We start from the raw sequence: 72,089 nt of genomic DNA, 5'->3' as shown, positions 1-72,089 counted from the left end.
TCGCACCTCAATAGCTCTAACGCAACCGCGGCTAGTAACTCTATTTCTAAGGAATACTAATAATAGTAGGCGCGGTCGGATTAGTACTAAACCTAATAACTCCCTACCAAATATACCTAGCAGCGATAAGCCTGCCTTAAAGGAAAGCAAAGTAAAGAAAGTAGCTTATTAGAAGTTCCTACGGCCTTTTAATCTTCCTAAAGCTTTTTAAATATTGCCCTTTAATAAATTAAACGCGTAGCCTATAAAAGAAGAGCTATAGCGACTTGTATATAGACTAGACAACCCTAATAAACACTACCACCCCTTTTAGAAGCGAGAATTAGGGGGATAGGCTATTATATCTTACGGTAAAAGTTCAAACTATAAACTCGTTATAATAAAGAAATACGCGTTAAAACCTACCAATAGTTGCATACATCGTTTAAAAGAGTTCTCTTATGGTAATATTATAAAGCTATATAAAGTCTTTTTATATTAAGGTTCTTTATTTAGCATCTATAAGTATAATTATTTTAAAGTAACGTTATTAGAGGTCAACTCTGTCTTTATAATACTTAAAGAGTATTATATAGTGGTGATATATTATAAAGTAAGCTAGCCGGTTATAACTGTATATATAACACTAACTATATACAAGGTTCTTAAGGGTATATATTATTTACAGCGGGTCCTTTAAATTATCCACGGCTACTTTAATACCGATAATATTATACTCTTAGTTGCAGAAAATATTAGAATTAGTAAAACACTTAACCTATTTATAAGAGATAGGAATACTAATAGCTCTTACTAGTAAATATTGCCGAAAGTATAATAATAGAGGAAAATAAGGCGTCTATAATAGATACCTAAGATATATAAGCGTTAGGTCGCCTTATAATACAATTAATAGAGACTAATACGAGCATCTAGAATCTAGGGACGTTAGTTCTTTAACGTCTAGAAGTATAATCTCCTAAGGCGCGGAGTTTCTTAAAGAATATAGAATTTATAACTTTAGAGGAGCTTCTAAAAGTAGGTTGTATTACTTCCTAGTTTAAATACGTTGCTTATATAAATTATAGTCGCGCTTTTTAAAAAATTCAACTAGTTCCTAATGTCTTTATCCTTATATTTATACGGCGATAATAGTAAAAGAAAGACCCTAGGGATTATACAATGAAATTAATACGATAGATTAACTATACTACTTCCTATTAATACTAATTTAGTAGTTAAGCTTCTTAGGGGCTCTTTAAGTCCGTTTCTTCTTATTCTTTGCATCGCTCTTATCTAATATACTACTATTAATAATCCCTCTAAGGCCCGTATTCTCCTCTCTTTCTTTCTCTAGCTAAAGTTTGGTATACTTAAGCGCATCCTAGCTATCCCGGACTTGCCGTTATAAATTATTATTTTTATCTAGTGCTTAAAGCATCTACTTTTGGAATAAGGCTTTTTAATCCTCTAATTCTATAATTTTATCTAAAGCGTTAAGTTTCCTGTTCATTACTGCAATCTAATACATTAGGTTGGCGGTTATTAGAGTTAAGTTATAGACTATATATTAGTCTCCCTTTAGCATCGCAATCTCCCTGCGTAAAGTATCTACTATCTTTCTAGCCTCTTGTACTACATTATAAGCGCACTCTAAGCATTTTTCTGCTTTATCTGCTCTTTCTTTTTCAAATTATAGTTCTTCTCTACTCTCTTAATACTCTAGCCGCTCTTATATAAGCTCCTCTTTGCACTTAAAGAGAGCGTCCTAATATTTCCTATACGAAATTGTAGCGTTCTTAGCTAACATAGTGGCATATATAAGGCGTTAATTAAGATCTCTTATACGTAGCTTAAGGCTTTATAAGTAATCGTTTACCATATAAACATTCCCGTAAAATTCCTTTAGGAAATCCCAATATGTTTATTCGTTATATAATTAGCAGCGGATACGCGGTATCTTAGTCTCGATTAGTAGATAATATAGAAAATAGTAGATTCTATATTCTCCTTACCGGTCCTAGGGCAGAGTTAGTTACTATTAAGTTTTTCTTTCTGCTAGAAGATAGTAAGGTGTATTAGATTAAGTTTTATAGAGTAGAGCTACTACCCCTCTTTATACGTTGCTCGTAATGTATAAAGAGCTTAATACTCTTAAGGTACGCTATGTTCGTAAAGCTATAAGGTTTATAACCGTTATCTAATCACCTAGTTTAACCTTATAAGTAATGCGATATTAATAATTAATTACTAGGAACCATTAAGCTAATATATTTATATAAGGGTTTATTATAGCCTAGCTTATCGCCCATAATGTGCTTAATAACTAGGATATTAAGAATAGCAAACCGCAATTACTAGTTCTGGAAGCCCTGTGGCTGTCTATTAGAATTGCTATAACGCTCTAATCCCTCTCATTTTCAGAATCAAACTGATTTATTTAAGGATAAAGATAACCACGGATACGCCTAAGGAGGTTTTAAAATCGCTACACGTGTATAATGGTATATATAGCGGCAGCGCCTTTATTAAGGTTGTCTTAAAATCTTAAATTAAACAGTAATAAGTAGGGTATAATCACTTAAAGCGCAGTTAGGGAAGATTTAACTTCAACACACTTATAGGAAGTATTTAAAGAGTTTCTCTAAATCTAAGGGAGATGGTTTAAAAGCCAATTTAGAGTTAATATCAATTTATCTATAATAACTATCTATATATATCCCGTTATATAACCTTACCTAAATTAAGGGAGTCTACTCTGCCCCGCTACTAATATTAATACTCATTTTACCTTTAATAAATTAAAGGTTATAGAACTCCTAATTATAGCTAATTACCTAACTTAATAAAGTATTACGAATATACGTCAAACTAACCCTTAACCTCTTCTTTAATAGTTTTATTAGCACTCTAAAGTAATACAGCGTTAGTTTATAGCTAGGGAATTTATAGCTTATATAAGTTAACACCAAATTTTCAGTATGGAATTTGTGCTATAACTTATAATATAGGTCTAGAATTCCTGCCCGTTTACTATAGTAGGAGGATATTAAAAGTACGGGCTATATAGATAGCTCACGGTAGATTGTCTAGGAGGTACCGCCTTAGTAAAAATAGGGGTATTTACTTCGGGCCTCCCGTTATTAGCAATCCTCTTTATTCTCGCCTAATTCTTAACCTCTCTCCTCTTTAAGGCTTTATGCTTGTTAGTTAAGGCATCCTCTATTTTATATCGCTAAATATTTTAAACCCTATTATTATAGGCCTCTATTATCCAGCCTTATAGTTTATTATTATATTTAGCCCTTAGATCCAAAAAAAGCTTTTTCTCCTTAGGGTAGTATGCCTTCTTGCTAAATAATATATCTAAAATATAGAGGTATAACTAGCGTAAAGAGGATAGGCTAGTGAGATCGGAAGATTGATAAATAAAAGAGCTATAGAGTAGTAAAGCTAGGAGTGATAAGTGGTAACTAACGTAAGAGCTATATAGCTGGCCTACTTTATTCCTTTATAAGAACGTTTAGTATATTAGGGAAAGCCACCTCTTAAATCTAATACGCTTTAGATTTCCCCGTATAGTATATTACAGGTACCTTAAAATAGGTATCCGACTTAGATTATATAGGCTATCTCGATTTATAAAACGTACTTAAACGCTAAATTAAGTTAGATAGAGTAAAAGAGGTGAAATCTATTATACTATCCATTTCCGTCACTAATTACCGTTATAACGCCTTTACCTAGTATACAACTTCATCTACCTACTACACTACTTAATCCACCTAGCATGAATGTTCACCTACCCAGTATAAATATTCACTTACTTAGCATGAATATTCACTTACCTAGTATGAATATTTACTTACCTAGCACATCCACCTACCTAGCACATCCACCTACCCAGCACATCTACCCACCCGGCATTATTATTCGGTATTTAATAGCACCGCCGCTCTTTACCCTCTTTATAGGGAACTCCACTTTTATACGCGATAGTAATTCATTACTACTGCTTATAGGGGTTTATATATCTCCGTTTAGAACAGAGCGAATTATATACACGACTAGCTACGAAAGATATCGGTTAGGGATATTATATATAAGTAGGTCCAGAGGGGTAATATATTATCAATTTTAGTAATATAAAAGCGTTCCTACTGCTCTTAAAATAATGGAGAGTATAGATAATAACATCTTTTTTAAAGATTAGGACGCTCTTTTTCCGGAGATTCTAAAACTTAAAACAATATAGGAGCCTAAATTAAAGCCCCTAGAGAATTCACCTATATATATTACAAATATATAGTAGAAAGAGAGCAATCTAGAAACATGGCTTAAAGGCTTAGGCGGACATCCTATTATACTAGATTAGTGCTATAGCACAGTTAATAAGGACGGGGGGCTTCGATAGAATAAGCCTAACTTATTAGATATTAATGGCACTAATAACTTACTAACGTAGACGTAGGTTACACAGCCTATAAATAAATCGCTAGCAGTTTTATAAGACGTCCCTATTTAGCTAAAAGGCTTACAGGAGTAAGTAAAGCAACTTTAGCTTTTTATCGTGGACAAGTTAGAGCAAATTAAAAGGCATATAGTAGAAACTAAAGGATATATCGACAAGCTCCTACCCTAGACACTTAAGGTTCACGCTGCAATATTGGATATTACCGACCGAATTAGTAAAGCTAGTTCTAGTAAGTTTACGTAGGGTAGTTAATAGGTTATCCGTTATACGCATCTTAGAGACGTTTAAGTGGCCAACCTTAAGGCAGGTAGCAACTTCTAATTCATATATAAAGGTTAGGCTAGGTAGCTAAAAGTTTAATTTTATCTTTATTATCTTTACTACCACTATACCAGGCAAAAAGTGGCCGAAATTAGAAGAAATTATCGTTCTATATTAAGCTTTAAGGGGTATAAGCTATATAAGATATATTAAAATCCTTAAGGATAGCTAAGGGAGAGACCGTACTATTATAGCTATATAATGTAAATTACTATAACTCTAAGAGGATAATCTACTTCTCTATAACTTATAAACGAAATTATAGAACACTTAAGAGGTAGATAGGTAGATAGCTTTATAAAGCCTTTTTAAGAACGAGCTTAAAGTTAAACACGCGGAATGTGCCATTTAAGTATAGATCTTTATAGGCGGTATATATAGTAAATTTCTTAAACATTACAACTTAGCAAGATGTTAATCTCTAGGCGGATTATGGCCCCAACGTTTTCCAACTCTATTTTCGCCCATACCTCTATATTTCTTACTTATCCTAAACGCGCAACTAAGGAGAAATTGCATATATAGGGCGCCTCTAATTTCCTATCTAAAGGGAAGTAGCGGAGATAATAATAATAACTTAAAGAAGCGAATAAGTGTATGGATTATAACGCCACAAATATTAGGTGACCTTTTTTTCATATATATAATTAGGTAGGGAATATACACCCCTACCTAATTTATTATTTTGATTTCTTATCCATAACTTGTTTAGTATAGGATTTCTATATAGCCTATTATTTCCACACGCATTTAGCGTAGGGTATTTCGTAGAGTAGGAGGCGTAGTGAGAAAGGCGTAGTATAACTACAATTTTTACCAATTCTATTAACCTTACTAAATTCTTAACTCTATTCCCGGATTCCCTAAACTACGTTTATACGTCTTCCTACTTAGTAGTATAAATACTCTATACCCGTTAATATTTATTTTTAATAAAATAATAGAAATCCCATAAGTACGATAAAATCGCAAAACCAACGTCTTTAGGTTATTAATACTTCCGTCACTTAAATCTTTATTATACTAATAATATAAAAAAAACCCGGGAGATCTTTATATCCGCACTATACTTAAAGAACGAAAGACTGTATTTAAAACCTTTTATTCCGTAAAGGTTTAACAAAAGACATTAAGCTATCTTCCTCTTAGTAGATATAAATTCTCAAGAGTAGGCTACAAAACGATTATAATAGACCTAGAAACGTTATAGAAGACGCCAAATAGAAATGCCACCTTAAATGACTAAAAGTGGTAATACGCAATTTAAGAAAAACTAAAGATCGAAGAGATAATAACTATAGAGATATGCTAGGCAAAGTCTTAGCCTAGTTATAAGGGTCTTACTAGAGAGTAATAGGAGTTAAAGGAGTTAGGGAAGATAGTAGTTAACAACTATAGCCTACTAAAAGAAAGAAATTGTATAAAGATATTAAAAGGGTTCTTTTATATAAGCTTATATAATACTAGTATAGATATTAAGTTGGTAAGAGCAGACTTATTTAAGTAGTATTAGCATAGAGGATTAAATAATACAGTTAACTACTTCCTAATAGGAAATTATATAAATAGTAAATAAAATCTTATATTATACAGCCTTTAGATTAATGCAAATTAATCCTAGGTTATGCTTTAAAGATAATCCCCCTTTATTCCCCTAGGAAAACCAAACAAAATTAAAGAAGATTTAGTTAGTAGAGATTTATATTTCTAGCGGGTATCTATCTTAAAACCAAAGCAAAGCGTAAGTTAGCTACGCTAGAGGCTATATTCTTTCTTAGTAACTATTAACTTACTAATTTAATAGCCACCTAGGTCTCTTAGCTGTAGCTTAAAGTACTTATTTTTACTAGACATTGTTATTAATAGCGAAATCCCTTATTCTATTATTGATTTTATACTTCTAAATTCTCTATAGCTAATACGCTATTAAAGTTTACCCAACCGACCCTTAAATTTATTCCTTCCACCTCTTTTATATAGGTACTATCTTTTAAGAGCTATATATATCAGTTTGGTTATAGATAACCGTTATAATTAATCCCTTAAAATAAAGACCATTATTTACTTCTTACTCTATAATATTATACAAGTTTATAGCTCTTTATCGGTAGAGTAAAAGAGCCCCCACCTATAAAGCATATCTAACTTTTTATTTTATAGATTATTTTTATCTCTAAAGTAAATAAGTAGGGTAATTTTGTAGGGGATATAGGATATACGCGCAATTATAGCAAAGACTACTCTCTTTTATATATTTTAAACTAATAGGCTAATTCTAGAGTAGCTGGTATTTAAGAGTTTTATACTATACTTAGTTTTAACTCTTTAGAATCCTTCTATAGTGCATTTTAAAAATAGTAGTGCTAAATAAAAGGATATCTAAGACTTTGGGCTGCCCCTAGCTCTCCTATTAATACCTACTATTAAGAGAATAGTGTAATATCTACTCTAAAAGTATAGGATAGCATTGTAGGCAATATATACTGGTTTAGAAGTTACTAGCCTAGAAGTATAAACGGCAGTCTTAGTAGGTAGGACACTACCTTATAGAATAAGGTATAAATATAGAAAGCAAATTAAGGGAAACCAAACGTATCACTAAGAGGGAGAGGTAAGAATTTCTCCTTTCTATTAAATTACTTACTAAAAGCGTGGAGTGTTAAATATTAGCCTATTTAATAAAGAAATATATAGCAGCAATGGCAGTAATAGGCCTTACTAGTGTTTATTTAGAATACCTTACAATATTTAAGTTAGGAGCGTATATAGGGTATATTAGCTTTAGGATTTCTTAGGTCAATATAAACTATATACCAACGCGGTTTAGGTAAGATTTATATAGGTCTATTTAGTTTTAAGCTAACTTAAGCAGTTCTATACCTCCTATATAGATATTAATATTATAGATAAATAAAAGTAGCACCTGGCTTGCAAGTTAAGAGGCGTTAATGGCGGCTATATATAATATAGTAAATGGCCATTTTACTCTAGTCTAGGGCTATAAAATTTTCATAGAGATACTCTTAATTAATATAACGTTTAATCACACTATACTTTCTAGTTTATAGTATACTAGACTTTACCTATTTACTACGCACTGCTTAATTATCTCTAACGCGTTAAATGCTAAGATATAAATATTCTATATCCACTAAATTCAGTTTATACAATTTAAAGTAAGTGTCTCTATCGCCGAGCACAGCCGTATAGGCAGTATATTGGCTATAATTGTAATTTGCTAAAACTAGGCTAAACGCTAACAACACTAAATTAATCCAACTTGTCTTTAAGTTTTGTACTTAAGGTACCTCTAGCTTCCTTTAAACCCGGGGTATTTTAGCGGAACCCCTATTTTACTTATCTCTTTAGTAACTACCTTATAGAAGCTAAACCGAATCTTAATAGAACTATTTATAAATAGAAACTCACCTATATATTCACCTTTTAGAGCTATAAATTCAATATTAAGTTCTAATATATTAACTTTTATAGCGTCGGGATTAAGTTCCAAAAGATGGTAGGCGGTAATTATTACTATAATTCCAAAAAGCGGAGATTTATTAAGAAAATCTAACACTACATCTCCGGAATCTAGGGGGAAAAAGGTATAGGATGCGGTTACTAATAAACTTTTAATATTTTTAATATATTCCCCCAACCCAACCAAGGTCCTTAGTGCATAGTCTTATAGTCTTAAATAGGCAATATCCTCCCTTATAAACTTGTAGATGTGTATAATATAGCCTATATAGTTATTATAGATATATCTCTCGCCTAGGTAGAGTTCGCTATAAAAAATCCAGTTAAAGAAAGTAACTAAAAGGTATAAAGGGTAGTTCTTATAATCTAAGTCACTTATTTTAAGCTTTTTGGGGCTCCTAGTTAGCTTGTTAAGAAAGCGATTACTAACACTATATAAAAGCGTGCGCGGGGTATATAATTTTATATTATTATCGCCTGCGCCACCGGTATAGATAGTAATAATATTAAAGTTATAGCTCCTAGTCGCAAGTAAGTCTTTCTTTATATTAAATTCCATAGCTGCAAACTTACCTATAGAATGTAGTAAAAATTAGATCTAGGTAGTTAACCATTTTCAGGCTAATATATATGCTTTTAGGTATATTCTCATAGCAGAATCCCTAAGGATCTCTATATTATTAATAAGCTAATAAGATAGGAAGGTTAGAAATGGCTGTGACCACCTTACCCACTTACCACTTACCTACTCACTCGCCTTACCTACCTTATCTACCTCACCTACCTTACTTGCCTTACCTACCCCTCTACCCAAGATAATAAGCACGGCAAGCTTTATAATTCAGTTTCTGAAGCTTGTTTAACGGGCCTTATAAGGGTTAGCTCCTTTAAGCTAGTAAGGGTCTTCTTTTAGGTAGTTGCGGACCATAACTATACCGCGTATAGGCTAGGATTGCACGAGCCGGGCTAGATTAGCTAGATCCCTTACAGCTAAGATTATCCCCTATTTATAAGCGCAGACTCCGTCTAACCTATATTACGTTAACGCCGGCCCCCTACTAAAGCTTTTCTACACTTTATAAAGTACCTCCACTATATATTAGATATAGTGGCGCAGAGTAGGACATTAAGGGAGAATCGGTAATTACGTACTGTTACCTAACACTAAGCAACGCCCGTTAATTACGCTATTTTATATTACTAGACGTTTTTCAGCTGTTTATATCGTTACTCCTATACTAGGGATTTATAACATTTATCTAATAACCTATATTACTTATTTATAAAAATGTTACAAGGGAAGCTTTTATTAAATAATTAAACACTTAAGGGGCAGCTACCGAATATATAACGCCACGCTCGGTACCTAACCAGCTCTTAGCAACCCCATTAACCTTTTAATTTATAAAATAGCTTTCTAACCGTCTTCTAATAATAGTAATATACCTATATATGTCACCGACGTAGAGAATGTCATCAGTTATTAATATTAGTAAGTATTTTAATATCTCCTTACCCCCCTAAATCCTCTAAGCGACTTTCTAACTTATTCGTTATAGGATATATCTATTAACGGCTTAATTACGCGGAACTTCTTATACCCCAACGTTAATAGGAATAGTAAGGCATCTAGTTAAAGTTCTATAAATTAAGATTAAAAGTTATATGCTCCCACTCTATATATAAAAAGTCTAGAGGATAAGTTAGCGTTTAAAAGGGTATATATACCCCTATAAAGTGTTTTCCCTATCTAATAAGCAGTAACTGCAGAAGGAAAGGGCAGCCTTATAGCAAAGGGTAGAGAGGCTAAAGGGCATAGAGGTGGAGCTTATAGCTTTACGGGTATATATACCCTCTAAGCTATTTTTTAAATTTGGTTAATAGAGTGGCAACTATAAAAATGAGGTAAAACCTTAGAGCAAAGGGTTAAAATAATAGAGGACGCTATAAAACTATTAGTTAAGGTTACGTTTAGAATACACCTTAAGGGAAATAAGGTATAATATATCCTCTTAGTATAGTATAAACTATCTAACCTAAAAGTCTAGGTTACTATAAGTCTCATTAAATGCTATAACAGTTTGTTAAGAGATAAGCGGTAAGTTTTAGTAAATAGTAGGTATTTAAGCAGCTATTATTCCTATTAGATTATAGAACGCTAGGAGTTAGTTTTTAAATTACTTTAGCAAATAGATAGTAGATAGGTTGTACTTATATTAGCAACTATTACTTTTACCTTAAAAGAATGCCTTAGTGGCAGCATTTAGTCCTAATAATCTATTTAAGGTATAAGAGCGTTATATAGCTTAGCTAATCGTCGTAGTTACATTACGTAAACTGCCCTTTTATAGTTTAGCGCGCCCTTATCTTTTAACCTAATATTAACACCCTAAGCTCCATCGCGCTTCCCACTACCGCTATCTCCCCCCTAAACTTTCCCTTATCTCTTCCCTAGCCGCATTACTTTATAAGGCCAATTAATAACATTTACTACCCTAACTACCACTTTAAGATTTTATACTAACAATACTTATAGGCGTATAGCGGTCTCTTAAATAATCCCTTCTCTTCTACTCCTACGGCCCCTCTCCTCTAAATTTTCTTTAGCGAAACCAATTACTTGTTCTAGTTAGCTGCTACTTTACGTTCCTTACTATTTAACTATCTTATCTCCGGAACACCTAGACATACATCCACTACTATACATTTTACTCTGGCTTTACCTTTATTGCTCTTAACCATTTTAGTTAAATACGCGCCTTAGTTATTGTCATGCTCTTCTAGAATTAGGGTTTTACTATTAGGCCTAACTTTTTGGCATTAGCTTTAGTTACTCTAGAAAGGGCTAAAAACTAAGCTACGCAGAAACTAAAGTATAAATTTGGCGCCAGAGCTACAAAAAATAACTAGTCTTAGCGGCTGCATTAATGATATAGCTATATAGTACCAATATTTCCAGCTTAACAATTAATGCGCCTCTGTTTTAACCAGTATATACGTAAAAGGAGCATAGGCTGCCGCTATCTTACTACTTGTATAGAGTTCAATAGTTATATTAGCTACCGTTAACCGATCTCCCAGCTAGCCTTAGCAACCCATTAAAATCTACCTCGTCCTTTCGCATATATCCTAATAGGTTATACCTTGCCAAACTTAACGGAAATTGCCCCTAGGCGGATAGCGGGCGTTATAGGCAGTCGTCAACCTACTAGCTCTGTCCCTTGCGGCATTTAAATAGATCTTATATCTATAGCGCTATATTTACCCTCTTTACTATAATAGGAAGATTAGTATATAAGAGTAGTATTAGATTTACCGTTTACCTCTTAGACTATAAAGGATTTAAAGCATTTATTTAGCTAAAATGTCTAGAAGTCTATTATTTGGGATTATTACTTATAGAACGGACTTCCCCTTATAATTGGTTAGATGGTACCTATATTAGCCCTTTTACTAGCCCGTTATTTCTTTAGTCCCTATATAGTATAAACCAAGATTCCCTATTTATAAGGCGGAGCAGGAGAAGTAGGTATATTAGTATTAGCTAAACTTATACCGGTAGCTGTAAGACGCTAAAGGGGGGCTCCGTAGCTGAAAATTTGACAAGGGCATTATCTCTATTTAAACCCATTATGTTCCCTCTTACATTATATTCTATACCCCTTATATCCGCGTCTTAGTATCTGCCTAGGCTTTAATTTCCGCCATTAATTATATACCTTTAAGCTTTCGTCTTTAAACTGTCTCTCCCAGTTTCTATCTAACAAATCTCCCTACTAAAGAGCCTATATACCTTCTTTTATTACTCTAAAAGTAGATTACGGCCCGGCTCTAAAGGTAACTAAAGGAGATGGTATAATTTAGAGCTTAGAACGTAGGCATATATTAAATACCTAGATAATTAAACACACTAAATTATTCTAACTTTAGAAACAGGATAAGTACCCCTTTACAACGCTTAGCCTATATATTACGCCCTAAAGTAACTAGATTTATCCATTTTTTAAAAATCCAAATAATAACACTTCTTATTACGACTTGGCTTTATTATATATATAGCAAAGTAAGCACTACACAAAACATTTAAAAGACCTATACTGACACCTTTAGGTAACAAAGCGGCTTATCGCTTTCATTATCTTCTAACCTATTCTCCTACTTACTAAACGGCGTACGAATATCTACCCTTTCCTTAACTACTATATCTAAAACTTCAATGTCTACCTTAAAGCGGCCACTATCTCCGGCTGGAAACTTAGGAAAGCGATAATATATAATACTAGACAACCCAGAGACAATTATACTACTTTATAGTTATTCTTCTAGGTTAATACTACCGCGCGGTACCCTTTATAGTTTAGTATACACTATTAGAAAATATAAAGTCACTAGGGATTCTAAGCTTACATATTAACCTAAATTGGATTTTGCCACCTTAACTTAGTTACTAACCCCTTGACTTAGTCACCAACCTAATTACCCTTATGTATATATAGAGGCCCTAGAGCCACCCTTAATAGATAAACTTCTTATTCTTAACCTACGCACGGACTTCCTATTAATATTATACCACCACAATTCGTTAAATTAAAAACAGCAGCGAATTTAAATATAGAGGATAAGTAGAGCTAGTTAGACACATCTAATTAAAAATTCCCCTCCCTAGAGAAGAGATGGTAAGCACTTCTTTCCTTTTTTTAGAGCTAAGTGCTATAGAGGTAAAACTATATTAGACGAATTAAGCTAGATGGTAATAATTAAATTAATAGATAATACTGCTCTTAAACGACCTAAAAATAACTTTAGTAGCTAATACCACCAATAACTAAGGGGGAAAAGGATGCGTTAACGCAAGACATTTAATACTTAAACATTTTAGTAACTAAGTATAAAACTTTCCCGATTATATTTTAGCTGGTTTTAGCCATTTAAATAATACTAACAGGTATATAACTAAAACAACTCTAAAGAGCGCCAAGACGATTAATGGAATCTTAGCTAGTATTAGCTGCGCCATATAGTTAAATCGCGAAGCGCTAACTTCGTCTCCTCCTGCCTTCTTCGCCTTTAACCTCCTCTACTTCCATTTTTTTACCCCTTAGATTTCTGCGTTAAAAACCACTGGTAAGACTTATACAGTAACCTTTTAGACCCTTTCTTTACCGGACCATACTCTATATAGAATCTTACACCATTAATACGAAATTCTATCTATTTAATTTAAAAGCCTGCCTTAAACCGCACCTTTTATAGTAAACTAGCGGGATTTATTACTATTGATCCTTAAGGATCGCCTATTACGCACAAGGGCTAAAGTAACGCTTATTAATTCCGCCAATCTATCCTTTAGCGTTAATGCAATAAGTAAGTGCATATACGCCTTAACACCCTCTTAATTTCCCTTCTATATACTAATAAAACATTCCTAAAGCCGCCCTCTCTTCGGCATCCCTATAAAACTTTATTTATCCGTTTCCCTTATATATATATATACTCTAACATCTATCCTCTAAGCGTCCTATTAAGCTCCGCCTTTCTATTAAACCCTTAATTTAATAGCAAGTATTAGGTTAGAAAGGTAGACAGTTAAAACATCTTTAAGGCATCTTTTAACACAGCTATCGCTTATATTAGACGAAATTAACTACCCAACAGGATTTAGTCTAAATGACATTATTTCTTAGGGAAATTCGGGCATAGTATGCCTTGACAAATCTTCCTAAACTATTGTTAAATCCCCTTATACCGAGGAAAACACGGACTTTATTATAATTGAGAAGAAGATTTATAAGCAATTTAGCGAACGTAAAGGATACTAAAAAGTTCTACGTTATTATAAACCTTATAAATTAGGCATCCGCCTTAAATATACCCCTAATGGTGATCTTTGATCTTTCCTTAAGAAGTATATAAACAACATTAATATTAGGCAACGGCTCTACTAGGCCACTTAACTTATAGAATCTTTAGGTTTCGCCTATTATATAGGCGTTATTTATAGAGACCTAACGTCTAAAAATGTATTCTTAAATAAGAATCTAAACGCTAAATTAGCGGACTATGCTAGTTCTTCGTTAGATAGTTCTCCTCTTCTTATTACGGTAATAGCTAGTTATTAATATCCCGGATCGGCCTAATCTATTAAAGGTAATCTCTTCGCATTTAGCTCTATATTGTATAAAATTATAACTAAAGTCGTTCCTTACCACACATTATCTAATGCAGATATTTATATTTGGTATTTAAAAGGCGAATTTCCTAAAACTAAGTCTCTGTAAGCAATTAGAAGTATTATTAGAAAATACTAGTAAGGCTAATATAATGCCTCCGATACCGTTATTTGAGATTTAAAAGGTATATTTACGCTAAATTTTATCTTATATAACTAATTTAATAATATAAAGGTATACAGCGGAACGAATTTTCCTTAGCCTATAGAGTTAGAGGTCCAGACTAATGCTAAGGTAAAGGCAGTAAAGTTAATATACTTTACTAGAACTAAAGTGGAGAGCTAAATTATCGGCAAGGCTGAGGCTAATTACTTAAAGGAAGAGGTAAAGGCAGTAGAGTTAAAGCGCTTTTTTAAAACTAAAGTAGAAAGTTAGATTGCTAATAAGGCTATAGCTAAGAATTACTTACTTAATTTTAAAGGCGAATAACTTCCTTTTTAAGTAAAGAAGAATATTCCTTAAGGTAATAAAGGTAAACAACTTCCTTCTTAAGCGAAGAATAGAATTCCTTAAGGTAACGAAGGTACTTTCCTTTATCTCCTCCAAAATTATAAAGACTCTTTCCGCCGTTTATATTGGTCTCTTAACTTAAGGCTAAGCTTATTATACGTTAGAGGGAGAAATTATAAAAAGACCCATCCTAGGTCAGCGTACTAAGCCTAATTAAGGGCCTCTTTTTCGATAAAAAAAGGGGCCCTTAATTAGGCTTAGTACGTAAATATATGACTAACTATATAGGTAAAGCAATAACGCTATCAGAAAGTCGCTTTCTTCCCCATTACAAACCTCACGCTTTCCGCGATCCACGATCCGTTGCACATTAATCAATTAGTTTAGTCTCTATATCCTATTAGGAAGACACAAAAGCTTTTAGCGGATGCTAATATTAAGTCTAATATCCGCGGCGTTCTATAAACGATTTATAAAAAGAAAGAGGTTCCCACCAACTCTTATAGTTTATCCTAGCCTATCTTTTAAGTTAATTCTTCCCTAGATTATAATATCCGTAAACAAAGTTCATTATTTAACACTTACGGTAATAAAACTTTAACCTTCGCCTATCTTTACTACCCGCAATACTAACAGCGTCCCCACATTTCTTAACACCTAAAGTATAGCTAAAGAGTAAAGTAATATATACCCCTTGCAGGGACCTTATCCGTAGCATTCCCGCCCTTAATTTAATTTTACCGCCTCTTAAAATAGGCATATTCGGAGGCTGTAAAACGCTATAGGAAAATAGGGTAACCCTTAACCCTAATTATGCTTAATGTACTAGCGGAATATAGGGTCACTATAGGTAAGGCCGGTGCCGCTTTAGGAGTGATAAGGACCGGTAAATACATCAGTCTTATATATGCATACAGGTTAGCTCTGGGCCTAAGCTTACCGCAATAAGCACCTCTAAACCATTTACTATGCACCAGAGGCATAAAAGGCTGCCGAAAATCCCGTATTCTCTACCTAAGGCCCTCGCGTTTACAATCCTACCCTTAAAAAATATTGGTGACGGTATAACGAATTGTACTGTTCTATTCCCATTTAATAATCTTCTTAAGACTAATCTTCGTAGGAAACCGTAATTATTTTACTCCTATTAGCGCAGCTATATTAAGATATCAATATTTAAAGTAGTTTAATGCATATTTACCAATCCACTACTATTACACTACTAATAATTTGCAGTAATAGCCCATGCCATATTCTCTAGCCGCCCTCTATATATAAACTTTCGCAAACAAACCGCGCAAGGTCACCGTTATACTGTTTATATAATTTATACAAAAAATCGTATTTTACTTAACTCTAGCAACTTCGCCTGTAAGAGGCATTTAGATAGTACTAAAGATAGTACTAAATACAGCAACAGTTAGAAGGGTGCAACTAAGGATATATATAATATACTCTTAGAGTATTCTAACAATTATCTAAAGGATCTTATAAAGAAAAAGGAGGATAATAACAAGATTTGGGACAAGGAGGAGAAGGCCAGAAAGGAGGCTATAAAAAAGCAGGCATCTCTCTTACAGCAAGGCGATAAGTTAGGTTAGTGACTAGAATTTAAACTAATAAAAATAGGTTGCCCCACTAAGATATAAACTATAGTAAGCGACTAATCTAAAGTTAGACTAGTTAGAACGAATTAAGCTAAATAGCAATAATTAAATTAGTAGATAATACTGCTCTTAAACGACCCAAAAATGACTTCAGCAGTTAATACCACCAGTAGTGTAACACATTTCTATTCCCTATTAAAAGCTTAAAGCTTAAGTAAAGTTTTAAGAGTTACGAAGTTCGTTAAATATATTTATGCCCCTAACCAAAGAGCTATAGAAACCGGCCATATTTATATAACCAAAACTATTATAAGCGATTAGTATCTGCCCAGATAGCAAGGCCATACCACTTTAAAAGGTTACTGTACGTACAACTAGGTATAGATCTAAGAATAGCCCTAAGCTCGAGGCAGAGCTTCTTTTAAAGGCGACCAAAAAAACTATAAAAGAAGGGGATTTTATTCTTAAGAAGCTTAAAACGGGTTAAAAAGCGCAGAGCGTAAAGAGTCTTATTAAGGAGATTAAAAGAATTACTAAGGATTCTCTAAAGGGTAGAAATAACACCAATATATACTGCTTTAGCCCGGATATTGTTTAAGAACTTCAGTTAATAGCAAATATAGATAGTAGGGTTACGGTTAACAAAGACGTGGAGCCTTACTTTAGTGTAATTAAAGCTTTCTCTAGCCTTCTATAGACCTACATTCTTAATCTCTTATTAGACAAGGAAAGAGATAGTCTTTATATTATCAACTATTTAATTTCTAAAACCAAGTAGTTTCAAGGTTTAAAGAAAGTATATTTCCTAAAAAAAGATCAGCGTCTATTTACTAGAAATAAAGGCGTATAGGAGAATAGTAGGGCTAAAATAGAGGAAGACAGTGTTATAGTTCTAACTATAATAGAGTAACTGCGTAAGAGTTTCGGGAATAAAATTACGGGTTAGCAATAATATTAAGAGTTAATAAACAGTAAATAACTAAGTCCTCTCTATAGTAGATTAGCTATAGCTCTATTTTACAAGTATAAAATATCACTTAAACTAATAGGATTATAGCAAAGGGTAAGAAAGCCAAGTCGTATATAACTCGCCCTAGTTAGCCCACCACGCTCATTATAAATATATGCTAAGCCCGTAATATACAATACAGCGTCGTTTTATTACCGTAGTATTCTAAAGCTACTACTATTAGTACAGCAAGGCTTAGATACTAACTTATAGTATCCATTCTAGGTTCTTTATAGATATAACAATACTCCAATACGGACTTAATAGTAATTAGATCTTACCCCTCCTCTTAAGTGCTTCTCTTTTTTATAAGATTATACATCGCTTAGTTATATATCTAAAAGCCTACCTAATTTATCTTACCACAAGTCTTCCAGCTTTATAATTCCATTTAATTATATTCCTAAACTGCGATATTTTCTTACATTCTCCTTACTATAATAGTCGAAGATCTCTAGGGTACCAATTTATCTAATAGGGTTCCCAAGCAGTCCTAGCCTCCTATCCCGCCTATAAAGGTCCCCAATAATAATAATAGTAATACTAAGTATACTATAATAGTGGGGGAAGATCTCTAGAAAGAGGTTAGTGGTGTAGAGTATACCATAATAGTGGAAAAAGATCTCTGGAAAGAGATTGGTGGTATAAAGATGTCACGGGACGGGGCAGTGGCTACAAGACGTATATATTCGAGGAGTCTACAAGATATTACGCGATCGATCGTAAGAGTTGAGGGCGTAAGGAGGTAATATACCTATATGTAGCTGACATAAGCTATACGCGAGGTATATATGAGAGCACGGGGCTCTCCTATAGAGGCCCCTGCGGTAGGGTTCCGTAACACTACCCCCCCTTCTATAGAGGCGGAGCTCTGGCGACGCTATGGTTACTATATATATATAGAAGGGACACTTAGGGTATAGAAAAGAAGAAAGGGGGGTATTGCTAAAGGCTTAAAACAACGTTATATAATAAGGCTTAGCATCTAAGAATCCAACTAATTAAACAACTTTAACCGCCGGTCGAAGTTCCTAGACATCTCAATAATATTCCAGTCATATAATCGCACTTTACCGTAATCTAACGGCAATCTAACGGCAATTTGCCCCTACGTGGTAATATATAACGGTTTAACTCTATAAGGGCTCCTATAGAGGATTAGGTATAAAATCTCTACTTAGGCCCAGTTTCTGTGGGTTCGCGTAGTAAAAGTCACTAATTAGATCCTTTACATTTTTAAAGTCTTTCTATAGTTGCCATTCTGGCTAATCTATGTCGAATCCTATATATATAGCTCTGTAGTAGAGCCGTCGTCCTCTACCTTTGCTAAAGTATTTAGAGTTAATAATTTATTTAACGGTCCACTCCTCGTAGTTCTTATCTTCGTTCTTATCTTAGATTAGTACTAGTAGGGGTTCGGGCTATATCTACTCTAGTAAGGGGTTAGGCTAGTAAAGGTATAGTAACTATAGGTAAAATATAGGCCATATCCCGCGGGTGGCTAGGGTAGGCGGGAGCTCTAGCTCGTATACAGCTCCCCTATTAATAACTTATTTAATTAGGTAGGGGCAAGGTTCTTATAATCAAGTGACTTTATAGGCCTCTACGTAGAGATATTACGTATATTTAGCTATACCCAGTCGCTAACACGCATCTCCGGTAGTGGCGTTCTATAACAGTCGGTGAAGTAGGCCTACTTTGCTTAAGCCCAGGCCATTTCTCCCTTGTAGTAGTTAAGTAGATTTTTTATACGGTCTGCATGCTGGTTAGCAAGTAGTATCTTAAGGCGTTTTCTATATAGCAGTTTCTTATCAATAGGTTCTAGTAGTTCTATACCGGATTGGGGGTAATATCCCTTATTCGCGAAGAACGGGGTAAGTCCTATAGTAGTTAAGACGTGGTTATTCGCTGTAAATTTACCTAGTAGGAGGTAATCTACCTAGTTATCTTAACTATAGGCGACTACCTATCGTAGGTACGCTTTTATACTAGCATTAGCGTTTTCTAGTTACCTAGTAGTTTTGTAGTAGAAGAATATAGACATCTTAACGGAGATGCTAAGGCGTTAGCAAATTCGTCTCTATATATTAGAGCCAAACTATATGCCTTAATCGGACATAATTAAGTCAGGTAACCTATGTAATCGGTAAATTTCACGGAGGAAAGTATTAGTGACGTCGCTAACGGCTACGCCTTCAGTTGGGACGTAGTGGCGCTCTTTTATAAGTCGGTATATTATTATAAGGATATTCTTATAGGTACGGCCATATCGCTTATAGGGTAGTAGGTTAATAACGAAATCTATAGCAATATCTGCCTATTATTATATAGGTACTGGTAGAGGGTGCAGTAGTCCTTAGTACTTTATATTAAAGGCCTTAGCGCGCTTACAACCATAGTAGGCGCCTATAAAGCGTTTAACTAAGTCTATTATTTTAGGCCAGAAGTAGTATCGGCTAAGAAGCTTATAGGTTCCTCCTCTACCTAGGTAGCCGCTTAATTAAAGGTCGTGGGCTATTTAGATTAGTTACCGTTATAGATTTTCTAAGTTAGGGATAAATAGACGGCCTCTATAATAGAGCCTATTCTCTTTTACTTCTAAGGCTACTATATTAATCTAGCCTAAGCTTTAAAGTTTAGTTAGTAGCGTACGGGCGCTAACAGTCTTTGCGGCAATAAGTTAATACAGTAATAGGTTAATAGAGGTGTTATATACCGTAGTAATAAGCTTGTTAATTTTAGGAGGTAATTCTAGTTCTATAGTGTGGAGCTAAGGTATAGTTAGCTCTATTATAAGTAGCATACCTAAGGCCAAATTCCGTACTTTTAAGATCGTTTGTTGTTAGAACTAGTTATAGGGGTTATCTTTAGACTAAGGAAGGTCTTATAAGCGGCGTGTTAGGCTATTAGGCTTAGTACCTTATACTCCTAGCCTATATATAATTTTAAAGTTAAAACTAGAGAGAAACTCGTTCTAGCGTACTTAGCGTTAGTTTAGCTGTTTTATAGTTATAAAGTACTTAAGGTTGCGATAATCCGTAAGGACTTTAGTTGGCTAGTTAGGTTCTACTAAGAAAAGTTCCGGTTAGAATTCCTTAAACGCTTATATAATCGCAAGAAGTTCCTTATTATAGATCTTATAGTTATATTCTTATAGTATAAGCTTAGACAAATAGAATGTAACTAGGTAGAGGAGACCGTTATTACCTATCTAGAAAAGAACGCCTGCGTTAACGTGGTCTAAGGAGTTAGTCTTAAAATAGAGTTATTGTCCTGGTATAAAGTAAGCTAAGATAGGTGCTTTAGTAAAAGCATCTTTAAGGTTTTAGAACGCCTTCTTATATTTAGGCGTCTAGATAAAACGTAAATATATTTTTCTTCCTTTTGCGGAAAGGCCCTTCGTTCACATTATTGCTATAAGTAGTACTATAACACCTAAGAAGTTATATATAAATTTTTAATAGAAGTTAGCAAAACTAAGGAAAGCTTATACATCTTTAATACAGTTAGGGGTTTACTATTTGGTAATTATACGTACCTTCTCGGGGTCTATATGGATACCCTTAGTAGTAACAATTAGTCTAAGGTATTTTACTTCTATAACTAAGAATTCGCACTTCTTTAAATTAATATAAAGTCCTACGTCCCTAAGGCGCTATAGGACCTTTTAAACGTGCTCGGTATACTTAAAAGGGTTATCGCTATAAATAAGTATATTATCTAGGTACGCAGAGCAGAAGTCATTAAGGTAGTCCTATAAGGCGTTATTAATATAGCTTTAAAAGCTGCCTAGGCCATTATATACGCTAAAGGGTATAACGGTATATTCGAATTGGCCAAAGCATAATACGAATGCGGTTTTCCATTTATTACCTTCTCGTATTTAGAGGCGGTTAAAGGCGGCAATAATATCGAGCTTAGTATAGATTTTGGCTTAGCTAAGCCGCTTAAGAGTTTTACGTATAAGCGGTATGGGGTATCGGTTCTTAATCGTAATAGCGTTAAGTCCTCTATAGTTAACGCAGAATTAAATACCTCCTCCTAGCTTCTTAGTAAGGAGGATAGGGGCGGCTGCTAGGGATATACTAGGGCGAATAAACCCTTTGTTAAGGTGTTCGTCGATATACTTTTTAATAACTAGAAGTTCGTTTTTTAATATTAAGTAAGGTCTCTTATAGAATAGCGTTTTTCCTTATTTAATATTAATGGTATAGTTATTAGGTTAATATAGGGGGAGTATATCTGCGCTCTTTTATAAGCACATATTAATAAAGTCATAGTACCTCTTAGGGAGGAGCTTACGGAGTTCCTTATTAGTAAGTCCTTTTTTAAGCTTTATAAACTTCTTAAAGTCTAAAGGTAAAAGTCCGTAAAGTTCTATAGGGGCATCGTTTTCTAGGAGGTCGACTATATCTATCCTATTACTATAGAGGACATAATCCTATTCTTTATTAAGCTTATATAGTCGTAATCGGGAGGCTATAGTAACGGTCCAGCCTTTCCTACGTGCTATGCGGTAGAAGGCCGCGGCACTTACATAGTAGCAGTTAGTTATAGGTAGGGTAATAAGGGGTTCCTTAGGTTAGTATCCTAGGGAGTAGATAAAGGCGGCTAGGCTATGTCCTAGGTAGGTCTCTCTACAGTATTTAGAGTTAAAGGTTACTTCTCTCTTTTTCCAGTTAATGGCGGGGTTGTGTTATTTAAGCCAGTTTATTTTAAAAATAATAGGGTAGTTAGTAAGTGGTATAATATAGGCCTAGAGTTCTTCCTGGTGCCCATTTATATCTAGGTAGAGTTATGCTATATAGGTAATCTTCTATACGGTACAACTACTGTTAGCAAGTTATAGGGCGCGGGCTTTAGTAAGGGGTAAGGTAGGTAGGTTATAAGTACGCATAAATTAGGTATCTATAAATTTATTAGTAGCTCCGCAATCAATTATAGAACAGCTTTTATATTATTTTTTGGCAGTAGTTCCTATTACGGGTAAAACTATCTATTTCCGTCCATTTATTTTTACTAAGTCATCTATTAAGTAGGCCAATATATAGATCCCCTTATCATTAGGGCGTCCTAACCTACAACTTAGGGCTAGGACTTAGCGTTTTCCGTTTCCGTATCTAACTCTACCGCTATTACTACGTCTTCGTCTTATACGGTAGTAGTATATAGCGACGTATTTAGTGTTCAAGGTACTAGGTTAGGTATTAGGCGGTAGCTGCTAAACCTAGCTATTAGGCAGTTTAGGCTATAGCTATAACAGCCTTCTTAACAACATCTATAGCAACGCTTTAGCTTCTAGAGTAGCTCGCGTTCTCTATCTAGTAGCTTCTACGGGAAGGTTGGTATAGAAAGGTCGATATTAGGACCAGTAGTATTGCTTAGGGTAGTAGGCGTCAGTAGTTTAGTAGGTCCGGAGGGCTTCTATAGGGAGGTCTTTGGGCGGGGGTTTACAGTAGCGATCTAATTTAGTCGTCGTTTAATCTTCTGTATAGCTGCTACCATATTATAAACATCATTATAGTTGTGGCTAGCGGCTGCGTAACTAAGGCGATAAGTGACTTTTTTAAGGAGATCTTCCTAGTCTTTAGTATCGTCTCGGGTAAGGGCTCCGGTGTATTCCTAGAATTTAACATAAAACTCATTAAATAATTCGGTAAGGCTTATCTTTAGGGCACGTAGTTTAGCTTAGTTAGTGGCCAGTAGGTTATAGTCGCGGTACATTAGGTTAAGATCATTAAGGACTTTTTAGTAGAACTACCACTTCTAGGGGCTATTGGTCTCCCATTGGGCGAAGAGTCTGTTAAATAGTATACTCTTTATTCGCCTAATAATATAGCCAATTTTAGTATCTTCCGTAGGAAAAAGGTAGGCGCTCTAAGTTAGTTTCTTATAGATTTACATCTTCCAGTAGCTATATTCTTTACTATCTCCCTAGAAAACTAGGGGATTAGGGTAATATATATTAGACCCTATAATAGCAGCTTAGGTTTAATCGTTATAGCTTTTGTCGTCACTTTAGTAGGGGTTCCTATTAGGTAAGGCTGCTCGGCACTAACCCTCCGTTAAATATTAAGTAGGTAAAGTTACCGGGGGCGTAGAGACTTAAGTAGCGTTATATGCAGTAGAGAGGTGTCTGGCGTTATTATAAATATACTTATTAAGCTAAAATTATAGGTATTTAATTATACCTTCTCTTTTAGTAACTATAGCAATAAGTGCAATCTTAGCCTTCTTTAACTATTAGATGTCGCGTTTAGACACGCGGAGGTCGTCTTTAGTTTCTTAACGCGTGTTGTCGGCGAGCGCCTTATAAGCTTATAGGTCTTAGATAATATCGCGATCTTAGGCAGTACGCATCTCGGCTTATATAAGCTTTAGGTAGTAGTTTTATAAAAGGCGGTAGTATTTATTAGGTTCTTATACTACTATTTTTACAAACGTCTTAGCGTCTTGTATTTTAATTTTAATGGGTAGTAGCCCTTCTGCTTGCTTATCCGTAGTTATATAGTTAATAAAAGATAAGATATTATTAGTGTCCATCTCCTTAGGGGTTAAGGCTAGAGCTAATAAATCAAATTCTCCTAGGATTAATTGGCGTTGTAGGTTAAGTATAGGTATTAAATTATTCTTTAGGTTTAATATAGTAGCTAATAAGGAATATTGTCTTACTATTATAGGTTCCTTAGAAGTATAAAGTAAGGTAACTCATAGGCACGCTACTTTTAGTAGCGCCTATAGTATTACGGAGACGTAGAATTAGTTATAGGCTAGGTGTCGGTAGTAAAAAGGCGTAACGTAATGTTATGGGACGGGGCAGTGGCTACAAGACGTATGTATTCGAGGAGTCTATAAGACGTTACGCGATCAATCGTAAGGGTCGAGGGCGTAAGGAGGTGATATACCTACGCGTAGCTAACATAAGCTGTACGCGAGGTGTATGCGAGAGCACGGGGCTCTCCTATGGAGGCCCCTGCGGTGGGGTTCTGTGACAAAAGACTAATAATAAACGCGCTTTAGGGTACGGGAGGCTATTTATTAAGACTGCCACTCTTATAAAGCAATACCTTAAACGGGAAAATGCCCCTAGAAAGGATGATATAGAGGTTCTTATTAAGGAAGTAAGAGAAGCTATTAAACGGCGATAGGTAGAGCTTAGCTTAATAGCCGATAAACTTAAGATTAATATTAATTCTTAAAATAAATAATTACTAAGTTTAGGAACTTCGGTTAAACCAAGCGCATAATAGTTATAATTATCATAATATAAATATAGAAATGGCTATTTATAAGAAAGGATTTCAAGCAGAAAGTCGAAAGAGGAGCTCACTACCTACACATTTCTTAGATGTAATTAGTAGTAATAGGTTCCTCTTATAGGTTTAAAGCCTTTAATATATACAAATTACCTAATCACCACTAGCGTTTAGAGGAGAAGTAATAAACAGCATCCCTTGCATTGATTGCGTCCTGAGATATATGGCCTATGCGCGTAAACAAGAACATAAACTTCCTCGCGTCAAGTAGTAAGGGGCCGTTCAGTTACAACTTCATATTCAATATAAAGGCTCCATATTTAACCAAAATAGAGCTCAAATCTAAATATAAGGTAGTCGTTCAGTAAATCTAACGACTTTTAAATATGGAGCTCCTCCATATCGGTAAGCGCGTTAAATTTGCAAGCTATACCATATATAGTAGTTAAAATAAGGTTCTTAGCACCATTTCAATATATTGCCTTTAAGCTCCCGTTCTATATTCCATATCAATCTAGAATTCTTATATACGCGACTTCTTATAATATAGCCACTCTATAAACCCTAATCGCGATACTACTATCGCATTTACATACCTTACATAGTATTATTATTCTAACCTTCATAATCGCAATAAGCTTATTTCTAGGGTGTCGCAGGCGTCGCAGGCATTGCTATAGCTCTACTACGGCTCCTACGGGAGGTAGGCAAAAATATAAAAAGCGTTAATTACAGAGAGGGCGTTGGCCAAGGAGGAGGCTCCATTACTACACCAAAGTAGGGAGTCGCAATAGAGGCCTAGTGGCAAAAAAAAGCTCACTTAAATCGCTCGCCAACGTCAATCACGCATTATACAAAGCCAAATCTAAAGCCTCATATAGAAGCTCACCGAACGATTGACTCAATTACAGATTCAAATGTGCTATAGTAGTAGCCGCCACTAATTACAAAACGGGTAACACTAAAATACGTATAGATTGAATAAATATAATATAGAGCCAATTTGCAACCGAACGTACCCTAAATAGATAATAACTTTATCTAACTAATTACACCACTAAGATGGTTCGCAATTATATTTCCAATAATATAGATCGACTTAACACTAAAGAATAAAGCTCTATATATAATATATATACGAAATTTAATATATTCGCGGCCTCATCTACAAGACTTCAGTATCTAGTAGAACGATTAACCGCCTATATATGCAACTTACCGATTAGTGCACATAGAGCACAGCTCTAAGGACAATGCAAGGGATAGAGCCTCTCTCCTCATTCACTCACTCACTTACAATTAATAAATACTATTTACATTCTCTTCGGCTTCTAGGAAAGTGCATACTGCGAGTCTGGATATAACAACTTATAAACATATTTAACGAAGGACACCACACTAAACTGTTTTAAATTTTCGAAATATACTAAGGCCTTTACCAAAGCGTTTTCTGTAACATAGGCAATGGCCACTATATTTAGAGTTATTCCACTTTATAATACAGTTATAGCAGAATAAATAGCCTATAATAGTTAGACTTTTCTTAAAATCATCTAAATATATATAGGAACTTACCACAAGGGGTAAGAATTTGATAAATAGTATTATTAGCTCTTCTCCAATAGATCAAATAGTTAATTCCAAAAATCTTAGGTGCATTCTGCACTCCTTAGTAGAAATGATCCTAGCGAGGGCAGTTAAACTATTTAACTACTATCCCCAACTCATCCTTAGCTTCTAGGCTACTACTAAAAATATATTCGCCATAGACAATCTATAATAAATTAGTCAGTCTATTAAAATGGTCATTAGCTCTAAAAAGTTACTTATATAGTAGCAGCGTTCCAAAACAAACATACGCGCGCTATCGTTCTCCCCTTTACTAAGAATATTTATACAAATAGCGCAATGCTTAGTATCGTTAGTTAGATTAATAACCTACTACTACTAAATAAATATAGCGCTCGCTAAAGTTGAGTTAGTAAAGAGAGTTTTTTTAATATATTAATCCGATAACTTAACATTAAATACAACATCTACCTATAATTAGAAAATCGAAAATCGAGATAAATATTGGATATTACCTTAAGAGGATGTCTTTCTAGCGGTCTTTATTTTGGTTTTATATACACGACCTAGAAATTTGCCATTTATAAGTACTTTTCTGTAGGAGTATATCTGGGTGCGTTTACGTCTAACTAACATACTATCCAATTTGAGGGTAAAGGCCGACGCTATAATGCAAAAAAGTAAGATATATAAGGAAAAAGAATTAAACAAAGTTTATAGTACTAAGGCGATTAAAGGAATATATAAATATAACCAGGTTTACCTTTTACTCCTAAAGACGCATATATAAGGGTATATACCTAGTTTAGAATTATCTATTACCTTTATTAAGCTACCGGGTCGTTAAAGAGCCGTTTAAAAAGCTTACCTAACCTACCTAATTAACCTAATCCATCTAATCCACCTAATTTACCCTTTAGATAATAAGGCGTATAAGATCGCGTTAATAGTTCCTTAGGGAGTGACAAGTAACCCTGCCCTTGCCACCACAGCTATTTAGAAACTCTTTAAAAGGTAGGAGATAGTTTCTTACTAGGGGCATTTTTTTGCGGGGTTATTATAGTAGGGATACGGCGCGTTATAAGAGGATTTTATATAGTAACTTATATCCTTTTACTATTACAACAAATCCCCTTACACCTCATCTTATTAAAATGCTAAAAGAAATATTATAGCCGCAGGTGGTTGCATCACTAATCTACATCGCAGCGTTTCTCTTATATTTTACACTTACACTCTTAGTTATCTACAAAAAGGCGAACTTAAACGCTAGTATTGTTACATTAATTATAGGAGGCCAACTCTATTATTATATCTTACAGGAACTAACAGAAGCATAGTTTAACTCCCCCTCTCTTTAAGTGCGGGATAGTTTGTGGCTTTAATTATATGGCTTAGGAATCCTAGATTTAAATAACTTAAACTCTCTACCTAGTAAGGTTTAGAGTGCCGCTATAGGAGCCTAAAGCCTTATTAGCGTAGCTTATAGTGCTATTACTAGTGCTATAAGTGCGGTATAAAGTTCTATAAATAATATGGTGCCGAAAAACTGCAGTTTAGGTATAAAAAATTACACTATTATATTTAACGACTATGTCGATTATAGGAGCCTGCCACTTAACCTTATAAATGTTCTACCCGAAGCCTTTATAAAGATCCTAAGTAATTAACTTAAAAAACTTTAAGCTGTAGATAACGTATTAATACGAGTGACTTCTATAAATATTACTTACTGCTTAATTCCGGGTTTAGTTTTGGTCGTAATTCTAAGCTTAATATTTTTTTCTTCTATATTTAAGCCTCCATCTTACTTCGAGGCTCGTCTTTAGGCTCTTAGTATTTAACTAAAAAGAATCCTTTGTGCACTATATTGTTTAGTTTACTATATCCCCTTTTTAATTCCAGCTATTATTTTGCAAATTTTACTATTTAAAACTAAACACCTCCCCAATTATATTAAGGCGGAGAGGGGGAAGGTTAGTGGATATTGCTTAGGGGCTCTATATTGTATTATAGTTATAGTCTTATTAACCCTCTTTACGCCATTCTTAACTTTGGACATAAGTTACCTCTCTAATCTCTAAGGGTTTTATATATTAATAGGCACTACTAGTACTAAAAACGTGGCTTTAAAAAGAAAGCAAGAGGGGGGTATTTAGGAATCATATATTTAGTATAAACGTATTACTTAAATCTATATAGTTTTCTTAAAGGTAGCACTAGGAGGAATAGAAATATATTAGCCCTTCTTATAGATTTTTAGTAATAACTATACTATATATATATAATATTAGGCTAATAAGTAGGGAAGAATATACGAAGCAACCCTCCATCCCTTTCTATTTGTGAAGATACCGCGGCCAACTATTATAAAGATGTTCTTAAATACTCCTCTTCTAATATAGCCTTTCTAAACTTAAGTATTCGTTAGTGTAGCTTCTTAGCCTTAGTATAGAGTCCTTAACGGTCTAAAACCCATCTAAGAAGCCCTAAGGCATCAAGCGTGTTAATGTTATCGTTTCCGTTTATAATTCGGCAACCTTCCACTAATCTATAAATTACTTCCTCTGCAGACTTATATTTTTAAAAAATAGAGAAAGTAGAGAAAATAGGTAACTATAGTTAGCGTTAAAACCAGGAACTGTCTTAAGCTTAGCATTATAGCGGTAAGCACGCCGCTAGCTAAGGCGGCGCGGTTACTAAGTTAACCGGAGCGCGCCGGAATTCCCTAAACCCTAACTAGTTCTCGCGACGTTAATTATATAACTTTATAATACGGCCTAATATACGGCTATGTCTACGTCATAGGCTCCTCTAAAAAAACATTAATATATTATACCGCCTTCGAGCTTTATAAATGCGCCTTTAACGCCTCCGCCAACTGATAAAAAAGCCTTTACCTAAACTCCTTAAGTTATTACGCTTTTTAAAGATATCTAAGCTGGAAGATATATTAAGCAATACCTATAGATAAAGTTCTAGCTTGCGTAAGGGGAATATAAGGAATTAGTATATCGGCTCAGGCGAGACAAGTTACTATTTAGATATATTAAGGACAAGATACAGTACATTACCCCTAAAAAGGATAGAGAGACCAGCTAATAATAGAAATTAGATAAATATAACTATAACAGAAGGAAGAATTAACTTATTATTTGTATACCGACTAGCGTATACGAGCTCTTTATTAATAGCGTTAAAAATATAATTTAAAGTCAGCTAAAACTAATTCGCAACGGATTAGATAGGGCGGCACTCTTTATATAAAAGGTACGCCTAGCCTATTCTACTAAAGTTTATTTTTAAGTTGATACTCCGCCTAGTATAATATCGAAACATAAGCCAGATGCTTCTTTTTAGCATAAAGATGCACGATACCCTAGGGTTATAATTAAAGTCGTATATTCGCAGAAAAGGAAAAGGTTAAGCCGACTAGCTAAAGATTATCTTCTAGATTCGAATGCTAGCGTATAAGTTATTATTAGCCTAGACATTAAATACGGCAAAAAGGGGTCGCGTAAGGCAATATTATTAGTATAGCGAACTTATATAGTTAATACTGCTAATAGGGATAAGTTAAGAGTGGTTTAAGAAGTTATGGATAATATATATACTATTCTAAGACACTACTCTTTCTTCTTTACTCTAATATTCTTTATAGGCATTCCGCAATAACTAAGGAAACCCTACCAATTATCTAAGCCTGCGACTTTAGCTAAAAGACTTTGCTTATAAAGAACTTGTATATAATAAAATTAGAGATAAAGATTAAGAACTAGTTATCTCTACTTAGCAACTCTATGAATACCTTAATACGGCGGAGACTATAGTAGGACGGCTAAAATCACTTAGTGAGTATTTAATTGCTCCTAGGCTTAAGAAGCGCAAAAGATTAGAGACACCTTTAGACTAAATTACTTCTGGTGATAAAGCGAGGTATATTAAGGAAAAGGAAAGAGCAGCAAAGCGTATAGCAGACGATAACCTAAATTATAAGAATACATTAATAAGAAGTTCTTCGTCAGACTAAAAGACAATTTACTCGCAATTTATAACCATCTTATTAGACATCTTAGCGTTAAAATAGGTACTTTAGCACTAATTCCTACTTCCTTATTATAATATTAAGTCATTTGGCAGTAATATTCCGGACCCCCTATAGAGCTAGGAAACAATCCGCTATACATAGCCAGGATTTAACTGCCGCTTAGCTCAGTCAGCATTTACAAAAACTTTCCATCCGTACTTTATTCGTACTTTATTCGTACTCCTTCCATCTCACTATTATTTCTACAGCCTTCATCTCTAGCGTATCTTAAGTGTCCGCCTCCTAAGCTCCAGAATACCCCCTATTAGGTAAGGGGCTATAACAAATTACTTATAATAAGTAACCTATATTAATCTAAAACTAATAAGCGGAGTTGCTATATAAGGCGAAATGATTCTACCTATAAAATATCTATAATTTACATTATATAATCCATTTAAAGATTTAAATTATAGGCGGGTTGTATTAGAGGGATATAGGACAAAATAATAGAGCAATAATTAATACTTAGACATTTAAAGGTAGATAGGCTAGCTCTTAACACTTAGTGTATATATTTACACTATATATCCTAGAGTATTAAACTTTATCTAAGCTTTCTATATAATAACTACTTGGTTTTTTATATTATAGAAAGTCTCTAGCCCTTAGGTATAGGCGAAACAAGTAGTATAGAAATCCTTACTTAGTAAGGTCCCATTAAACCAAAATTAGAAACCTATTATAGCCGTCTAGCTATTATAAGTTGGCACTATTTAGTTAACCTTTAGGGAGGTAAGGTTATTATAAACAAGGTAAGGCCCTCTAGCATATTTATTAATACTAAAGGGGAACCATTGGTTGCATATATTATCTAAGGTAGTATTATAGCTACTAAGCAGCAGAAGGCCGGGTATAGTATAGCTTTAAATAGGACCTACATCCATAGTAAGTGGGGCGGCGGTAGCGGAAGGAAGGAGGGAGATAATAGGGAGGATAATAATGGATATATATATAATGTTATAACTTATTCCAATTTCTTAAATATAGAACTTATTTAGATATTATGCTTAATTATTTAAGGTTATATTAGACCTTAAAAGAGAATTTAGAAACTACTATAGGGCATAATATAACTAGAGGGGATAAGAGCGCTAAAATACGGAGTTGGAGTTAGGGATTTTTAGTTAAGGACATTATAATCAGCAGTACAAAGAACGCCTAATAGTAAACCTCTTAACCCTTCCTTTCCTAGCTATCTCCTAGAGACTATTAACTACGCGCACGCCTATAACTATTAATAGCTACTACTAACCGATACTAAAGCTACTTTAGGCCCCTGGAAATACCTATTATATTAAGAAAATGCTTCCCTCTAAAAATTAATGGCCTTATATAATTGCTTTTTTAAAATTACTACTTAACCTAGAAAGCAGATTTACTATAAAGGACCTAATTTATTAATAAATCGTAAAGATAATTACCTATACAAAGTATACTTCTTTTATTTTTATAAATTTTACTAGTAACACCTAGTATATATATCTTTTACAATTACAGAATAGATATCCTTTAAGAATAGTTTTACAGTTACAATAATTCTAAGACACGCCCCACCCTATATTATTAATTGGATACAACTTGCCGTAAAGATGCTCTTAACGTAATAGAACCTAATATTTGCTACGATTTATACTCCCACCTCTACAGCGATATAGACTGAAAAGATGCGCTTATACTTATAGACGATACTATTTATAATAAACTGCTTATAGGCATAACTAATAAGGAGGTTATATTAACCCTTAACCTAATACCTAGTTAACAGCTTATAACTTCAATTTTCTAGCTTAAAGAGTTACGTTATATAAGAGTCCTTAACTATATAAGTAAGTAGGAGTTAGGAAGAGCAACTGCAATTCTTAAGGTGCGGAATCTAAGTCGTTATTATTATCCGTGTTTAGTTGCGGTCGATCTATTATTTAAATAATACGATAGCTGTAAAAATATATATTCTCTAGGGGAAACTCAATAGATTATAGATTGTAAGGTTTATACCATCCATTAGCGATATAAGTTAGATAAGAATAAATGCCCGATTTATATACCTCTAAAGAATATTCTCTCTTATTAATCGTCGGATTACCTTATAGCAATTAAGCCTACACATATAATAGTACTTGGCATTATCTCTTAGCCAAATAATTTAATTCGTTACGCCCTAGTACTCTTTAAAGAGGACGGGCCAATATATTAGTATAAGGCGTAGGTATTAGAAAGTTATTTCGGTAATGTATTTACAGATAATCTTAAAGTTTTTAACTCTCTTCCGGTTAATTTACGATTCTATAAAGTATAGTCTATAAGTAGATGCCTACTTAAATAGCTAATATATCCTTTAATGGAAATTATAAAAGACTGCATTTGTAACGGGCTTATATAAATACCTTTAAGACGAAGCTTGTAGATTGCTACTATACAAAGATACTAAGCTAAAGAAAAGAAGAGGAGGAAGGCCCTTAGGGGTTAACGCAAATATAAAGGGGTCGCTAAGGTACTAAGTGGTAAGCGAGCCAATAGCGATTTTCCATGCCCAGCATAGAAAATCCTAATTAGTTAGTAGACGTCAGGGTCAGCAGAATTTAGCAGAATTTAGTAGGATTTAATAGGTAACGTGCCCTAGCACCGTCATAGTATTAATATAGAGGATCTTAAGTATATAAGCTAGTATAAGGAAAAAATAATTAGTTCCTTATTAACTTAAAGTAACAATTTACGTTAATATATCTACACAGCCTAGATATAGATAAGATGGTATATAAGAGAAAATACGATTTAGATTTAGATTCTATAGTAAGTTTTATAGTAGAGTAAATAACTACTGCGGTTCTAGAATATCCTTAGGCTAATATATAACTATATAATTCTCGGGATATAGATGCGCATTTAATTATCGCGAAGATATTCCTAGTCTCTATAGAGCATATCCGCTAGTATATACTTAAACCTATTTAGATATATACGATAATATCACAACTAGCAGTCCTAGCCGTCGACCTCGCTTACGCCAATGCTTTAGGTGCCTAAAAATACCCATTACACTAATAAAATGCTCCCCTCTAAAAATTGAGGGCCTTATGCAACCGCTTTCTTAAAATTACTACTTACTCTAAAAAGTAGATTTACTATAAAAGACCTAACTTATTAGTTAATCGCTAAGATATTTAAGCATACTTCTTCTATTTCTATAAATTTCATAAGTAACGCCTAATAAATATACCTTCCCTAGCTCCAGAATAGATACTCTTAAAGAAGAGTTTTATAGCTGCGATAACCTAGATACGCGCTTTCGCCTATATTATTAATTAAATGCAGTTTATTATAAAGTTGTCTTTAAAAATATAGAGCATAATACTTGCTATAATTTATACTCCCGTCTCTATACTAATTTAGACAAAAAAGAGGCACTTATACTTATAGATAATGCTACTCGCACCAAATTGCTTACGCAGATAGCTAATAATAAGGCTAGGATATCAGCCTTCAACCTAATAAACGACCAGAATTTCTCGACTACATTGTGTTGGCTTGAAGAGCCACTTTATATAGAACTCTTAAAGGATATAAGCTAGGCAGAGTTGGAAAGAGCAATTTTAATTATAACTATCCGTAATAAAAAAGGAGCAAAGCAGCTGGCTCCTTCGCCATTAATTGCGACCGGTTCGTTATCTAAAATATACGCTTAGTGCAAAGATGTTCATAGTATAGGGGAATCTATATAGTCTGCAGACTGTTATATTTATTCCTTCTATAAGCAATACAGACCTAATAATAATAAGAATAAATGTCCCGTCTATACACCTCCGAAAAACGTTATCCTTTGCTAGTTGTAGAAATACCTTAAAGCATAGACTAGCAGAATAATGATAATCGGCCTTATATCTTAGTTAATATCCTTAATTCGCTACGTCCTAGTAACCTTTAAAGGTAATAGGTAGGCGTATTAGTATAAGGTGTAGGAAATTGAATTTCATATAGGTAGGGAGAATTTTAGGGCATTGCTAGATAAGTTTAGAGCTGTTTCAATTAATTTACGATTTTATTAGGTGCAATTTATAAACAGATAAGTAAATAAAGGACGAAATTAAACCCTATAAGTATCTAAACTTCCTATTTAACTAGCTAGTACATTCTTTAGCTTTAAATAGAGTAATTAATACTACATTAGTATAAATAGTCCTAGGTAAGCAAGCAGTATAAAGAAAATCCATTAATTTTCTTATTGCCTTTAAAAGGGGTACACTATCCCTTGTAACGGTAGCGTCCTACTACTAAGTAATTATGTACTAATAAAATAATAATTGAAACACCTTGGCTTAATCCAATTAGTTCAATAATTATAGGACATATTTTACAGTTGTAAGGGATAACGCATCCACGTACTAGGCCATAGGTTAAATAGTACGTAAAGAACACAATATTCAAATTCTAAAGTGTATTACTATACTTATAGAGAGTTTATACAAACATTTAAGCGCCATTTACTTCTTTAACCTTCCTTTTTAATGCTTATATTAGCCTTTATTTAGCAATAAATCCTCCCATAAATCCTCCCCAGTATTCTCTATTCTGGCTTTATATCTATCTAGTCTATTATCTAAGGGATCTTTAAAAAGGTATAATGGCGCAGAGGCTAAGTTATATAAAGGTGGAGATGAAGCTGCGATAGGCGTTTCTAGTATATCTTCGGCCTAGTAAAAGGCCTAGTGGCCTATTTAAGAAATGCGAACCTATATACAACAACAACGGACTTACCTTAGTGTTATGTTTTAAATAAGGATAATAATATATATATTTAGATCTTTAAGAGGATAAAGATTTAAGCAAGTAGGATAATTATAATTATCCTAATATAGAAAGACAAGAACATGCTTACTAAAACTCCTACTAAAGAAATTTGATATTTTAAGGAGAATGACTCCGCGTAATTCTAATAAAGGGTTTATATAATAGGGGGGTAAGACTAATAAGACCGATAAGACTAGTAACACATCACTTTTCAGCTAAGGGTGAAAAAATAATATTTAACCATTATAACCTAGCCTTATGCTAGAACCTTTTAGTATAACGCGCTAATCCTTACACCCTAGCAGAGAACAATTTGAAATAATCTGCGGAACATTAACTCTATTAGCGGAATAATACTCAAAATATAACTTCTTACTATGGCTTCCGTAGCTATCCTAGCTATCACTCCTATTATACAAGCTGCTTAAGCCAAAATTTACAATAAATGCTTATTTAAAGTCTACCTTTAGTTAGTTACTGCGGACCATTCGTTTAATATAATTACTCTTTAGCCTGCCGATATCTATAATAAGACATACCAAGTACCTAGTCGTGGCGGCGTGTTGTTAAAACTCTTAATTACGGAAATAACTACGAACTTTACCCTTATTACCCAATTTAAATACACTCTAGTAGGAGGCAAAATTTGGTACAATATATTAAATATCAATTGTGTAACCAACTCCTACCCTTTTTAGCCCTATAGACTGTATATATAGAGTAGCCTAGGCTGCCTAACTCGTAGCTATATTACTAGCGTACCTATTTACGCGGGCGCATATAATAACCTAAATGATAATGAAAATACTCTCTCTTATAGTGGGAATTCTAATATATCACTCTATCTATACACCGAAACTCTTCCGCTTTCGTACTAGTAAGTAAAATGCTTTAGTAATTATCTAGTCCTACATTTCTTTGCTAATCTTTATTACGGAACTATCTTAAATATCTTACTAAGAAAACATAAATTAAATTTACTATTTAGTTACCCTCAATATAGGAATCAATTATAGCTTAATATATGCTTTTTATAGTAGAAAATATAAATCTTTTATAGCTAGAAAATCTTGCTCTATATTTATTTATTAATTATTTAACCTAAACTAAAACTAAAACTTACCTTTACTTAGGGCTAATTATATAATAAGTCACTAAGTAAATAGGCGCAATTTAGAGACTTACTTAGCGGGCAAACTCGCTAGTTCTAGAGCTAGTATAGTACTAGCAATATATTTAGGCCTAACTATTTTATAGTAGCTATTACTTTTATACATCTATACTAAATACAAATAATTAGCGTACGTAGGTAGGCTAGCTATAAATGTCAAGTTTTACCTCTATCTTACTCTTACTATATTACTTTAACTATAGCAGCGAGCATTATTATAGCGCTTTTATCCATCTTTTATCTTACTTAGTCGCACCTCTTTATAGGCAATCCGCCGCCTTTCTAATAGAGTAAATTTACCGATATTACGCAATTAGTTATGCTAATAAATGGGATTAAGATTTATAGCCAGCAGCCTTTCCCGTGTAAGGGGCACTATATTAGTAATAACAAAGCTACTAATAAACTAGGAGTTATATAGCAGGCTAGGCAGAACGTCACCTTCCAATATAACAAACTAGTGGTAAGACTTAACATATATTTACTAACACTCAGTATTAGACTGTTTAATTCTATAAATACTATAAGCCCTACTATAAACCAAATAAAGGGAGCCGCTTATAGTGGCGGTTTATATCAAATTTTATTCTCCTATAATTAAGGCATAACATAGGTTATAGTTTAGAACTTTAAGGGAAATTGCCCCTAGGTTAGAAAGGGTAAAGAGGGGATAGTAACTAATTATTATAATATAAACCAAGACTACCATTTTATAATCCCTGAAGATTTTCCTTTAGAAGATAACGTCATTGTTATATAGTAAGGCCTTTATTTCTACCGTGCTTAGATTAATAATAATAATTTTAGGACCTAGATTAATAACACTAGAAATTGAGAATTCTATATATTGTGCTCTCCCGTTAAAATAATAGGGGTTAGAGCGTCCGTTTTGGTTATACCTTAGGGTTCGCCACTACTAATTGCTAATCTCCAAGCTAATCCTTCCGCTCTTTTTATAAATGATTAAATTTAGGCGAGCTATTATATAGATGATTCGACAGCTATTATCTACCTAGATATATATAAAGGATATAACCCAGTTATATAAGTGCCAAAGGCGCTAAATCTTATGCCCTTTCTAGGAGGGGAAAATCTTGTTTACGCCTCTAATAATTTAAATATGGTGAAGGCGCTTTAAAGAGGGCTTCAAAGTAGGGCATTTTAGAGTAGAGTTTAAAGTAAGACTATCCGCTGGATTTTCTAAGGGCTATACTTACCACCGTAAATTTATATAGGCAATGCATATCCGCAGGCATCACAGGGAGAGGCTTCGCCGCTAGTTCCCTCGTTATCTTTATCTCTTTCTCTACTATCGTCTTCTACCTCCCCCCCCAATGCATCTTCCCGCCTATTATTAGAGTTAATATTTCCTCACTTAGTACTTTTAGTCCTTCCTCTCTTAGAATCTTTAGCTTTTGCTTTTACCTCTAAGCAACAAGGCTCCCTAACTTCATCTATATTAAGTACTTAGGTTATAAATACTTCTACTTCTAACTCTTTTTTACCTACTAGTAGATTGTGTTTATAATTAATAGACTCTAGTATAATCTCCCCTAGCACGTTATAGACGAGTAGTATTTCTATAGTAACTACTATACTATCTAGTTCGGACGCGGTTATAACGTTAACTATTACTACTATTTTAAGCGCTGCGACTTATTTACTTATTGAGATTTTCTATATAAACCCAGACTCGCCATATCCCTTCTATATAGCAATTTATCAGTCTTTATAAAAATATGGATAAGGTAAGGGGATTTTAGAATATTCTATTATTAAACACTACTTTGTTTTTATTTAAAGCGTTCTAGTATAGACAACGGCTAGGGTTTTAGTTATAGGGGGAAATTAAATTAAGCCAACTTGCTACGTTTTTACACTATAACAGAATATTCTATTAAACTTTCCGCTATAGGCAGTTTACTACCATATTACTTACCACTAGTTTCTGTTGCCTATACCTACCTTATATATATAAAGAGACCTTCTAAAGTCAGCTTTAATCAATAGAGTTCTCACTCTTAATCGTACTATTTAATAATAGGGAATTTGCTAAGGGAATGGACGAGTAGGCTAGAGATACTATTAAACTAGGTAACGTCCCCCACTGCGTAGTATAATGGCTTGCATAAACGCCTCTAAACCGAAGCTTATAAAATGCTATCTTATAAAGATACTAAGCTAAGGAGAAGGAAAAGGGGTTACTAGGACTGATGTAAACAAATATATAAAATAAGCCGCTAAGGCGCTAGCTTTAGGCGAGCCAATTATAAGTCGGCAGAATATAGTAGAATTTAGCAGTAATATATAATAGCGCCGTTATAACACCTAAGCCACTAGCTTAACTAACAGTTCCAAAAGCCGATAAAGTGCCTTATTTACCAGACAATGTACTATAAATACCTATAATATTAGTGTCACCAAAGGCTCTTACGTTATTATATAATCTAATTAACCGGGACACTTCTGCGCTTAATAAATAAAGCAAACAGCGCCTATAGAGGCATATATAGAAGCTCGCAAGTGCCGCCCAAATATCCTTTACTAAATATTCCCTTTTTTAAGATTAAAATCAATTCTTATATAAGATAAATAATAAAGCTAAAGTTCGCCGATTAACCTAATAAGTAGTCCTAGGTAAGGCAAAGGTAATAAGCTTTAAGGACCTTAAGGAGGCATAAGTAAAGCGTGCTAAGAAGGACAAAGCTACCGCAAATAAGCCAAAACGTAATTGTAAGCGTAAGAATCCTGCGCCGGAGGCGGATATGCTAGACCCAGAGCTAAAGCTAGAGCTAGAGCCAGAGCCAAAGCCTTAGAGAGCCCTAGTAGTACGGATATATTAAAACAGTATTGTTAAAGTATAGGTACCTTACGCTAGGAGTTATACAGATTATATAGGAATTTTAGAGGCGTATCTAGCAGTCACTAGCTTTTATTAGTTATAGTTACTAAAGCAGATTTTATATATTCTAAGCGTCCGCAGGGGGGAAAGGTTCTATAATACTATGGCCCTAACAGCCACGGGAAGTTAGTAATGGCCTTATTAGTGGCGCGCGGGTAATAAGCCAAGTACACTTATAAAAGAATGGTTAATAGGACCATAAAGTGCACTTAAAGCGGCCTAATCTAACGCACTAGCTTATTATACGATTAATAAAATCTAACTATACCCTCCTGCCCTCGTTCAAAAACGTGCTATTGACGTATATTAACTAGCGGGGTTTTCTAAGCAGCTACTAATGTATATAGTAATCGCATCTCTAAAATCTAGCAACCTGTAGACACTTAATATATACTATATCCTAGCTAACCAATACAGGCGCCCCGTGTTATCAGCGTTAAGAGCTAGCTAGAGGCATACTATTAAAGCCAATACTCTTAGGTATAAAATAGCTAACTTAGCTTATCTAATATCTGTCCCTAAGTATAGAGACGCACCTTAACTTAAGCAAAATATATACCTACGTTAACAACCCCTACTTATACTCTAAATATAACCAGAACCACACCTTCCCTAAATAATTATATAATTACTACCGGAATGGCAGTACGGCAACCGGCCCTTATAACAATCCCATACCGGCTAAAGGGGTAAACGGATAAATAATTACCTTTAGTAGTTCTAAGAAGCCTAGGAAATACCCGCTCTACGCTTATTATATAGCCCCGTCCTCCTAATTTATTATCGCCTTACTAATCTATAGGTAAGAAACACGAGCAAGCCAAAAACTAAAACTGTAATAGTTGTCTTAAGGAGGGAATAAATAAAGGGATAGGTTCTACCACAAAAGTTAATAGCTAAACGGCGTTAGTATATAATAGTTAAGGGAGATTAATAAGTAGCACACCTTTAAGAATATTATCTGCACTTATAAACCTGCTTTACTAGCACCCTATAATAATATCGCCCATTAGTTCTAGACTTTTTATCTTAGGAAACTTAGATTGTTTAAACAAATTAGTAATTTCTATCTCTTTAAGCCTAAGCTCAAAGTATAGAGGTTTGCCTATCTAGATTTTATATAGGGTAGAGCTAAGGGCAAACAGGTCTGCCTAAGTTAATTTCAGGTTAGCTCTAGGATATTTATAGCTCGCAGTTACTATAATAGATGGCTTAAAGCCATCTAATAAGGAGCCACTAAAGTTGAGGAGCTTTACGTATAGGCTGTCGTCTAAGGAAATGTTGCCGCACGTTAAATCCGTATAAATAACATTTATTAAATAAACAAAGGCAAGCGCACTAGTAACTTATTAAGCCCATTAAAGGCGTTGCTTAGTATAAATCTTATAGGTTTAAATATATTGGCGGAGTCTATTCTTACTTATATATTCTAGCTAGATACCAAATCCAAAGGTACTATAAAACTTTAGCAAACCTTTATGCCCGCCGTATTACTAGAACCGCTTATAGATCTATCTCTTAACTTTAACAGCGGGCTCTTCTTCTACTTAGTAAGGATATTTAATAATAGTATTAAAGGAGGAGTCTAGGTATACTATGCTCGTAAGTCCGGAGTTAAGGTAGTTTATTATATTAAACCCGGTTAAAAATCTAATAGCGGTTATCTTTTAGTTATGCGGTAGAGGAGTAAGGGCGGTCCTAAGTTAATATAACTCGTATAGCTTATATAAGCAGCTGTTTATTACTAGAGGGTATAATTCTTCTATAAAAGGGTTAAGAGAGGGATATTATTACTAAAACCGTATTAGGGAATATAGTTATAGCAGCGAAGTGGCTTAAGGAAGGTAGTAAGGCTTATTAGTCCGTAATAGGGAGGCGCAATTATAGAATAGGGTAGACGGCAGCAAGCTTAAAGACAGGGCGGACGTAGTTAGGAGACAATGTGGTCTATTAAATACTATAAGCAGTTTATTACAGCCAATACGGTCTACCACAAGTCGCGCCTTAAGAAGTCGCAGATTAAGCGCGTTATTAAAGATGCTCGGAGGCGGCGGTAGAGGTAGCTTCGTGTCTATGCGGTTAAAGAATAGGAGGCTTTACTAAGGCTCTATTAACGCTACCTTAAAACTTAAGGTGGCATACTAAACAGCCTACAGCATTCTTTAAGCTTAATGGCGTTAGGCTAGGTGTCCTTACCATTCTAAACCGCGTAGGGCTTAGCCTTAAGGTTATAAGAAATACCAGCTATATATACTACAAACTATAGGCGTAAGCTATAGGTTAACCTTGGCTTGCTTACGCATATTTAGTTATAGGGGTGGCAACCTTATATAAATTTGCGTGCGATAGCAAACACTAGGCTAATAATAGCTCACTATATTGTTTTTAGACTCTCCGGTTTAGGTAATACTCTCTTTATATATTTTAAGTGTTTAGAGCTTATAAGTAGTCCTATAGCGAAGGAACACTATTTTACGCGATAAGAACTATCTCCGTAACTTAAGCATAATAGTAATAATATAATCGTAATTTTTAGGTAGGAGAGGTCTTTAACGTTTATAAATAGCTATAGTATAAAGTATATACAGAACTATAGCAAATATTAATATATATAAAGAGATTGAGTTACTAAAAGTTAAAGTACCCCTTATATATTCCGGCTCGGTGTGTCTTACTTTATAGTAGGGGACGTTAATAAGTACAATATTAGTAAGATTAGGGGCCAGTCTGCTAGGTTTAAGGCAATTTAGTAATATAAATTATAGCTACTAAAGCGGATCCCTATTAGGCCTATACGGACTACACCTTATATATATATAGGGAGAAAACTCCGTCTAAGAAAACCCCGTATTCTATCTCCGCCATTAGGCCCCACCTATATAGTACCTACAAGTTGCCTATCCTCTATATTCTTACCTTTAATCTCTTTAGGGACCGCTACTGCCTATAGACGCGCTAGTATTTTAAATTTTCGCTCTACTACTATAATGCTCTTAAGGGGCGCCTGTCGCCATCCGCCCCCTTACCTTCTACCGCTATTCTTCCTAGCTAAAAGATATATAAATAAGGGCTAATTAAGACGCCTTTTAGTATTAGGGGCCTTTACAGCCTTTTAAGAGGCGCTAATTTAGTAAGTGTTCCCTTTGATGGGTTCTTTTCAGCCGTGCTAGGGCTGAAGTTTAATAATATCTTTTGGGCTAGCAAATGACGACGCTACCATATAAATAGTTAGCTTTATATACAGGAAGGTAAGAAAGTATATTACTACTTCTTCTATAAAAAAAGGCCAGGAGGTACGTAGCGTGGAAGTATATATATAGTATTTACCCTGCCTATAAATAAAAATATATATATTCGCACTATACTGCGCGCCAATTTCATGGGCTCTCTAAAGGAAATTATTCTAACGTTTACGGAACAATTCCTAGACTACTCTTTTCTTTTTATCTACCATAATTTTTAGGGTTAATGCTAGGATTAGGCACTTACTTCTTTATAAATTTTTACCTACCTAGCCTAGGACGGCTTTACACCCTACACCTAGGTATAAGCTAAGGCAACCAGATACTACTGCCCTTAGGGAATTACGGGCATTATCTCTTACACTTCGTTGCCTTCAGATTTAGCTTATAATGTCTTTAATGCTATATTAAGTAATGCTACATTTAAGTTTTACTCCGCGCCACATAAAGGTAAAAAAATACAACTTATAATAAACGTTACCACATAATATACGGCTGTATTAGTGGGCGGCTTTACGCTTCTACTGCTATACCGCATAATCTCTTATATTATACGTTTTCTCTATACCTTATCTACCTTCTTCCTTTTAAAATATCTTGTTTATCCTTATATTTGGCGAGGAAATACTATACCTAAGAGGCCAACCCGAATTTTTCTTTTAAGCGTCACCTTATACGTCATTGCCAACGTTTTATATATAACCATTAGAGTTAGATCCTTTGCTTAGATCGGAACACATATAGGCATAATATCCCTTGCTAATATAATCCCGGTTATAGCGGAATCGCTTAATATAATTACCAATTACCTTAGCGTTTCCGTGTAAACGTAATATAAAATCTATATATATATAGGAATAGTCACTTTTCTATAAGGATTAGTCTATATAATTACTCCATTTATAAATTAATAACCATTTACACTAAATCTATTAGGAATTTGGGGGCTTATTATATATTTAGCCCGCCTTTAAACTATTACCCAAAAGCAAATTAACTTTAATGCTAGGGAGGCTTATCATTAGCATTAATATGCCTTCTTTCTACTGGTTTTATTCAGAGGGCTATTTATAAATTCTTCTTTTAATTCCATATACTTCTCTCTAAAATCCTTATCTTCGCTCTTTAGCTTTATATTAAGGGAAACCCGATAGCAGAAATATATCTACTTATTAGGGTATCTGCATGGGCTTTCTTCACAACCTTTAAATAGATATTCTGCTTATACCTAAACTTTTCTTAGAATAGATCTTAAACCAAAGCAGAAGTAATATAAGAAAGTAGAGCCCTTTACGTCTTAGTTTATATACCTAAACCCTAAAAAGTAAAAGCTAGTTAATATATTTATCTTTCTATTTCTAAAGCTAGCTTCTAGTCTATCTTTTAACGCCACCCTTTTGTAATATCAGGCTGGGATAGTAACTCAGATTGATTAAAAATACATTTACTTATTAAACCCCGGCGAGGGTTTACTAGAAAGCTTACGAGTTATATAAATACTTTAATATCGGCATTTATTAACGGGCCATATAGGGTTAGATATAATTTTAGCAATTTTAGAACAGTACTAATATTCGCAACTAGTATTGGAGTTACTAGCTACCTAGTATATATCAATAAACTTATCCAAGGCTATAGACGTTACAAAGTTAAAACAAGGCGGATAGTACTTATATAGAAGCTGGACGCAGATAGTACATTTACCTTAAATTAGACTAGATTAAATGCTAATACTATTAAACTAGGTCAGTAATTATAGGTAAAACCATTTATAGATTAATTACTAATAGATAATACTAAGGAATATATAAGTAGCACTCTATATATATAAAAGCAAACCTAAGTAAATTAATAAAATATTAAGGTTAAAATATATCTTCCTTAGATAGAGGAACCTAAAAAAGAATATAGTAAGAAAATCAAGGCGATACAAGGGAGGCTAAATATTGCAAATGTTCTGCAAGAGAAATTAGCAGTACTTAATGGAAAAACAGTAATATTAGGTAGCAAGTCTACGTTAAACCTATACTAAAGCTGCTAATTTTATATCCAGTTAGTGCGAGAATAGATATTTGGGATAAAATCCGGAATTACGTTTCTTATAACCTTTATTAGGATTTACGCCTAGTCAACTTAGAATTTCAGCCTCCAAATAGCTATTTAAAATAGCTCGATTTCTCTTATAAAGGGCTCCCTAAGTAAATTAATAGCAAGTACTACAGAGTCTTAGTAGATAGATATAAATAATAGGGATATAGTAAGTGCTTAGAGGATTTCTTTATTAGGCTCTTATGACTATTATCTTTATTTTTATAGAAATGGCTATAGTATTTATAGCTTAGATAAGAGAAATCGGGTAGGGATAGCGTCCGTTCTAAAATGTACCGCTGCTGTATCTATATACTATTATATAAGTAGGAATCTATAAACGCTCTAGAAAACAAGAATCCTAATAGTTAATTTATATTCTACTTAAGATGTGTTAAAGTATTAATACCAATACTAACGCACCTAAGGATACAACTAAGCGAAGGAGGGATTAAAATGATTTAACTTACCTATCTCACTATGACGGTGCTGGAGCTTATTACCTGCTATATTGCCGTTTCCTAGGCAATTTGCCGCAATTTGCCATTTTCTAGGCAATCTGCCAAATTCTACCAAATTCTACCAAGTCGCTATTAGCTCACTTACTACTAGCGCCTTAACAACCCCTTTATATCTTACCAGTCTCTACCAATCTTCTTTTTCTCCTTAGCTTAGTATTCTTATATAGTAGCAATCTATAAGCTTTAGTTTAGAAGCATTTATATAAGCCCATTATACTTACCCATCTTATTTACCTCATCCATCCGGTTTAATCACTTTATCTACTTTATCACCCGCTTAGGCAACCCCTAAAAAGAGTGTTACGGCACTATTACGGAACAACTACGGCACTAATACGGACTCTAGTTAGGGGCTTAGCTGGAGCCTTAGCGCTATATATATAAACGTATCCTTTCCTTAACCTTCTTCTAGTCCTTAACTTAATATTTTCGTTAATAGACTACCAATCGTATAGGCTTACGCGTCCCTCTTACCGTACTTATACCTTAATTAACTAAGTCGCTAATAAAAAGACACCCTCTAGAATGAAACGCCTTTTACTACTATATAATATAAGCGGGTTACAGGTAGGTTATAATAAATTATAGTATTTCTGTTATTAGTAGATCTTAATAAATAATATATTATACTAATGCCTTTATTAGTGGAGTATAATAGATTATACAAATAACAGTCTCTAAATTCACTCTATAAATGTAATTTAAGAAGCATTCTATAAAGATATACGTTTTCAGCGTAGCCTAAGTTCCTATAAGGGCGAGCCTAAGCTTTATTCTTTAGATTAACTCTTACACCTAAGCCTTAATCTTAGTAATATCCACCTATAAACTTTCTACTTATATATACAACTACAAATCCACACGGTATTTAGCAACTAAGTAGTAATATAGGAAAAATATCTAGCGACCGTATATAACAACCAGACCTATTACTATAATAACGGCAAATATTAAAAAGTGCAGCTTACGGCGCATAGAAATTAATACTAAAGATTAAAAAGCTGGGTAAGTGGCCGATGCCAAGCCTATAGATAAGGGAGATAAACTTAGAGTAAATTCCCTAGTTATTTATAGATATCCTAACGGAATTTCCAAAGGGGTTATATTACGCCATTTTGGTTCAGGTAAGATAACAACACTAGGCATATTTATAGTACCTATAACTAAGTAGCCATTACCACTAAGGGTAATAGTTATGTCCAAATAGAGAACTCCCGTTTTGGAGGCGAGCTGTGTCCAGGTTATATAGTAAAGTAAAGTTTTAAATACAGTCCTAGTTATATTTAGTAGGACTTTTTAAAAATTCTAAAAACGCTACTTACTTTATTAACTGGGAATCTAAACAATTATAGGTCACTTACACAACAACTATACATAAAAAGGTAATTAATTTAAATAGCATTACAGCAAAAATTCCAAGAAATGCTTATATATTTAGATTAAATAGATATAATGCGGTAGTTATATTTATACTAAAGGATAAGCAGAAATAGAGAGTGGCTAATTTGCCTTAGTCCGGAGATGTTCTAAGTAGAGTTTAGATTTACCGCGAATAACTAATATCTAGGCCCTCCTAAATAAGAGGTCACTATAAAAGTAATCCCTAACCAATTCTTCCTTTTCTATAAGCCTAGTACAAAATAGTAGCTAGCAAGTATAGAATAGTCTAAATGTTAACATTGCGAGGACTATCTATATATTAGGGTGACTTTGCGGCCAAATCTAATAAATACATTAGTAAGAAGGCTACATTTAGTAATAGGCCCTCTTTCTTAAAAATGCCAAAAGCCAAAGCTAAGAAAGGAACTCGCTCCTAACTAAAGGAAGGAAAAGCCAAGGTTATTCAGCAGCAAAAGGTTATTTAGTAGTAAAATGAAATTAAAGCTTTAAGACTTTAATTAGCGGCTATAGAGAAGAAGAATAGTGGAGAAGAGAGTAGCGAGCAGAGTGAAGAGGATTAAAAAAAAACTAAAGAATTGGCCTAAGAAATCGCCAATTAAGATAAAGAGTTATAGGAGTTTATACGGGATAACCAAATAGAATTAGATAACGAAGATGGTAAAAACGGCGTAGGCTCTAAGGACGTAAATAAAAGGCCTATAGAGTCCATAAAGCCTAATAAAGAGAGAGAGCCGCTTTTTGTTTTATAAGAGCTACAGAATGCAGACCCCTAGGGCGTAAAATAAACGCCTATAAAATAAGAGTCTTTGGAATAAAAGTATATAGGGTTAGAGCCTACTATAAAAAGCAAGTTATAAGATAAAATCTATAGGGAGCTACTTTATATCGCCGCGAATATGTAACCTAATTATAATACTCCTTATAGGACCACTATTGCATAGGTAGGTAATTAAAAGGAAGTCATTAACTGCTACGGTCCGCGTAATGCATCTATCCATAGAATTATAAGAGGGGGAGTAGAGGATAATTATACATTTCCTCCTAAGAAAAAATATACTAACCCTATCTACAGACTTAGGGATATAAGAAGACTAGATGGTAAATTTCTATACACTAATAAACATATTTTTTACCTTCGCGTAGTTACGTAGAAATCCCAGTACCCGGAAAACCCTAGAGAAGATTTAAATTTAATTTATTAGGATAAAGCGGAGAGGCTAGTAAAACGTTTTCCTACTATATATATTCTAGTTAACTAGAATACAAACAATAAACTAAAACGGTGTTAGGAGACTAGAGGAACCCTTTAAAATAAGTAGGGCACCAAACTAGCTAATAAAAACATTTATAATATAGCTTAGCAATTTAAAAAAAGACTTAAGTAGTACTTAGCTAATATACGCCCGGCTATAAACAGATCTCCTATACCTAGTATTCTCTACCCAACGTCTTAGCAGTTCCGCGAAATTTTAGGCACTTCGGCTCCGACTAAAACTCTAGCTCTAACTAGAACTCTAGCTCTAACTAAAACTCCTACTCTAGCTATAGGGGCAGCTAAGATGGCTATATTAAACGCTATTCTTAAAGATTTTAAGGAACTCTACTGCGAGCTAGCCGGGGTTAATAGTTTTAACGAACTTAACACTATAAGTAGGGTATAATAGATTGACGTATAGAAGATAAAAAAGGCAAGGTATATAGCAATAGCTATCTAATTTTCCCCCAATAGTTCTTTATTTATTTTTTATATAGTTTAAAAACAAAAGACAAAAAAAGAAACTTAAAAGGGGGGCGTTTTCTTATTTAAATTTTATTTGTTTTATAGCTCTCCTTTATTATACTTTCTCTTCTTTATTTATAAAATAACTATACTATAAACAAAACTATTCTTTAGTATTATTTATATCACAAGCCTCACATTTAAAATTTTACCTCCTATTAAATACGAGATTCTTTATAAATATAAATTCCTATAGGGCATTGCCACGATTTACAAAAAGCATAGGAAATCTCTATAGGTCTTTATTTATAGTGCCTTAATATAAACTATGTTTTAGTTTAGCGTATTCTTTACAGCTAGTTATTTTAGCGTATTAAACTAACTTACTTAATCCACCTAATCTACCTAATCTACTTAATCTACCTAATTTACCTAATCCGCCTAAGCTATCTAAGCCACCTAGTCCTTTCAATCCTTCTAGGTAGTAATACCTACGCTTCCCTATTACGCCTCACACTAATTAATATAGATTTTAAGACGGTGGGACAGTACCGCTAGGAAACGAGTTCTTTTTCCATTAATGCCTCTATGGCAAGGCGTACTTAATAAGGCTTAGTTTATTAAATACTAAAGAACCATAATAAATTGGTAAAGAATGACCAAGGTAGACTAAGTAATATTAACAAGTAGGTTAGTTAGGTTGTAAATTTTAGCCCTTAACTAAACCAATTAAATTAGTAATTTAACCAGTTAAACCGGTTAAACTAATATAAAATTACTAAATTAAGTAAATGCTAAGCCTATATAAGCTAGTAAACTAGTTAAGAATTTTAACCAATTAGCCTTTTCTTATTGGTTTAACCTAACCTAACCGTTAATATTATTGGGTAGACTTTAGCAACTCCGAGCTAAAGCTAAATTATACCCTACTATCCTTAAGTTTTAAATTAATCTAATGCTTCTTTTTTTCCACCCTAATTTTTATTTTATTTATTATGTTTTAAATAACCCCTAAGGCTTTAACGACCTTTCTTACCCTTATCTAATTTATCGCATAGGTTTCGGGTATAAGCTCCTCTAAAGAAAGATATTCTTTAATTTCCATTCCACCTTTAATCTTAATTTTACCTTCTTCAACACCGAGTTTAGCGAGCCCTTCTATAACTACTGCTAATGGTAATAACATAAAACTCTACATCGTTACGGTTAGGAAGCTGACTTAGCGATTTATTCTGGACACTATAACGGCAAATATAGAAGATATTATTTATTTCTAATTCTTCCCGCCTAACTATTCCGTAGTTCGCGCTAAGTATAAATATAAGTCTAAATTATATTAGTTCCCTCTATACCTTCGTTACTAAACTAATATAAAAAAGACCCGTATGTTCCTTATAAGATAACGGGGCCGCAAAAAACTGGCTTCTTCTCTAGATTTCATCTAATAGATATAGTATCCAACGAGGTAAAGGTATCTTTTTTCCATTTTTAACATATCCGCTTTATTTAATCAGTAATTTATATTTTAATAGCCGCCGTCATAGAACCTCACCATTAATGATACCGCGCTAATATTCTTCTACTATTTAGCTTCTAGATTATACATTTAATAAGGAATAATAGGAGTAATAAATCCTATAAGGGGATAAATTATTTACTATTTCCCCCCCTCCTTTTTTACTTTATTGTTATTGCTATTACTATTTTAAAAGCCATATACATCTTATCTTAGATTAGCCTACTAAAAGTAGATGCAGAATAAGACCAAAACTATCGCCATATAGAGGGTATATACTAAAAATTCAACCTTTATGCTAAACCCTAGCGAACTATTCCCAGCTAAAGCCTTAAGCGTAATCACCTTAACTTAGGCGCCTACGTTAACCTCCCCGTCAACCGCGATAACTAATAGCGCCTTATTGTCTATAACTTTAGTTCTGCCTTTACCTTCCTAAGACCTTTCCAGTGCAGCAGTAGTAGGAATAGTCGTTAGCGTTATAGTAGCACTTACGCTCCTAGGCGCCTTATTTATCTATATTAGCAGAAAAAGATCATCTAGTTTAGATAAGGGCGGCACTATAGTACTCCCTTATAAATTAAAAGCTTTACATCCAGCGTACCGTAAAGTAAAAATATAATAAAATATAATTTTTCAATCGTGACTAGATCTTAAGTGTTAAATTTGTAGTTAAGTAACTTAAATACGTTTTATAGAGGAATAGGAAGGGAAAAAAACAATTTCCTTACGTTAATAATAAGACGGAGAAGAAATTAGTTAATATAAAATAATTAAACAAGTCTATATACCTTAGGTACTTTCCTTTCTTCACTATTTAACTTGAAATTAGCTGTCTTAGTAACTAGTAGCTAGAAGTCTAGCTATACTTATAAGCGTATCTAGGTGCACCAGGCCCTATACATCAATTCTCGTCTTTATTACCTCTATGTTTAACTTTTAAGCCTCCTCCTTTCGTCCTTACTCATAGAATATAAATGCTAAATTACTTATGCTGCTAGTGGTATCTAGATAGTTATTACTAAAAATCTCTCTCTTTATCTTAACTATTTATTTCTACAGCTCCTCCGCTTCTAGAAGTCGGTTCTTTATACAGTATTTAAAACTTAGCTCTTTTATACTTTTTAAAGTCTCGGGATACTATAGGCCTAGAATTCTCTTTCTTATCTCTATTACTTGAGTTTCCAGCTTATCGGCTTCCGTTTACCGTTTTTAATAATAATAGACTTCTGCTAAGACGGCCATTATACTTAATATCTATAAATAGTATTAGCCTAATACCCTATTACTAGTCTCTAGTAACTATAGCAGTAGCTCTTTAGCATTGGTTAGCCGTTTTTACCTAACGTAGATATAAGCTAAGTAGATTTTACTTTTTAAAGTATCCCTATATTCCGGCCCTTTTAGTTTCCTAATTATCTCTACTAGCCGCACCTAGTACTTTTCAGCCTCTATAATTCGGCCAGTTTTAAAATATATCTCTACTAGAAGAGGAATAAGTTCTATCTTTTCTTTTACTCTATTATACTCCGCCATATCTTTTTTATAAACTCTATAATGTTAACACTAGCATACCTTTGGTAAGTAAGCTTTATATAACCAGTTAATACAACACTATAGCCAGATAATATTATCTCCGCTAGGTAACTTCCCAAAGTATATATAGCAGTATTCTTTAGTGCCAATTCCAGCAACATCTTGGATAAGATACTTTTTAGGTATCTAGTCGAAATTGGAGGCCTTTATAGATATTAAAATAAAAAACGGCCTAAAAATAGATAAAAGGGCCTTAAAGAGAACACTTAAGCGTTAATAAAACTTAAGTATAAGAGTTATACGTTAGGGGTAAAGATATATTTAAATTGGCTAGATATAAAGCAAATTAATAGATCCTTAGGGTTTAAAGCCTTTATAGGCGGCAGACACAATATATTAATAGTATTAATTTCGGCTATAGCCTAGCCGGGGTTAGCTCCCCGGTAAAGCTCGCGTACTACCTTAAGTATACCTAGCTTAACTAATACTAGGGATAATCTTGTGTTTAAACACGCAGGGCTCTTATAAATAAATTAGTAAACCTACCGCAGTATTTATAAAATTTAGCAGTCTGCATTTTAAGGTTATAAGGATATAAAATGGCGAATAGAAGAAATTAAATAAATTAATCCAAGTATAGAAATAATATTTATTTTAACTAGTCTAGCCATACAATGTATCTGCAAATTTATTTCATTATTCCCCTATACTTTAGCCTAAAATCAGCCGGAGTTCTTTTTTTAGGTACTAGGAAGCTTTGATTCTGCATTTTATTAGTATATACTATATTAAGAGGGTAAGTAAGGTATACAATATGCTCTTTAGACGGCGGCTAGAAAGGCTTATCTCTAAATAAATATAAGTAGTATCTCCCCCCATTATATACAAGAAGGTAGATATACGCATCACTTATTTTTCCTAACTCGTCCGCCTTTTTAAAAAGTGTTTCTCTCCGTCGGCGGATCGCCTCCCTGCTAATACACTTATTTAAATCAGATAAGCAAGTCCCTTCTCCCTAAGTCTTATTTTCTTCTATAGTCTTGCTATTATTATTAGCTTCTATCGGTTATGTCTAATAAAGGGAGGTATTAAAGTAGTTAACACCCGTCTCGAGTTAATAGTTATGGAGTGGTATTATAATAACTAAATATGTAATAGGCGATTATATCGATAGTAAAGTCGGTAAACCCTTTCCTATTTAGTAAATCCCTTAACTTTATACCTGCCATTAAGGGTAACAATAAGGTACACACTAATATTATTTAGCAAGCGGTATTAACACTCGGAAAACAAGTAATGCACCTACGACTTTCCTTATATTAATAAGTATAAAGATAGTAACAAATCTTATCGTAGGTCTTTTGCTTCTTCTTATCCCTTACTTCTTTTTAGATTATAATAGCGTTAAAGCAACGTTATCCGCGGTTATAATAATTGCATAGGCTCCTAGGTGGTAAAATACTACTATAAAAAGAACGTCTTTGACGCTACCTAGCGACTTCGCTGCTTATTTTTCGGCATAGACTATAATCTAAAAAACTTAGACTAACAAGTTAACTTCCAAAGATGGCGTTCGCACTATTATTAGCTTATCAGACAGTCCTATAGATTTTTAAAGCTCTTCTATCCTTTTTAAGAGCACTAGCCTTATAGAGCCTTAAACCATTACAACCTCTTCTAATATTGGACCCTATTATTCTCGCATAAGTACTAGGATAGACTTAAGTTTAATATCTACTACCTTACTATTAGCAGTAATAACGATTATAAATATATATAGACCTCTACTTTTAAAAAGCTATTTAATTCTCTTTATAGCTACTAGTCTTATAGGGCCTTAAAGTAGTATTACAATTTATATTAAAATCGAATCTTAGCTTTCTCTTACGGGCACTAGGACAGATATAACTCTAACACCCACTAACCTCTAACAGACGGTAACGACTATAGCAAATCCGAACGGATTATTACGTTTAGAAAGCTTTTTAATTATCTTAAAGGGCACTAGCTTTATCCTCTCTTAAAGCCTTAGTATAACTTATACTAAAGCCTTATTCCAGCTCTCTCTTATAAGGACTAGGAATAACTTAACTTTAATATCTATTAATTCCGTAGGGGCAACTATAACTACTATAGAAATTTTAAATGGTGTTTAAACTTTAAATAGTCTTTAGATTTCCTTAAAGAGTAATAGCCCTATAGAACTTTAAAGCGCTACTATAGCTTATACTAAAGCCAATCCCTAGATCTTTCTTATAAGCACCACAACGGATCTAACTTTAAGATCCGTTAACTCCCTAGGGACGGTTAAAACTATTACATAACCCTTTAACGGACTATTGCGCTCTACGGTACTGCCGCTTATATTAGATTTAAGCTAGATATCTAGGTTAATATACACTTCTCTAGATTCCCTTAGTAGAGCTTCCCAGTTTATAAGTTTAATCCCAAGTTTAAACAGATATTTAAGTATTTCAACTACCCTTTCCAAATCCATACAGCTGCTCTCTTTTTTATTAACACGGCCTATAAACGGGGAGGGCCTTATAATAGCTAGCAGTACTTTTATATTCAGCTATACTATATCTATCTCAAATTCTATAAACTACGCATCTATTTTAGTTCTCGCCAGTACTATAGCCATCTTAGTTCTAACTTATAACACACCTATTTTAGTTCCTATCAGCACCAAAACTATCTCGGTTCTTACTAGCACTATATTTATTTTAGCTTCTACCAGCACCATATCTACCTCAGTTCCCACTAGCACTATATCCATTTTAATTCCTACCAGCGTTACATCTTCCTTAGTTTCTAATAGCATTATATCTATCTTAATTCTTACCAGCACTATATCCATTTTAGTTTTAACTAACACCATATCTATTTCAAATCCTATAAGCTCTGCTATTAGACTTCTATACATATCTCTAGATCCCACAGCCTCTATTTCTACCTCTATCTCTTCTTTTTATATTATAAAAGTTACAGCTACTATATATGCGCTTATACGGATAATTCCAACTTCCCTAACAACGCTATAGTCACTTAGATGATTTTTAAGCACTTTAGATATCGCTCCTAGTTCCTTAATTTCCTTAAGTTCCGCAATTCTAGCCAAAGAAATAGCTGCGGTTTTACTACCAGGTTTAACTAGACAGGACTAAATAGACTAGAGCAGCACGACAAATTTTATACTAGCTACCTCAATAATAGATTTAGGGTCCTTAAGTGCTAAGCTTCTTAGTATCTTTCCTATATTAACTTCGGAAATTATTCTATTAAGTATAGCTATAGGTAGGAGCTACTCTAGAGCTTGGACAAGCTTATAGATCTTAGATAAACCTAGTACGCTAGTTACTTCTTTCCGTACTATTATTTCCTNTAATAANAAGTATNANACCGCTTCTACCACTACGCAGACATAAGTGCTAAATAACGGCACTCTATTTGGTAATTCTTTACAGAGTTATATAGTAAAGGCTAAGAGTATTAAGGTTAGTCTTAGTACAATCGCTAAGATACTAGCCTTCGTAGCCGCGATTATATTACTACTAAGGCAATATAGGCGGCGCTAATAGGGCACGATAAATATAAAAAGGCCAGTTATTTCTCGCCCTTTTCCAATCTAGGGATACGTTTTAGCTCTACTATTTAATACTATATAATATATACGGGAGTTTAGATATATTATTTATCGTTCTCTAATATATAAGCTAGCGCAAAGTACCAAAGTAAGTTAATAGTACTTCCGTTTTAGTAAATAAGATTGCGGCGGCTTGTTTATAACGTATTAACAGGCGCATCCCTTATAGTAAGTTAGGTTATAGCGATAGATTAGTGTTACTAGAGGCCCAGTTAACTTATTTATTAAATTTTAGGTAGCAACTGCTTCTTAAAGTGCCGTGTTTATGTTTATATTAGAGGCAGGTACTATCTTCTACTGCTATATTCTAAGACTAACTTTTATAATGCATAAATTACTACTCTCCCTAGTATTCTTTTTTCCGACCGCTTTTAGGCTCTAAAACTATATATTAGATAAAATGCCTACTGTACTTATTACTGCAAATTAAGGGGGAAGGAATTCTATATAGAATTTTAGCCTATTGCTTTACCGGGATTATAAGGTACCTTTTAACAACACCTAACCTTATTTTACAGCGGGAGGTAGAACTAGCATCTCTTATTTATATTTTTAAAATAATTTAGAAGCTAATAGTTATAAATTCTGCGTTATATAGTTTAGTAGTTCCTTAACTAGCCTTTTCTCTATAAGTTATAGGGATAGCTATTAGATATAAAACTACTACGCCTCTTACAGTCACTCCGCAAGTCTTAGAATTATTTCCTCTTTCTTTAATCAACTGCTATATATATAGCTATCTTTCTAATAGGACTAGCGCAATCGATTAATTTAACGCCTTAACTCCGCCGGAAAATCCGTATATTATTCTTATCGACTTAATAAGCTGTAGTTCTACTATTAGTATATCCTCTTAATCATATAAAACAACCTCCCTTAAATAGTTTTATTATAAAATTCTCTTATAAAACGTGATTGCATATTACTTATAATTTATATAGTCTTAATCTATAGCTGCGGCAGAATTGTATATATAAATATGTCGACCTAAATTAGGTTATCTTGTCACCGACTTAGCTACCTCTATTGACTTAGTTATTGACTTAGTCATTGACTCGGTCACCTACCCCTTATTTTCATTACCACCCCCCTCCCCCCTTCTTATTCTCATTTCTTATACCTTTCTTATATATATATAGAGGCTCTTAAAGCTATATTTAATAGACAAAGTCCTTATTCTTTTCTTATAATCGGTACACGGATATCTAATTAATAAAATGTTAAAATATCCGGGGACACCAAATTTAGTAATTAGAGGCTCTATAATGCCCTTAGCTTTTTTAGGGTAGTAGTTAATATAGGGGGTAAGGATAGTATAGGGGGTAAGGATAATATAGGGGATAGGGGTAATATAGGGGGTGAGGATAATATAGGGGATAGGGGTGGTATAAGGGATAAAAAAAGTTTAGTCGTTATCTTAGTCACCTTTATTACCCTACTTAACCACCCTCTCCGCAATCATAGATACTTAAATGGCTGAGAATTTGTAGTTTATAGCTATGCCGATATGTATTATCTTAGCTGCTAATATCGCCTTAATTGGAGTTTTTTTACGCTTGTAATTTCTTCCCTAGTAGCCACCTTATCCCCTTAGTCAGCTTATTTAAGCTTAATCTATACTCTTTATAGCTATAATGACCCTTATCCTAAAGTACCTACTCTAAGTACAGATACTATATACTCCTAGAGGTAGTCTCTATAAGGCGTTTTAGCTAGGTTTAAAAACAAAAGGCATATCTATTATCGAGAGTAACTTCCTTAAAATTTAGAGTTCCCCTATCTTCTCCCCAGATCGACTATAAAAGGCTATAAACAACCCATTATCTGGACAGTATAACGGCCCCCCCCCACTAATCTAGATTATAGAGGACGAGGAATAAGAAGTCGAAGAAATCCTAGCAGTTAAAAAGGACCGTAATGTCTTGAAATACTATACAAGCTAGGTAAGCCATAATAAAGACCCGGAATGGTATCCTGTATTTAATTTTAAGTATTCCCCCTATAAGCTACAGGATTTCTACCTAGCCTAACCAGACCTCCCCAGACCACCACGTAAACTAGAAAACTGGATTAAATGCTAAGAAGAAGGGTTGGACAATTACGACAATTTAGACGACAATAAGGAGCTTAAACAACACCTAAGGGCAGGCTTTTTTAAAAGAGGGGGGTAATATAACTATGCTAGGGCGCGAGGCAGATAAGGCAGATAAGGCAGATAAGGTGGGTGAGGTAGGTAAAGTAGATAAGGTAGTTAAATATATATAGTAATAGTGTTATTAGTTTCTAGTGCCTTAGATATATTTAGATAAATATTAAAGATTTAATTATATTACCTGTATAGGATTTTCAATCCTAATACTACATTCCTTTTTTATATATTTAATTCTAATATAATTTATAGGATTAAGAAAATAATACTATTTAACAACTTCTTTAATCTTGTTTGAGATCGAACAAACATAATAAAAGTCTTAATATCAATATTTCGCTATTAGCTATTAAGTCTTTCTCTTCCTTCAATCCTCCGCTTAATCTTACGACGTCATTATACTCCCCCCACAAACATTAATACGTTATACTTAAACGGCTTCTATAAACTCTATAAGGTTATAAGTATCTCAAACTATAAGAATCTCACGCTTACGTTATATATAAAAGGTAAGGGCGGCACAGTAAATAGACTAACACTCGCGTTAAAGGTGTATAGGGAGAGAAAGAACCCTATACGTTACTTAAGACCCCACTTTACTAATCCTAAGGGCCTTCTTAACGCAATAGCCAAGAGCAACGCGTATATATTAGGTTCTCGCGCTACAAACTACTTTATACCTGGCTCTGCTAAGCTATACTTTAATTTTAACTTCTATATCCAAGTAGATATTAAAGGCATTTTTAGAATGCTTAGTAAGATAAAGTTAAGCTATAGTATACAGTGGACCTCTCCAATATAGTCACTAGTCCGAAAATTAAGCTTTTAAAAGTTTAAGATAAATATAAAAGTGTTATAATACATATCTAAGTCTAAAGAATTTAATACCCTAATGGAAAAGTATCCTTAAGAAAAGGTTTATTTTATAGAATATAGCGAGGGCCTAGATATATCCGCTAGGTATACCTTTAACGGAACCGCGTTCTTATTTAACCAAGATATATCTAGTTAGAATAATTATTAGGATAGAGATATAGATAAAATGGACTTACCTAATCCTGTCTATAAGACTACGGAAGATAAGGAGCATAACGCTTATATTTAGTTACGGCAGTTCTTCGCCAATCTTTACTATTATTGATATAACTATAACCTATAAGGATTACATAAGACGATCTAGGTCTTACATAACAGGAAGGGATTATAGCATCTAGGGACGTTACTAACCTTTTCCTTTTAGCACGAAAATAATTATAATAGGCTAGATAAATACGACCGAGGCAGCGAAACACTTAAGGTAATTAAAGGAAAGAGCGCAAAGAGTAGGGTTTGTGTGTAATTAATATTTAATATAGCCATCCCTTAGTTAACTCCTTTCTATAATATCCTCCAATTCTATTTAAGTTAAGTTTAATGTTTTATTTCTGGGCTTAGAGCGGTATATTTATACCCTAAACCCTCCTAGCGGAAGGAGGCATATACTTAGTTACGTAGAGTAGAGACCCTACATGTCTAAGCGGCTAAAGAGAAGTATAAGGTTTGAGGATATTAATATGTGGAGAATTAGGCGGCGCTAGAACTTTATAAAATAGGGGATAATAAATCCCTATTTATACTATTTCCGTAAAGAGAGGGATAATCGGCTAAAATACTAAAGCAGTTCTGGGATAATTTGTAGGTTATAGCTTAGTGGCAGAAGGAGACCTGGCTTAATCCTCTACTAGGATTATATCAGATGCTCCTAGAAAACCATTAGGGGGTAGATATTAAGGCTATATAGTAGAATACTAGAAATTTGGGATATATATACAACAGCTAATATCTCCTTTAGCAATTCTACACTAACTGTTTTAATAAATATGGCATCTTACCTAAGCTCGGTATTGTAGACTCCTATATCCAAGCTAAGTATTATAGAGGGTAGTAGTTATAGGGCCTTAAGCATCCCTAAAGCTACTGTGGTATGCTAGCGGTCAAACTACTATAGTTAAGTCACAGATTAAATGTCGGCTGAGGGTTAATTACTATTTAATTAATGATAGATTAGGGGTGTTTTAATATAGATCCTAGTGTATATTATAGGAGTGTAGAGCCTCTTATAATTCGATAGAGTTCTTATTCTTAATCTTCTATTTAATATTAAAGTATTAGAGCTTGGGTATATTCTTTTCTAAGTTTTTATATATAGTTGCACGGGATAATATTTAAATTATCTTATAAAGCCTGCTATACCTTATATGGATTAATACTAATTATTATATATATTTACATACTTAGAGACTCCTAAGTCGAACTAGATAGTTATATTATACTAAAGTAAGACGGTAGTAAAACAAGTCCGATTTAGGTCGATAATATATAAATCGCCTTAAGCAGCTCTAGAATTAAACTTCAATTGATTTAAGGCATTCTACCTAGGAGCGTATAGAATTTTTTTTAGAAGAACGTGGAATTTATAGTAAATTATAAAAAGAGATACGCTAGGTGGTCGTATAAGCTAGATAATTATGCAAACTAGGTAATCGTACGAGCTAGGTAGATAAGCGTAGCGCCCTCTAAACATATAGCTAGGATTTTAACAGATTTAGCGGCTATAGCTTTAGTCCTATAAGCTAGGCGCTTATAAAAGCTAGGGGATCCTATAAGCTAGGTAATTGTATAAGTAGGGTAATCTAACCTAGCGCCTTCTAATTAACGCCTAGCGTACAAATAAAATATTAATAGGTTTAGCAACTTTGTGGCTTCAATCCTACGAGCTAAGCAATCTTATAAGCTGGGTAATTGTGTAAGCTAGGTAATTATACGAGCTAGGTAATTGTATAAGCTAAATGCTCATAGGAGCTAGATACTCGTAGGAGCTAGGTAATCCTATAAGCTAGGTAATCTTATAAGCTAGGTAATTTTGCAAGCTAGGGGATCTTATAAGCTAGGTAATCTTATAAGCTAGGAAATCTTATAAGCTAGGTAATTTTATAAGCTAAGTAATCTTACGAGCTAGGGGATCTTGCGAGCTAGGTAATTCTATAAGCTAAGTAATCTTATAAGCTAGGTAATTCTATAAGCTAAGTAATCTTATAAGCTAGGTAATTCTATAAGCTAGGTAATTTTACAAGCTAGGTAATTTTACAAGCTAGGTAATTCCACGAGCTAGGTAATCTTGCGAGCTAGGTAATCCTATAAGCTAGGTAATTATATAAGCTAGGTAATTATGCGAACTAGGTGCTCGTAGGAGCCAGCCGATCCTACAAGCTAGGCGATTATATAAGCTAGGTGCTTGTAGGAGCTAGCCAATCCTATAAACTAGGTGGTCGTATAAGCTAAGTGCTTATAGGAGCTAGGCGCTCGTAGGAGATCGTAAGAGCTAGGTAATTATAATCTAGTGCCCTTTATTAACGCTTAGCTGCAAGCTAGTCAATTCTATAAGCTAGGTAATTGCGTAAGCTAGGCGATTATATAAGCTAGGTAATAGTAGGGTCTAAGTATAAGCCTGTTTTGCTGCCTTTATAAAGTTAAAAATAACTACTAGTAAATCGTATAAGCTAGGTAATCCTATAAACTAGCTAGAAGGTATAAAGAGATTTAATACTAGCTAATTCCTCTATAACCTATAATTATGGCAAATATATTATAGGATAAAGCTATTTCTAAAGACCTATAGAAACACTTTCTTAGTATAGTAAAGATTGCTCTATAGTATCTAAAATTTCATAGGCCTAAGAAAGAGTATCTTGATCTAAACCATGTCTCTTATTTAGAAAAAGTTTTTAAATAGGATTGCGCTCGACTTAATCTAGGGAATTACATCCCTATAATTATTAACCCTGCGAAATTCGATATATTGGTCTAGAAATCTAGTACTAGAAAACACCTACTAAAACTACTTCACTAAGAACTACCGAGGCTCCCTATATAGAACAACACGTCTTTACTTTACTTGCATGGCAGGTATTGTATTATAGCAGCTTAGAATATACTCTTCTTAGAGGATAGATAATAGTGTACTGACCTATATTTATTAGGTTTGTTTATAGCTTTATTTACGGTTAATTAATCTAATAGGGATAGGTATATCTAAGCGAACAGGGACATATATTTAAGAAAGGTATTTATACGCTTAAAAAGCTACTAACAGCGAAGTATACCGACTAGTCCGCTTCTATTAATCTCATAGGGATACGTTAGGTAAATAAAGATGGCTCCTTTAACTAAGTGACAATAAGTAGGGTAAAGTTATAAACTGGATCCAACAACCTAAATATAAATAGTTAGGCTATATAATAAATACGCTATTGCCGTATATAGGGTTATAGGGGGACCTTAAACTTAGATGTTTTCCTATAATATAGAGTTAGAAGTGCCTAGAGGTTTACTTCCTGTAATTAAGATTTTTTAGTATATTACTTACAAATAATAGGAAATCTGCTACTATATTAGGCATATACAGCAAGTTTAAAAGTTTATTACCAACAATAATAAGTTAATACTGCCTTTTTTTAACGGGGGTACGGTCCGGAGCCTATAATCCCTTACACCATTAGCGTGTTCTAATAACAAAAATCTAGTAATAATATTAGTAAATACCGGTTAGGTTTTTTCTAATATACCAAATTTGCTACGCCTAAAGGTCCTAATTTAGTTACTTAAGGTACCGGGCATAATCCTAATATTTAAAACATTCTTTAAAGATTTAAAGTATCTCAAACCCGTAATAATAATCTTAAGGGGAATACTACCGCTAAACCATAAAGATTCTATAAGAGAGATAATTACGCATTGCTATATAGGGTTATTAGAGCACGACGGTTATTATTTAGTTTAATTTAGTTTAAATAGAGAGCGTTATATACCAAACACCCTAGGATTACTTATTCGCTATCATCAACTCTACTTATACTCACTACGATATTTTCCTAGTATAACCGATATATCTCCATTAGTAAACAAAAGAAGTAAGAAGGATAACATTAAAAGTAGTAAAAAGAGCAATAACTCCGCTAAAAAGAGGGCTTAGTATAAATTCACGAGGCTAGCTAGTAATCTCGGGTTTAAGTTAAAGCCTATTAAGGAACTTTTAGGGGAAGACCCTAATAAAGCAGAAATCCGGGTTTCCCTTTATAATTAGCGACCTAAAGAATTATATAAAATTAGTGACGAGGATTTTAAATTAGAGGTAGACCGCTAACTAGAAGTGCTTTATGCCAAATTTAAGCAGCAAATACTCCTAAACCCCACTCTTACTCTAAGCGTTAATTTTAGTAGTAAGCTTATTAATTATAGATGCGGTAAACCGCTATAGGCTTCCTATATCTCTAATAAGAATCTTTTATTCCTACCTATATTATATAGTATAGATAATATAGTTAGTCCAAAAGCTATGCTTACATTATTCGCAGTTAAACGATTTATTTTCTTCTGCTTTTTTAGGTAGAGGGATACAAACGATTCCGACCTTTAGATAAAAGAGATACAAGCACCTGTATCGGAAGTGCCCAAGAGTACTTATTTAGCTAGCTATAAGCAGCAGCAGGGCTATAAGCAGCAGTAAAGTTATAAGCAGCAGTAGAGCTATAAGCAGTAGTAGAGCCACGAGCAGCAGCAAAGCTACGAGTAGTAGTAGAGCCACGAGCAGTAGCAGAGCCACAAGTAGCAGTAAAGCCACGAGCAGCAGTAGAGCCACGAGCAGCAGCAGAGCTACAAGCAGTAGTAGAGCTACGAGCAGCAGCAGGGAAGCAATAAGTAAAGTTAAATGGGTTACCTTATAGTCTAGCAACCTCCTAAAACTACTATAACAACTACTTAAAGCGCCCTTTTTACTATTAAATCTCTATCTAATAAATACAAGATTATAAATTAGGTTGCTTTCTTTTAAATTATAACCTTAAAATATAGCAGGATAGGAAACGATAGCTTTGCTATAAAAAATATAGCTTCCGAAATTATAGACGGATATTTTAACAATAACTTTATTAGAGCGCCTTAGAAATTCGGATACGTTATTACAAACTCTCTATAGTTAATAAATATTATAAATATCTATAATAGAGCTAATTTAACAAACACGAATTTTCCGTAGGTTATTTTTATTCTAGATAAAGGATCTAAGTTACTAGATATACGGTTTCTTAAAAAGCCTTTTTCTCAATATATAGATCTATTTTACGGTAGTAAGGCTATAAAATAAAAAGCATTAAAGGACTAGCTACTAACTCCTAACAATTCTATAAAAAGCGTAAGACTTATTTAATAAGAAATCTAGCCTACGCTACCCCCTAAAACGCAAACTGGGCCCAAACTTCGCCCGTCTAACAAAGATATGGACGAAATTTAGTAAGTGCGAATTTCTCGAATTAGGATGTAGCGAGGGGAAAGCCGACTTTTATATCTATAAAGAAATATTATATTACTAGAAATTTAAGTCAAGGATTTTAGTATAAGCGCTTAATTTTATCTAATTATTAACCTAAAGGGATTAAAGAACATACAACGTCGGCTTAAGTATCATATTAGGATAGAGGCGTAAGCATAATAGGTTTACTAACATTACTATCTTCTTAGAAGTTTACTATAACTCCACACTTATATTGTCTTTGCTACTAGTTTATATTTGCTAATCTTCCAATTAGTAGACCTTATAGCGTCGCTCTGTTAAACTTTTAACAACTGCTACGGCTATTTAGTAAAAGGGGTCTATAGCTCTACTCCCTACCCAGCTAGATATAAGGATTAGGATCTATAATTAGCCAATTAACCAAAATTACACGATTCTAATTCTTCTTCCTTAATCGTCTTAAGAACGCACACCTCTTTATATAAGTTTATGGCGGATAAGGCCTTATAAAGTATTTTATACAATATATAGAGAATTTAAGCTTAGCAAGTATTGTATTAAAATTTTAATCCTCTTTATTATAGTCCGGGGATATAGCTAGGTAGGTTAGTAGTAGAAAGGTAGTGGCCGGCTAATTAATTATGCTATTAGAAAAGAGTAACTAAAGACACACGCAGCAATATAAAATAGAAAAATTCCATTTAGCCTAAAGATTAGCTTTCGTCCTAGAACCCGTTTCTGCCAATATAATTACCTATCCGCATAATAAGTAGTTAAAACTCTATAGGGATTATAATAAGTAGTCAATAACCTATAAGGGACGACTTTAAAAACTTATAGCCGATATAACACACGCAGACACTTAGTATTTATCTTTACTCCTTTTTATTAGAAAGAAGAATAAAAAACAAGCACTAAGAGCTCTCTTTCCCGCGATTAACCACAAACGGCGTAGCGTTTAAGGTATAATTAGGCTAAATATTAACCTAACTACCGCAGGCGCTGAAAATCCAATGCTCTTCACTAAGGCTAATCTAGAAAACCTTTCTATTAAACTTAGTAAAACGGCAGACTGCTATTATAAGACTAAGCGGTATAGGCTTAACTAGGTTAGCAACTAATATCCTAAGCCTAAGACTAGAGATGTAGTTAATAGGATCTACTTACTATTACTTCTCCCCTTTACTAACGTCTTTTGCCTTTTTATAAAGGATTTCTTAAGTTTAAAAGAGGTTTTAAATCTTCTTTATAGATGGGCAGAACGAGGCCAGGAATCGGTAATAAGTCGACTATATATTATTATTATCGTTATATAAATAGTCAACTCTATAAACTTTATTAAGAGCCTACTAGACGTATTAAAATCCTTCTCTAGCGTAACAATTATAGCCTTACTAGATGCTATAGAAGTATTACCAACTATACACTACTTTTTACTTAAAGATGCTCTACTACAAGAGGCTAACTATACTTAACGAGCAAAAATTACTAAGCAGGCACTATTCTCCGCAACTTACCTTTAAGCATTTTTCCATAAAGCGTTAATTCATTTCACTACAACTACAAGTCTACCTTTTAGTTTCTTCCATACGTCTAGGGAAGGAAATGACATTAATAATTAGTTTTCCGCCCACCTAGGCTTATTCCTATAACTCTGTTACTAGTATAAAGTCTCCCTTAATAACGCCGCTATATATATTGCCTTAGCTATTCTTATAGATAGTTCTCCCCCTAAAATACATTATAAGATTTTAAAACCCTTAATTCCTGCTAGTTATTAAATATATAAGGTTTTTATCCTAAAGCCCTTTTCCGAACTCTCTATTACGATTACTGCTAAGCAGTATATCTTAAATAGCATTATCTTTAGCACCTATTAGCTTATAACTAGTGTCGCTTAATAAAGGATAATCTCATAACTATACTATCTAATTTAGATATAGATAATATCCCTTCTTTCTAGCTATACTAGCAGAATCTATAGGAACTTAAACAGAGCATTCCCCGACTAAAGTTAAATAGAACTTACCTATTCTGCCTTTATAAAAAACCAGAACATACACTTATTTATAGACATTTAATGTGTAATATTTACGTCTATAAATACGGCACGCCGATGTAAGGCATTAAATATTACTTTAAAGTCTCTAAGTGTATATTATATTAATCTAAAGGGCCGCTAGGAGTAAAGCTCCTTCTACTAACTGCTAGTACTCGTTTACTAGCGATTAACGGAGGCGGCGTCTAAGGAGAGCTATTACTACTAATACTAAGAAATCTAGAGCAAGTTTGGGACCTCCTATATCCCCTTTAAGATGATTTCGACTTCGCTCTAGGTACTAGTTTAGGTAAAGTTTAATTATACAATAATATAGAATAAACTAACTTCTATAGGAGGCCTTACTGTTCTTTAGCTTTTCTAGATATAACAAAGCATCTAAAATTGCATTTTTATGTTTAAAACGCTGGCTGAACGAGTTTTCGCTATACAGCGTCTTGCTAGGCTTTTACTGTGCTTTTATATGATTTCGTTTTTAGATTCTTAGCTCACTAAAAGCCATTCTAAGGTTGCTAAACTTAAGTTCTATTTTAAAGATGCATTTGGAATAAATAACCGGCTGTTTAATATAGTAAAGTTTAGGACGTCTAGTACGAAAGTTGCTATAATAGCCATAATAATATCCAAAGGCGCGCTATACATATTATCGAATTATAATAGCGTATTAGAACGTCGAAAAGATTGCAGTAAATTTAACCTAAGCTATTTAAACTCTATCCTAATATATAGCTAGGTTATAAGCACGTTAGATCGACTAATCCTTATAATAAAGTATTAACATAGTAAGCGTAAGTTTTAATTATCTTATTTATATATATAGACTAACAATTTATAGTGCATAAGCTATATCTACTACACCTACGTATATTTAATATACTCTTACTTACTCTGTTAAAGTTCTAACAAATTTATCTAGTATCTTTCCAGCCAAGTTTATCCCTACTATTGGTTTCATTTAAGATGGGGGTATTAGAAAGTATAACAACCCTATAGATCCAATCTATTAGGAGAGTCGTATTGCCTTTAACGCGGACCCTAATCTGACTATATCTATTGGTTTAGGGTTTGCTTAACAGCCTAGTTCCCCTAAAGCCCCGTCTACATAATATAGTTTTTAAAATAGTTCTATACCTCAGCTCCTAAGGTCGTTTAGAACTATACTAGTAACTTAAAATAACCACATTAAGTATTTAAATCGACTCGAGTCACTACTAGTGGATAAGGAAGCTCTAGGAAGCTACTTTCGGATTAACATACCCTTTAAATACTAGCCCACACTAGACGAGATAGGTAAGATGGCAGATCTTTAAAGGGAAACGCATCTATATCTTTAGTTATAACAACACATCCTTCTAGCTATTAAATAAGCACTACAGTCGGCCTCTTTCTTCTTTAAATTAAGCGAGATGCTAAGCTTTTAAGGGCGTTAGTATAAATATTGTAGATCTATATATTGTTAGAGTCTAAATGCCTAAGCGCTAGTCTGCGATTTAGCATAAAAATTCCCGTCTACCCAGTTCTTAACTAATTAAAATACTAACTTAGGTAATCTAAATAAGGGTAATCTATATATAGATTATAGAATCTATAATAAGGCCGTTAAATTCCCCGTCTATTACCTTGGCCAAAAAGTAACTATATCCTTATAGTTAAATCAGTTATACCGCCGGAAGATTAGTAGCTTTCCCAATTTAATCACTTAGTTTATTAAGCGATAGAGACTTAATGCCGACTTTAGCAAACCTAGCCATTCTAACCCTAAGGAAGTCTTTTATTATAAGTATAACTACTCTATCCCAAGTATTCCGACGCGAAAGAGGCCGTTAGTACACTTTAATAGAGGCTTTCGCAAAAAACACCGTTAGAGTATCTTTACTTAGTTAGTATTATTTGCCTTTACAAGATAAGGCCGAAATATTATATTTTTATTAGGAGGCGAGGTCATGCGTAAAAATATTAAATTTACTATTTTTAAATTCCCTATAGAGTTCTTAATAGTAACTCATCCCCTACCCATTATCTGCTTTATCCCCGGTATTATGCCCTATATTATCCCCTATATTATCCCTTTATCCTAGTATTATCCTTAGCACTACCTACCTACTTTACCTATCTGCTTTACCTATCTACGCCTTACCAAGAGTAGTAGGTTAAATTATCTATAAGCAGTCCTTAGATTATAAATAGCTTACCAGAATTATAAGATTTATTTTAATATTTATAGATATAAGCATTACAACTTATAAATGTAGTAGTATTTAATTTTTAGGCACTTATAACTCTACCTCAAAATCTTCTAAGTAATCCTCACGTCGTAATAAATAACTTTGCCATATTCTCGTATATAAATTATAGACGCGGCTATTAAGGCCGTAGTAATTCTCTTAATATCCCTTGCGATAACTATATCATCCTTTATATATAGTAAAAAGGCCTAGCGCAAACCACTTCACCAGTTACGGTTTTAATAAACTTAGTAATTTTAACGGCTTTAGCAAATCCAACTACTTTAACCTCTTTAGCAGCATCTAATACTTCGCGCACAACTTATTCAGCAATGAGTTCGGCCTTTACTGCACTAGCTTTAGACATTTGGGAGTAAGTAACTTAATAACCCTATTAATCCTAAGTTAATATAGGATAACTAACGAATATTTAAGTCTTAATGTTAATAGAAAAGAAGGGAGTAAGATAAACCCGTAGGGCATTTAAATAAACGGCCTTTAAGATTCAATTGGGGCTATCTTTGGAATATATAGTAGTAGTTAAATAACGCTAGTAGTATTTATTGCCTTAACATTATAAACCAACTAGAATTTAGCTGTACTATATTTAAAATAGTTCTAAGCTTACTACTATCTTATATTCTACGTCCTGTAAATCAACGCGAAAATAAAGCTGGAAATTCAATGCCTAAGAGAATAGTATAAAAATCTCAATAAATCAAAGATGCCGTTTACGGTTATCTCCTATAGCTAGCTAAGGTTTACTATAATTCTCTAACTTATACCTACTCTTGGCTTCTTAAGCCCACAAATATAAATATATCTAAATATCCTTATAGTGCTGCCAGATCTTAGCTAGAGATATAGTACTCTCCTATTTTTATTCTCTAGTACCCTCTCTAGTACCCTCTATTATCCATCTTATTAAGACAAATATATCTTTTAGATAAACGTCTAACTTCTTAGGGTTAATATTATTAGGTTCCCCTCTTCCTCTTTTAGCGGACTACGCAATTTCTATTATAGCGCCAAGATTCTATATAGTGAGGTGTAATTCCCCGTTATTTATTTTCTCACAGTAGCTGTTTTCTAGGTCACTAATATCTTCCTTAGCCGGATCATTATAGTCTACTAGCAATTCTTTAGGTATATTCGCAGATAAGATAAGCCTATAGATTAGGGCCTTTTTTAAGCCGTATTCGATTAGGTATTGTTTAGTTAAACTAAATAGTCGCCAGCCTTTAATAGCTATATCCATTTTATCCTCTTCTAGCAATTAGTTTTGCATTTCTTTAGTAGAGGCTATACTAAGTCTAACTAATAGTAAGATATAGATAAATTCGCGTATATAGTTCGGGCTTTATATAAGTAGAGACCGCCCTTTTTTTTTAGCACCTATTACTTTTAAAACTTAATGGCTGCAAGAAAATGCCTACCTTCTTACTCTAACCTTAAATGGAAACTCCTTTAACCAAATACAAGTAAACGGCCCTAAAAATATTAATTAAGAAAGAGTAACAACGATAGAAATAGAGTAGTAGTATTAAGGTATAAATCATTTCTCTAGACAAATATAATTTTATTTAAAACTATAAAAGATTATTACTATAAATAGACATATTCTAAGCCCTTATAATAACTATAGTTTATAACCCTTTAGCAGTCTAAGCGAGATAAGTTACCCCTAGCATTACTTAGATACCAGGACTTTTAAATAATTAACCTAGAAGACTTGTTTGTCATTATAATTACCACACTCCTTACTGCTCCCCATCCTTTTAATTACCTCATTAGCTAGCTCCTCTAGCGTCTCTACTTACTTCACCCTATATTTCTAATAAGTAAACTACACATTAGTCTACCTAAAATATCCCTTCGGATAACAAACTACTAACTTCCTATCTCTTACGTACTTGCTAAGCTCTAGTAAAAATATCAGCGATATAGTATTCGGATTAAAAAATATAGCAATTACCATAGCGTGCTCTAAGCCGTTAAACTCCCATTAAATTTACTTTAACACTTCTCCGTTAAGTTTATCTTATAGTAGAGAACTATTCCAGTCGTTACGCCGTAGGTTTAGAACTATAATCCTATATAGCTTAAGGAGCTCTATAATATCCTTTTGCCATTCTATCGCTCTACTATTTTTAATACTACCAGCAAGGAAGACAGATTTTCCAGTAATAGCACGTATAGTTGGTGGCTAATAGACAATAAAGTTGGGGTGCTTATTCATAACGATAGGTTCAGCGGATTTTTTAGTAGAAGTTATAATGCTTAGGGCGGTAGGCGTAGAGTTAGCGGGAATTCCGATAGGACTCAAAACAATCGGGATCGCAGCTAGTTCGGCGGGGATTTTAATAGGAGTTATGGCGATTAAGGGCGTAGTAATAGACTAGAAGTTTAGGGATGACTTAGATATAAGGCAAGTTTGCAAAAAATAACTTAGATAAAAGTCTTACCTATTAGTTCTATATAAAATAAGACAGTTTATAATAGTTTTTTCTATAAGAGCGTAGTGTACTTGCTTTATAGGCCTCTTCTTAGTAAGGAGATATAGAAGTCTACCTCGGAATAGAAGGCTTAAATACTAAAGTCGGCCTAAAAAAAAGAGAGTCTTAAAACGCGAGGCACTCTAGGCCCCACATATCTCTCCTACGCACTTAAAAAAGTGGCGTAAATCTAACTACTACTATAGCCCTATAACCATGGACCTTATACCGACCCACTTAGTCCGTCATCCCCTTAATCCACTTAATTTATACCTAGTTATTTACCTAATTCACCTAATCCACCTAATCCACCTAATCTACCTAATCCACCTATCCCTACTAATATCTTATATAACGGCTAAGATATCCTATTAAACCCTAGATATAAAAGTTACCTTATATACTTCTATTAGCTGCTAATATTTTTTAAACTTTATCTATATAAATTCGATTACCACCTACTACCATATATAGAGCTGCTAAACTGCGCTAAATTCTCAAAAAACTAAAGTAAGGCATATTTCTTAGCTTACGGCTAAATTAACTAATAGACATAGCTATAAACTCCTCATTAGAGTAGCCATGTCAACGACCTATAAAAATAACCATTATAGCGCATCGCTACCCGCCCTTACTATTATTAAGATTATTCTTATAATTTTAAACAGCCTTATAATTGTAATGTAGTTAAATAGTATTTAGTAAAGGTATAAGCCTAGGGAAAAGCGGGTAAATACTAAGCAAGGTATAGCAGACCCAAAATAACTCCTTTTTATACCGCATTTCACTTAAAAAAAGGCTTATTTACGTTTTAATTTTTAGGCTCCTCTTAACACATAAGTAATGGAGTATTTATTATATATAGAACTCCTATAGCAAATGGATTTTTTATAGTAGATCCTATATAGATGCCTATATAATATTTTACTCCAGTTTAAGACCGGTATTTTTAGATAGATAGTAAAAATATCATTTTAGGATATAAAGCATTACATCTATTTGTATATTAAATGGTAATATAACCTCTTCTTCCCTTATTCCCCTCTAGTGATCTTTTTTAACCAAAGTAGAGTAGATTTAAGCTCAAATTTACTCCACTTATAGTTTAACTCATTCCTAAATAGGATTAACACTTACCTATTAAGGCTAGTAGTCCACTTTACTCCACTCTACTTTAACTTTAACCTAGTCTAAAAAGATTACTATGAATATAATCTACTATTACTGCCTAACATAGTCCGTTTACTAGCTTCTTAAGATCTAACTATTATACCTAGCTTTGCCTTATTAAGTAGCAAAGGCTCCCTTAAAACCTATAAATAGTTCTAAGACTAGAGCGGATATATTTGCTTAGACTTAGTTATATAGCCCTATACTAGCGTTTAAGGGGATATCTAATGAATCGCATTTTGTACGCAATCCAAAGTCTACAAATTTCCTCTACGTTATCCATTTACTTCTTTTCCATTATTACAACCCTATTCCACTATTGTAGGCTTTTTATAGCCCATAACCGACTACAACATAAGGTAATATATCGTATTGCTATACCTTTAAAAGAGAAAAAGACGATGGGAATAGCTCTATCTATATGCTTTTTTAGAATATTTTTATATAGTCACATTCCCGAAGCGCTTTATTATCCCTAAAGTAGCTTAACTAAAGCAGTTTTAGGCCAAGCCTACCTTAGTAAAACTCCGCTAAAAGTGTAGGCGCCTTATAGTTTAATCTAGAGGACCATATCTATATAAAGGGGCTTATTCTATAATATATCTATATCTTAGGGCTGCCTATACTAAATTATATTAGATCTTTTTCTATAGCTTAAAAGCTAACGAGT

The 72,089-nt window shown here is 33.7% G+C and overlaps 4 protein-coding genes across 4 annotated transcripts; 3 read left to right on the top strand and 1 right to left on the bottom strand.

The window, feature by feature from the left end:
- Positions 1-35,762: 35,762 nt before the first annotated feature.
- On the top strand, positions 35,763-35,948 carry K441DRAFT_535188 (uncharacterized protein; the record flags this gene model as incomplete). Its single annotated transcript, XM_067642360.1, has 1 exon — positions 35,763-35,948. A coding segment is annotated over one exon (186 nt), but the record flags the coding sequence as incomplete, so codon positions are not given.
- A 4,526-nt stretch (positions 35,949-40,474) lies between these two features.
- On the bottom strand, positions 40,475-40,669 carry K441DRAFT_534254 (uncharacterized protein; the record flags this gene model as incomplete). The annotated part of the gene is made up of 1 exon (XM_067642323.1): positions 40,475-40,669. A coding segment is annotated over one exon (195 nt), but the record flags the coding sequence as incomplete, so codon positions are not given.
- Positions 40,670-44,063: 3,394 nt separating this feature from the next.
- K441DRAFT_534955 (uncharacterized protein) lies at positions 44,064-44,243 on the top strand (the record flags this gene model as incomplete). The annotated part of the gene is made up of 1 exon (XM_067642351.1): positions 44,064-44,243. A coding segment is annotated over one exon (180 nt), but the record flags the coding sequence as incomplete, so codon positions are not given.
- A 21,773-nt stretch (positions 44,244-66,016) lies between these two features.
- On the top strand, positions 66,017-66,262 carry K441DRAFT_534546 (uncharacterized protein; the record flags this gene model as incomplete). Its single annotated transcript, XM_067642330.1, has 1 exon — positions 66,017-66,262. A coding segment is annotated over one exon (246 nt), but the record flags the coding sequence as incomplete, so codon positions are not given.
- Positions 66,263-72,089: the final 5,827 nt, after the last annotated feature.

Source organism: Cenococcum geophilum (assembly GCF_001692895.1).
Source record: "Cenococcum geophilum 1.58 unplaced genomic scaffold K441scaffold_2, whole genome shotgun sequence".
Classification (NCBI taxonomy): Eukaryota; Fungi; Ascomycota; class Dothideomycetes; order Gloniales; family Gloniaceae; genus Cenococcum; species Cenococcum geophilum.
The sequence above is the reverse complement of the archived record's forward strand: the minus strand, read 5'-3'. Positions and strand labels throughout refer to the sequence as shown.